Source organism: Cydia pomonella, chromosome 1 (assembly GCF_033807575.1).
Source record: "Cydia pomonella isolate Wapato2018A chromosome 1, ilCydPomo1, whole genome shotgun sequence".
Taxonomy (NCBI): Eukaryota; Metazoa; Arthropoda; class Insecta; order Lepidoptera; family Tortricidae; genus Cydia; species Cydia pomonella.
Genome location: NC_084703.1, coordinates 34,854,462 through 34,926,550, shown reverse-complemented (window position 1 = coordinate 34,926,550; position 72,089 = coordinate 34,854,462). Strand labels below are relative to the sequence as shown.

General features: G+C 36.0%; 1 protein-coding gene and 1 long non-coding RNA gene across 3 annotated transcripts; both read right to left on the bottom strand.

The window, feature by feature from the left end:
- Positions 1-13,137: 13,137 nt before the first annotated feature.
- Positions 13,138-49,026, bottom strand: LOC133521043 (uncharacterized). Its single transcript, XR_009799857.1, has 3 exons — positions 48,610-49,026; positions 35,597-35,723; positions 13,138-14,287 (listed from the first exon to the last, which is right to left on the bottom strand). It is a non-coding gene; the product is annotated as an uncharacterized LOC133521043 (long non-coding RNA).
- Positions 49,027-52,843: 3,817 nt separating this feature from the next.
- Positions 52,844-70,597, bottom strand: LOC133521028 (flap endonuclease GEN). 2 transcript variants are annotated; one of them, XM_061855751.1, is made up of 11 exons: positions 70,238-70,597; positions 70,060-70,154; positions 69,786-69,990; positions 67,771-67,860; positions 67,294-67,447; positions 65,527-65,659; positions 65,036-65,197; positions 57,484-57,652; positions 57,055-57,199; positions 54,538-54,615; positions 52,844-53,808 (listed from the first exon to the last, which is right to left on the bottom strand). In XM_061855751.1, the coding sequence occupies exons 1-11, from the start codon at positions 70,298-70,300 to the stop codon at positions 52,916-52,918; spliced, it is 2,187 nt and encodes a 728-aa protein (XP_061711735.1). In that variant the 5' UTR covers positions 70,301-70,597; the 3' UTR covers positions 52,844-52,915. The 2 variants fall into 2 exon arrangements, with proteins under 2 accessions (XP_061711735.1, XP_061711744.1); XM_061855760.1 differs by having other exon boundaries at positions 70,339-70,592.
- Positions 70,598-72,089: the final 1,492 nt, after the last annotated feature.

The window sequence follows — 72,089 nt, the reverse complement described above, 5'->3', positions numbered from 1 at the left end:
AGCCGCCAGCCCCAGGTGTTCAGTAAAACCATAAAACATCAAAGGCACATCGAATGAGCCGAAACACGGTGTCTTTATTTTGTTTACTTTAGGAGTTCCTTTGGCCACCTTCTGGCTCCATCATCAGACCAGCTTCATGGCACCATAATATTGCACAGTCACCAAGTCCACCAGATACTCACGTATACGAAATTTGAGCCAAATCGAACGTCAGGAAGTGGTAGTAAATCGACTCGCAAGACTGACCTAACAACAACTTCAAACTTCATTCCAATTCTAAATAACATGTTATTCCACTAAAACATTATTTAGAACAAGTCCATTTCTGGAATAATTTTTCCGTATTTTATTCTTATTTTAAAATAAAAATTGCATGAGTCCATTGTGTTGGAATAAGAATAAAATTTCTGTTTTTATTCTTATTCTTATTCGAATTGATTTTTGCCCAACACTGCCCCTAATACTTGCCCGTACGCGTCCATCCATTCCTTCCGCATGCTCGCACGGTCAGATCAGAGATCACATATCTATACAATATATATAGGGACCGACAATGTTGTTCATACATGATGCAGGCCGCGTTCAATTTGACCTGACCGCAGCCCGCAGAACGCATCCAGTGTGGCAAATCCTTAAAGTATCCTAAAATGGCATATTGTTAACCACACTCGCAGATGGCCAAGATACAGACTCGACCTAGTTTGGTCTCCAACAATATATTTTTTTTATCCGTATTTTTTTGTACCTTGCACCCCAATTTTTGTACTTCGCACATTTATTAACAATGTTATTTTTTATCAACGTAAGTTCAACTCACGCTTGTCTGCAGAAATTTTATTTTAAGCAAAGTAGTTAAGCGATATAAAGGGGTAGAGCAGTAATGTTTTGCCTATTTTCTTATAACTTCTAAACTCTTTATCTTAAAAGTAATCAAAAAAATATGTTTCAGTTTCTCATAAATAGCCCTTTCATTTGATATAATATAACACGATATAGCATGTCTTTTTTATATTCTCATATTCCCCAAAAGTGACGTGGTGATTAAAATTCGTTAATTTACGTTACATGTCCGTCTTTGGGTCATAGACTATGTGTACTAAATTGCAACTTCACATTTCAACAACACGAGTGATCATAGGTATAAGGGATCCGTTTTCTCCTCATGCTAAGTGTACAGAATCCTAAAATTTCAGAAAATACTTAAACAGAATCTAGGCACAGGTAAAAAAGACGCATATTGAGATATTGGGCTCGACAGCCACACAGACACACGTAGGCTATCTGTGGCGCCATTATGCTGATTCAAGACGCAATATCAAAGACACGTTCCACAAAACGTGTTGTGATTCGCAAGTACACTCCGTTGTTCCCACAAGATTTAGATCTCTATCCGAAAACTGGCACGTAACTTAGGGCGGTTACAGACTAGCGTTTTTTTCTGCGCGTGTATAGTCGTTTCGGTGTTACATGCTTACACGCGCGCTATATTTCGCTACATTTGGTCTATACGCGCCTACACGCGCTTCCAAAAACGAGCCTATAGGCGCGTATAAAATGCTAATCTGAAATCGCCCTTAAACAAATTTTACAGGCCGGGCCGCTCACTCTAAGCGAACTGACAGATAGTTCAATACAATAAGCTGAAAATTTGGCATAATTAATGGAGAACTTTTATCTATCCGGATATGTAGGTTACAGCGTAAAGTTAAATTTTATCTACTCTCCCCCCCCTTCCGCAGCGAGCGTCACCCCCCCCCCCCCCCCCCGCGCCCACGAATATGTCCCGGAGCGTGATATTTTGCACTTAAAAAATAAACCGTAAACGATACGTAACAAGTCTTTAAGAACGAAATAATCCTCGATAAATTTACTATAAATCTCTCATACAAATAAAAGCGATATCACTTACAGTTTCAGCGCAATCTGTCACCAAATACGAACGTTTTTAATAATTTGTCCATTTTTATTTACTAATCGTTTAGTTTTTTCAATAATTTCACACTTTACCGCCAAGATATGTATGACAAAAGTAAAGAACAGAATATTTTTTTTATAAAAAGGTATAAATTATTTCTAAAACCTTTCATTTACTGTTGCTATGCTATTTTAACAATTTAATTCATTCGGCCATTCAGCGAAATATAAGCATTCGTACTCGTTAAACGGTGTTACTTTAAATATCATATACTCTTTATATGTTTTCCTGTAATCTATAGATATAGAACTATTTTCTGTATTTTTTTCAAATTTTTAGGCCCAGTATTTTAGGAGATAAGGGGGGGCTGAGAACATGGTTAATTTTCGCCTATTTTCTTAAATAACTTCAAAACTGATTAATTTAAAATTATGAAAAAAATATATTAGAGATTTTTATAAACTACCCTTTCATTTGATATGTCACACGATATAGCTTGAATTTTTTTTTTCTTTTTTTTCTAATTTACCCCCCAAAACTGGCCCCCATATTTAAAATTGATTCATTTACGTTACACGTCCGTGTTTGGGTCATCAATTTACATATGTGTACTAAATTTCAACTCAATCGGTCCAGTAGTGATGGAGGAAATTGGCTATGACAGACTGTCGGACAGACAGAGACACACGAGTGATCCTATAATGGTTCCGTTTTTCCTTTTTAGGTATGGAACCTTTAAAAAAGTTCTAACAATGTACCCCAAAACGGAACTAAGTATGATACATGGTGAATGGTGTGTTTAGTGTGGCCTCGAGAGTTCCTTTGATGTATTTTTTGTTCAGGTTTTTTCTTATCTATTGAAAATTGCTCAGGCCCTATTTTCTGCCGGAGAGAGATTGCAAATTTCAAATAAAACCAACTAACTCATCTTTCTTAATCTTAAGTTTATTTTTTCTTAGGTTTACTAATACTATTATTACTTATGTATAACTATTATGACATCTAAGTACTTCAAAAATCAGCATTATTCTTCTTCAACATCTAATTCGACTACGTTCACACAACTCTGGCCTCTACAATTTTTGCACATAGTGGTACATCTTAAATCGGCTTTCACGCATCCACATCGTTTACCACAGCCTTGTTTGCAAGCACACGTTATTAGTTTTAATATAGAGGCTGGTGCTGGCGGCTCCGTATTTAAAATGGGAAGTAGGCAATTGACCTTTTTTTTCAGCCCCATTCTTCCGGCGGTAATACGTTACTCCTCCAACTTTGCACTTGGTGAAAGACTCGCTGAAAATGATGTCGAGCAGCAGACGATGTAGGCGGCAATTTTGCCAAAATAACAACATTCTTCGCCTGTCCCACTAATTTGTTAAAGCAAACAAATCTGTGCTGGTTCTGATTATAGTGAATTTTTAAAATAGCATAGAAACAGTAAATGAAAGATTTTAGAAATGAATTATACCTTTTTATAAAAAGAATATTCTATTCTTTACTTTTGTCATACATATCTTGGCGGTAAAGTGTGAAATTATTGAAAAAACTAAACGATTAGTAAATAAAAATGGACAAATTATTAAAAACGTTCGTATTTGGTGGCAGATTGCGCTGAAACTGTAAGTGATATCGCTTTTGTTTGTATGAGAGGTTTATAGTAAATTTATCGAGGATTATTTCGTTCTTAAAGACTTGTTACGTATCGTTTACGGTTTATTTTTTAAGTGCAAAATATCACGCTCCGGGACATATTCGTGGGCGCGGGGGGGTGACGCTCGCTGCGGAAGGGGGGGGAGAGTAGATAAAATTTAACTTTACGCTGTAACCTACATATCCGGATAGATAAAAGTTCTCCATTAATTATGCCAAATTTTCCATACATTTGAATTTAATTTTCTTCAACTAAGAGCCTTTTGGCGAGCAAGAGGTTTTAGTGCACATCATCATTATATTGTCTAAAGTATCTTCATAGAGGTTGTGAAAATGAAACCTGATAGCTAGTAGTATATGTCGTCGACACAATTGTGTAATTCAAATTGCTACTATGAGTTTTCTGCGAATTTCACGCCGCAGTCGCAGTCCAGTATAACTTTTAGATTACATTAAACTTTAATGTTATTGATTTTTGTAGTTGACGACCGGCCTGGCCTAGTGGGTAATATAATAACCCTGCCTATGAAGCGGATGGTATTGGGTTCGAATACCGGTAAGGGCATTTATTTGTGTGATGAGCATTGTTCCGAGTCTTGGGTGTTTTCTATGTATTTATGTATCTGTATATTATATATATCGTTATCTGAGTACCCACAACACAAGCCTTCTTATAATAGAGGTGAACAAAATGTTAAACTTTAAATTTGCGATTTTTTACAAAATACCTAGTAAGTATGTACCTTTATGTAATAAGTAATTAATTCGTACTTATATTTTAGTACTTGTTATTAACCCTTATAATTTCGTCATGTCCGTCTGTCTGTCTGTCCGTATGTAACAGCCATTTTACTCGAAAAGCATACGATATAATTTAATGTAATTCAGAACGTATGTGTATTTTTTGAGCCGCTACTTACTTTAGATGTTAATATTTACAAAAATATATTTTTGGGGAGGAAGGAGGGAGTGTTCCATACACATAACTAAAATTTTTTTTTTTAGATTAGCCATCATATTTTTGACGATAAAAGTAGACTACTTATTATTCAAGCAAGGGCAATTATTAATTTGTTATCAAATAATAATTGGCTTTTATTTTACGAGGATTAATAAGTTTACGAACCCTTCAAACATTCCTCTAGTTAAGACAAGATATAGCAATCGCAAAGAAAGAATCTATTCAACGCGAAAAATACCGACTGAAGCCCCGAATATAAAGTGTACATCTGGAGCATAGCATACGGGAGTGAAAAGTGGGCATTGAAAGAACGCGACAGGGAACGGCTGGAAGATGTGAAATGTGTCGCGGTGAATAGAAATTCTTATTTGGATGCCAATACAACAAATGCAGAGAAAAGAGAAGAGTCGCCAAAAAACAGGACAGAAGACGTAAGATAGAGAACATTATGAATTAAGTACAACGAATACATGTTAATCCATTTTAGAGGGGAAATATATCAAATGAATAAAGAAGAGAGTGATATGTAAACAATAACCGTGTAAAAACAATGTGGTATTAATTCCTTCTCGCAAAAATATTTGAGTGTAAGCGAGGTAGACTGAGAGTTAATATCAAATCAGATATAAATATGATCTATAGTGCCAATTTATATTAAAAATGTAGTACCTACACTATAGAGAAATTATAAGATCTACTTAGACTGCAAAGTGATTTTTGTAACCTATGGCAGCAAATTTGCAACATAAGCCAGTTGGATAACACAAAACTATTTTGGACGCAAAATCGAGGCTCAATGTTTATATTTAGTTACTTATATTACCAAACTTTGTCCCGGACGCTCGGACGGCCGCCTCAGAATGATTTAACATCGTATGTTCCAGGCAGACTACTAAATTTGTAGTGCCCTATTCGACAATACTGGAGTTTCAGCACGTAGGTATTTTTGGAATTCATATTATGTATGTCATAGCTACCTATGTACAACGCTTAATATATAATACAAAATTCAATTGCTAGTTTTATTTCAGGTTAAGTAGGGGTGAGGAGCCTATAACGGGTAACCCACCTAAGCGTAGCTGCTGTTTATTAAACACAATAAAACAGCGGCTGACTAAAGGGTTGCTGCTGTTTTATTGCGAAATTAAGCGCGAATGTCAAAGACTGCATATGGTATGTAATTCTATTTTTAACACTTTTCAGTTTTTGTAAGTTCCGATCAGGCACTAGAGTTATGATACAATGTAATTAGCTGCAGAATAATAGTACATTGTGCAACGAGGTGGGAACGAATTCACGAATAAAAAAACGATTCTATTCTAAATGAGGTATTGTAAACGAGGGTGATAATTCCCGACATCCGCAGGCTTAAAGGCCCGAGTTTGCAATAGTCTTACCCCCGGAGTTACACACAATGTTATTCATCACACTTGCCAAGAAAAAACTAAATTCTAAGCGAAATCATTCTTAAATACGGTAACATTTCGAAAATTAATCCGCCATATTGTTATTTTTTGACAGGTTAGGCATCGAAGGCATTCCCATTCGGCATTCACCACGAATGAAAATTGTGTAAAAATATTTAAACGGCTATTAAATTAATCAAATTAAACATTTATACACGTCAGTATTTTAAAAAGTAAAACTCATTTATACCTACTTGAAAAATCATCATGCTCAATATGCCCATGGGCATAATAAGAATTAAAAAAAACTATTACGCCCGTGGCCATAATATAGCTCATTCGTTACATCTTAGTATGCTGTTCACCGTTTACGAGAAAGTGTGATGAAAAGAAATTGATAAGTTTATTACAACTACGAATGAAATGCGTCAACGGACAATTGGAAACTAGTACATAATGTTGATAATACTATATTATATTGGTACCTTTAACCCCAAAAGACGGTAACAGTTCGGGCGTTGTTCTTTGCGTTTCTGATTGTATTATTGTTTATCTAATTAACGTGCTCTAGCGCAAAGTGGGGAGGGCAAAACGGGTAAAACTACTTGTTCTGCTTTGATCAAATTCATACAGTCTTGATTATTAATACGTTATTGTGAATTTCCATAGAACTACCCTAGGCTATATTTGATATAAAGTATCAAAATAATTTTTGTGATTAAATTCTCCTCATTTGTAGTGATTACCCGCTTTAGGGCTAGGAGGTAAACACGGGACTTTGGGGAGTCTTTATTTTTTATTAATAAATACTTATTAGGTACAAAACGCCTCCCGTGGCGACGACTTTGTCTCATTTGTAGGCTTTGTCAGACTTCATGACTCAACTCTCCGGAGTATTCGAATGGTCGTCCGTGAGATGAGTGACAAAATCTGTACCTGCCTTGTGGATTAAAGAATTAAAATAATATGAACTTAATAAAACTATTCCTTCCTTTTAGTTTCGCCGTGGTCGGATAAAAATAGAGGGGAAACTCAGGAAACGTGAACTGATGCATATCGTCGCAGTAGTTAATGATTGATTTCGACGCCGCCGGGCCTCCGCGATCACAGTTATTTCCGATTACTACGAGTAGCATGGATATTTAATTAAGATATCCTATATATGCAGTGTGTATTTTTGATATACTTAACCATAAACTTAAACTAAACGTAGGTTTTACTGCTGCAAAACAATTCTGAGAGATTTGTTTTAATTTAGTCTTAGCTCCCAGAACATTAAATGAATGTTTTTCGAGCGGCAATGTATTTCGCACATCATGGTCACTTGTGACAGTTGTGACGTCTCGTCATTAAATGCGACGTTGTGAGACAAAACAATGTAGTGATTGCTTGCTGGATTATATACTATAGAAAAATAAATGTTATAATTTTTTTATACAACTTATAAAAGTGTATTCATTCATTACAGCCTAAACTATCTAACTTTGATTATTGGTGAAAATACACGCTGTATATTATACCTCGGTCTCGGTAAAGTAAAAGTTTGACATCGGAGTGTCCTCTGGTTCATAGGCGTGTGTCAAACTATTTAACGTTAAACCAACCTAATGCCAGATATCAACTTTAAAATTATAATGTTTATGTTTGAATATGAGAGAGTATGTACATCTGGGTTTAGTGTGGAGAGTCGATGATAGTAAGCCTAAGATTCAGGCTCCCTTTTTATGAGCATTACACTCTGTGGCAAATTAAACCTACTTGAAACAAGGCATTCAAGGCGATTCCATATTCATTTGGTTTTGATCTGAAGATGTAGCAGAGGACCCCGAAGTAAGATCGACCTTCAATGATCTGCCGTAGCCTACAAAAATTGTTAATGGCTATTTAAAATTACTTTTAATGAAAACATAATCAGTTAAGCCGTTTATGAGTTATCGCTAAATGTCTTCCCTTTTTTTTTCATTTAAAAGCCCGACGGATTTTCGCAGACAACCCTATACTCCTGTACGAGTATTCGCAATAAAATTGCCATAAATTTTGATATATTTGTGCAGAAGTAAACAGATGAGCGCAATTATTCATACCAACTTATCTGTTTGTACAAGATAATAGGGACCAGGAAAAGATAAACAACCTAACTAATTCATATTGTGTAAGTATGTTATATATTTTCCAATAAAACTTAGTTCTTTCGGTTAACAAGTCAGTGTAATTTAAAACAAATTCAATTTTTTTTTTTTTGATGCTAAGAGGACACTTTATTATTTACAATAACAATATACATAATGGATATATACAGATGATTACTATAACTAGGTTATATTTAAATAATATTTTTTAATAGCCATGAATATATTTTTTAAGCAAACCCTATTGAGGAACATATTTTTATTTGATAAAATATAAGTTTAATTTGGATAGCACATCAGTGAAGGTCGAATCTTAGACCAATTGGTTGGGAGTTGAGGCATCGGGCGTTAGGAATTAAGCGGTCTGGTTGAAGGGTGGGGAATTTTTTTTATCGTTCTTAAAAAAAACTACGCAATGAAAATACTTTCTGGAGGAACCTAATAACACACGGTCGAACCGAACTCGCACCTTGGCGCAGTGCGTGCCGCGTGCATCCAGTCCGCGGCCTTATCGAAACGCACCACAGTCATGGTCCGCTTAGACTTCATACATATCAGTTGGTAACGCTTATACTTAAGCAGAATAATATTTTATTGAATCATTTTTAAGTGGGTTTTCTTTTTTGGAAAAAGTTTTTACTGTATCCATATTGTACATGCCTATACATATACTACTAATATGTACACAAATGTTTACACCCTAATAATAAGTTATTCACAAATACTACATTATTACCTCATAAAGCATACGTAATGATTATACATTGAATGTTCCGACAGTTATGAACGAAACACTAAGTGTGGAATACGAAAGTTCGACAACACAAAAAGGGGGTGAATGTGTTACGTAATGCGAATTCATGAATCATGACAGATGTTACGAATCCGTAAGTGAAGTGTGCGTTTGAGATATGTGAGGCAGTTTGAATAAATACCAATTTACGGAAGGTAAAGGATCGGCCACACCGCTGCATTAAAAATGTTGATGCGCCGATTACGCAGCATGCAAATGTAGTTATAATAAAATCGGCCAAGAGCATGTCAGGCATGCTCAGAGTAGCGTTCCGTAGTTACTCTTCCGTCACAATAAACTAAACTGGAGCTTAAAATATAGTAGATTATTAACCAAGGGATGAAATGTGGATAGTACGTGTTTTTACTATGAAGGGGAAACTTTTTGCGATAACTCAAAAACAGCTAAGCTGATCATGTCCGCTATAGTTTTCATTTAATGTCTTTCTTAAGCTATACTTCCACGATTTTTTTTCATATTTTTTTGACATATGGTTCAAAAGTTGGAGGGGGGGACACATTTTTTTTCTTTCGAAGCGATTATCTCCGAATATATTTACTTTATCAAAAAATGTTTGTTGAAGACCCCTATTAGTTTTAAAGAACCTTTTAAATGATACCCCACACTGTAGGATTGAAGAAAAAAATTTTCACCCCCACTTTACGCGCAGGGGAGGTACCCTAAAATATTTTTTTTATTTTATTTTATTCTACGACTTTGTCGGCTTTATTGATTTATATATCCATGCCAAATTTCAGCTTTCTAGCACTGACGACCACGGAGCAAAGCATCGGACAGACAGACAGACAGACAGACAGACAGACGGACATGGCGAAACTATAAGGGTTCCTAGTTGACTACGGAACCCTAAAATAAAAAGCGGCCAAGTGCGAGTCGGACTCGCCCATGAAGGGTTCCTTTATGACGTATTAAAAAAAACTACTTGCTAGATCTCGATCAACATTTTACTACTTTGGACACACATTTTACCACTTTGGTAGTGTGTCTCGCGCAAACTATTCAGTTTAGAAAAAAAAAGATATTAGAAACCTAAATATCATTTTTAAAGACCTATCCATAGATACCCCACACGTATGGGTTTGATGAAAAAAAAAATATATTTTTATTTTATGACTTATTAAAAAAACTACTTACTAGATCTCGTTCAAACCAATTTTCGGTGGAAGTTTGCATCGTAATGTATATCATATATTTTTTTTAGATTTTTCATTCTGTTATTTTAGAAGTTACAGGGGGGGGGACACACTTTTTTTCACTTTGGAAGGTTCTTTCGCGCAAACTATTCAGTTTAGAAAAAAATGATATTAGAAACCTTAATATCATTTTTGAATACCTATCCATAGATACCCCACATGTATGGGTATGATGAAAATTTTTTTTTTTTAAATTTCATGACGTATTAAAAAAAACTACTTACTAGATCTCGTTCAAACCAATTTTCGGTGGAAGTTTACATGGCAATGTATATCATATATTTTTTTAGATTTTTCATTCTGTTATTTTAGAAGTTACGGGGGGGGGGGGGGGGGACACACATTTTACCACTTTGGAAGTGTCTCTCGCGCAAACTATTCATTTTAGAAAAAAATTATATTAGAAACCTCAATATCATTTTTGAATACCTATCCATAGATACCCCACACGTATGGGTTTGATGAAAAAAGATTTTTTGAGTTTCAGTTCTAAGTATGGGGAACCCCCAAAATTTATTGTTTTTTTTTTCTATTTTTGTGTGAAAATCTTAATGCGGTTCATAGAATACATCCACTTACTAAGTTTGAACAGTACAGCTCTTATAGTTTCGGAAAAAAGTGGCTGTGACAGAATCGGACAGACAGACGGACATGACGAATCTATAAGGGTTCCGTTTTTTGCCATTTGGCTACGGAACCCTAAAAACGTTGCACATTATGAATCATGGCATAGGTATACGCTGCTTCTAGTTTCAGTATGATTAAAGGCATACCTTTAAGAGGGAAGAATAGCTTTGCGATCCTAGCTAAATAACTGTATTTCTTCTCTGAAGTTCCATTCCGGGAGAAAACGTTTTCCACTAGCTAAATCTTAGCAAATCATTTTGATTTTGATGTCGATCGCTTCAGCATAATACATTCTAGGTTTATAGGTATCGCTTATTTTTTTTTTTGTTTTGCAAATTTTGAAAATGGAAAGACCTATAAAACTAATTTTTTATTTTCTCATTGGGCGGGTCCACACAGAGCGAGCATACGCGCGAACCGAACCTAATAATAACATACTAAAAAGTCTTGGAGAATGGAAAATATTTAGAAGTGGAAAAACGTTTTCTCTTTTTGTATGGACGATCACGTGGTATGAAAGTGGAGGACCCGCGTTAATTCGCCTTTTCACAGAATAGCAGAATAATTTATTCGCAAGAGCATGTATGTATGTACAAAGGTGTCTTTATAAATAGTGAGTAACAATATTCAGCCATTTAGCATGCAAAGTTTAGGAATATAGACAGCATTCAAATTATTTACATGTCCAGATAGGAGTATTAACAGAGTAGAAACAATGTTCCTGAAGCCATCTCGTTAATTTTGTCTTAGATTCTAAATCATACAATAATTTGATATTATCAGGACGCTTATTATAAATTTCAATATTTATATTGCATGCTTTACGCTTATAAATGTCAGCATGACAGGGAGGTTGATAAAGTAGATTTTTGTACTGTGTTCGTTGATTTCCTTTAAAAACATCAGAGTGAACTTAAAATATTTCATATTAGACAAACTTTTCTGATATACAAACGAAGTCCTCATTTTCCTCTCTGGATATTAACATTATTAAAAATATTTTGACACAATTTGTTGTATATTAACCACAGCTAAGTATGTTTATTTGTTTGTTTATGTCACGATTGACTTTTTCCAATTTTTTATTTTAATAAGAATCAGGAACCACTACTCACTAGGCCAGACAGGTCGTTCTCTTTCCTCTTAAATGACAACAATGATATTGTACTTTAGCGATATTATGGTTCGAATAAGATGGAGTATCACAAGGAGTATAAAAACGACGACACGAACACCGGTGCGTGGAAACCATAGACAATGGTTACCCAATTTGGGCTAAGTAACGCTTTTTCAGTTGAGTAGCACAAATTATCTGAAAGTAGATTAATCAAGCGTTAGGCTAGATCAACCCACGTAGCGTAGATTTACGAGTAAATTTAGCCCGCCTCCTTCCCGGAGAGGCCCGAGGCTGCGATTTCGCCACTCGGTGTACACAACTCATCAATTTTATCAAGACACGAGACTTGGAATCCTGTTAATTAAACTATGTCGCCAAATTAAACCAGTACCTACTATCGCCGGAGACAACGTGGCGTAATACGGCGGGGAGCGAATAGATGCCTTCAGGCACACGTCGACGGCACAAATTGTAGCTCAATTACTTTGTTATTACGCACTTATTTATACAAACATGTACAAATACCTATATACCTTGTCGTGTACTTAAGTACCGCAATATTTATTATATTTTCATAAGTAGGTACAGTCACTATCAGGTATATCGGAACGGACAAGGTTCTCAACAATATCTGAACACGCAGATATTTTTGAGCACCTTGCTCGTTCCGATAATCTGATGGTTTCTGTACAAACGGGATTATCGACACCAATTAAAATAATTAGCTTGTAATTTAACTGAATACCGGAGAATAAACTCAACAATTAATCACGTTTACATTTCGAGGCATAGCCAAAACAATGTATAAATTACCTCATTCTAGGCAAAGTCATCACGATAGCCATTTTTATAATGTCTATAACTATTTGACAACATCCTATAATTATGAAACTATAATCACTTGGATGGATGGTTACAGTTACTGGTTCACATATAGGGTATGTGTCGGCATAAGCCAGTAATATGGAACACTTTACCCAGTTTTAGTTAAGCCCCATTTATGTAAGTAGATGTTTAGTCGATGCACCCGGCCGTTTTGTGGTAATTTCTGTTCCATTTTCTACCAAGTAAACTTTTTGTGTTCGTTTTTAATATTGTCACTGGCAGACTTTTAACTAATGGTTACACTACTATTGCAGATCACTCGATAGAAAGCGTAATCGTTAATATTCGTAGTACAATAAAATATGTTATTTATATGCCATTCGGGGTGTTTTTTCAATCCTTAACAGATTTTTTAAAATAATATTAGTAGTAGTAAAAATTGTTCAGCAAGACCTTATATATATTCCTGACAAAATATGGCACAAGGCTAAAATTGACCCAGAACTTATAGTGTTATCACAGTAGTAATGTAAATCCCAACAAAAACATAAATGTGAAATGAGAGCCAAGTTTAGTATTAAGAATGTGTGACGTTGTTGACTCGCCGACAAAAGAATTGAGATCTATATGGGTGCCATGTTTTGTGCTGTGTAGAAAATCCTGAATTTATTAAAAGATCACTTGGCTAGTTTTTACCACAGGTTTTTAGAAAAGTAACATAGACAAATATAATATAGCTTATACGTAAAAACTAGCCAAGACAAATCCTTTATAATTACAGGATTTTCAACACAGCGCAGAACTTGGCACCCATATAGATCTCAATTCTTTTGTCGGCGAGTCAACAACGACACATATTCTTAATATTGAACTTGGCTCTCATTTCACATATATGTTTTTGTTGGGATATCATTACTTTTTGTACAGAAATTACTATACTATTAATCATGAAAGTAGTTTTGCTCAAGCTGAAAAGGCGATCCACGCGCGGTCAATTGTCAAAAATTTTCAGATTTCAGATTTTTTCCTTTGTATACGTCTAGTAGTCTACCTTGATGCCAAGTATCAAGTTTCTAGGTCATCTGGAAATGGGTTAGGTTTTTGATCTATAAATCTAATAATTATCAATATATGATTGTTTATCATCTAATTATGAATAATTTTCGGTTTCAGATGTTTTCCTCTATATACACTTAAAAGTCTACCTTAATGCCAAATTTCAAGTTTCTTACTTAATCTGGAAGTGAGTTAGGTTTTTGATCTATATGTCAGTCAGTCACAAAAATGACGGTTTTTAAACGTTAATTTATCAATAACTGTTTGATCTACGTTTATGAAATTTTGTATTTTAGATAAGCTAAGGAGCTTAAATAAATGTGCCAAGTTTCATGTTAAAGGTTTGAAGTTATGAAGGATTCAAAAGTAGCTCGAAATGGTTCGTGTAATTTTACACTCTGTTGCGTCACCAGTTCCTTCTTTTTTTTAACTTGGCTGGAGTAGCGTGTCTAGATACGAAGATTGAGCACTGACCTATGAGGCTGTGCCGGCTGGCACCGAGGCAGTGCGCGGGCGGCGAGCCGGCCGCACGCAGCGCGCCGAGCGCGCCGCCGCCGCCGCCGCCGCCCAGCGCGCCCTCCTCCAGCGCACCTGTCGTCACATAACAATACATTAGTTAATCATCACATTGGTCACCTCGAACGTATTAGCGACCATAAGGCGAGCGCTTTCTTTGCTAAGAGGCTAAGGGTGATTATATGACGATCACCTTTGCCCAGAGGCTCAGGGCGATCATAGGACGGGCACCCTTTGCCAAGAGGCTAAGGGCAATCATAGGGCGGACACCTTCTTTGCCCAGAGAGAGACTAAGTCTGTTGGTGCAGGTGCACGTTCTTGCAACTATGCCGGAAGGGGGTGACATGGGGGAAGTTTATCATATTTACTTTTGTTTTATTTATCTTCAAATTTTACTTGCATTTTATTGTAATGTGTGGAGGTGATGTAACTGTTTTGGAGAAATAAATATTTTATAGGAAAACGCATTTAATTAATAAATTGCTTGACATTGGCCATTAGTTAGGTATGCTTGGGTATACTTCATGGCAATTTAATAAATTGTAAGCGGTAAGGATTAATCAAACTGCTTAGCTCAGTAACTAACGAGATTGCAAACTTTATAGTAACGGCACCAATCATGAGACATTTAAGAGAAAATTATGAGTATGTATTTTTGATATCTGATAAGATCACTGATACCTATTAATGTCAACAAATACAACAGATTTTGTTAGCATTAGACATACACATTACCTAAAATTCTTACGAAGGTAGTTTTCACTGAAATATTAATAATCTACATACCTATATTCTATCAAAATAATGAGTTATTAATGAAATATAAAAAAAAACTGGTTATTATAATAAAAATTACTACTTAGCATAATCCACATTTTATAGATTGTTGGCTAAGAAGTGTTAAGTTTTATTTCTAACTACATTATTATTCTTACTTACTTAAGTAGGTATGTCTAGGCTTGGGTGGCTGGACGGTGTAAACACATAAAAAACCGGCCAAGAGCATGTCGGGCCATGCTCAGAGTAGGGTACCGTAGTTACTCTTCCGTCACAATAAGCTAAACTGGAGCTTAAAGTATGGTAGATTGTTAACCAAGGGTTGAACTGTGGGTGTACGTCTTTTTACTATGAAGGGTAAACTTTTTGCGATAGCTCGAAAACAGCTAAACTGATCATATCCGCTATAGTTTTGATTTAATGTCTTTTTTAAGCTCTACTTCCAAGATTTTTTTCATATTTTTTGAACCTATGGTTCAAAAGTTAGAGGGGGGGGGACACTTTTTTTATTTCTTTCTTAGCAATTATCTCCGCATATATTCACTTTATCAAGAAATGTTTGTTGAAGACCCCCATTAGTTTTGAAAGACCTTTCCAACGATATCCCACACCAGGGTTGAAGCAAAAAAAAATTCACCCCCACTTTACGTGTAGGGGAGGTACTCTAAAAAAAATTTTTTAGATTTTATTGTACGACTTTGGCGGCTTTATTGATTTATATAGTCATGCCAAATTTCAGCTTTCTAGCACTAACGACCACGGAGCAAAGCCTCGGACAGACAGACAGACAGACAGACAGACGGACATGGCGAAACTATAAGGGTTCCTAGTTGACTACGGAACCCTAAAAATGACGGGGAGTAATCGGGGAAAGAAGAAAAGGCAACAAACAGACCAGAAAAGAAAAGGTTTCAGTCTGTGGTAGAGCTTTAGATCATGAGATGATAATACTCGTATTTATTAAAATAGCCCACAGGGCAGCTTATAGCGAGCTGTTGGAAAGTAACGACCCCACGGACCCAAGTGCTCCAAAGAGTCGGTCAGGGTCTCCGTCTCTGGCTAGTCATCGTCGGTCGGAGTATAACCCCAAGGGAACCTGCAGGACTCTCAGTTCTAACCTGCCTTAATTGGCCGTCCAAAGAGGAGTCGTAAGAGTTATACAGGGCCGGATTTAGGGTGGAGTGAGTGGAGCGGCCGCTCTAAGCGCCAAATGGTAGAGGGCGCCAATATGGCAAATGTGAAAAAAAAACCTAGATAAAATAGTGGGAGTCATTTGAGCTAACAAAAATCCATATAGACCACGGCGCAAGCAGAACCGACTTGCAGGAGATAAGAGGTGGGATACGACAATATTTAGTTGTGTCAAATTTGAACTGGAAAGTTGCACCACAACGCCACCATATACAATTGTACAGCATGCATTTTTTTTTATACTACGACGGTAGTAAACAAGCATACGGCTCGCCTGATGGTAAGCAATCTCCGTAGCCTATGTACGCCTGGAACTCCAGGGGAGTTACGTGCGCGTTGCCGACCCTAAACCCCTCCCCCACCCCTCGTTGAGCTCTGGCAACCTCTGAGCTCTGGCATAAGTTGTGTGCTGTTGCTGTATGTATCATACATAATCCAAAGGAGTGCAAGCGTGATGATGGGCTAGAGCTAGAGCGTAGTGCCAAAATACCGAAATGCGCATCCCGAGGGTGAGTTACTGCAGAGCCGTCTAATTCACATCAATGGCAAAATAAAAGGCCTGACGGTCGGGTTAGGGGCCCCGTGAAGGCTGAAGAGCCGAAGTATTCCAGCAAGTTCCGCTTCCAAGCCGGACAGCATGAGAGCTAAAATCATTACAAGTTCTGCTCTCCTGCAACTCTACCTTCGGCCTTGCATGGAAGCTCGTCCTTAGGTGTCACTTCAACTCGGCCATTGATGCAATTTGCTTTTCTCTCACAAGCCTTGCTTTTAGCCTCGAACGGAAGCACGAATCTCTTCTGAAGCTTATCTTTGAACGCGCCCCGCAGGAAATCTTCAGCCTTGCGTACATTTGGCCTTTGGTTCGATTCCAAGATCGGCTTTTCCAAATCTGGCCTTCGGCCTTGCATGGAAACGCGCCAGGGTCAGAAGCTTTGAGCTTTCGGGCTTGGATCGTTTTTGAGTTTTTGAAAAAAGACGACTTAGTAAAAAGACGTACAAATGCTGTGAGTACTCACTTTTGTTTGTTATAATATCCACTACTAGCCCCCGTTCAGGGCAACCTAATATTGTGATGCGACGGACGGGTAACTACGGAACCTAATACTGAGCATGGCCGACCATGCTCTTGGCGTGTTTTAATTATTTTCATTAGACTGCAATTTGGGTAAAACAGTTTAGCCAAGGGCGCCAAAACTCAACCTCGCTCTACCCTGATCAAGTGCTCGGGCCAACTCTGACAGTATATCACTAATGTAATGTTAGGTGTTCGGAACTCTTAGCACAGTCTGATTTTCCACCCAAATTTAAGCTATAGACCAGGACTCTTTCCATTTTTCTACAATAGCTTACAATGCCTGCTGAAATTGGTTTATTTATATGCCCATGAATGTTTTACAGCAGAAGTTCTACATAACATCAAAGCGATCCAAACGGTCACTACACATTGGATCTATATCCCCACGCACGCCTTATAAATGACCGGGCTTAAGCACCCGAGAGTTTTTAACGGAGATATAAATAAGTGCAAATAAAATAAATCCGATCATGGCCTTGATTCATAAGACCTAATTGGCGTAATTTGAAGAAGCAAAATTAAATAACACCCACTCGGAAAATTTAAATATAATCGGCTTTCGATATCTAACCCAAGGAATAAGGCAAAATGCGGCAAGAATAAACTTAGTTCACCTACTCGTAGCAGCTCGGCTACTTTACAATAAAATGGATTGCAATTTCCTGCGAAGAGACGTCTGCCGCATGCCGTGAATGTAACAACTAAAGGAAACCCTCCTAGCTGCGCAAACTTATGCTTTCATCCCATACAAATGGAATGTATCTTAACTGTAACCGACGGCAAGGATGAGTTTTAATGATTGCTGAGAAGTTAGACTCGTACAATGAACAATAATGAAAACGGGTATCTTTGGCCAAGAAATATTACCTATACAAGCTACGCATAGTAGAAACCCATTTTATTTAATTTAAATCGTTACTTTTATTTTATACTAGTTTTCCTTAACGCCTTGGTTTAATCTGTAGGGCTAAGATGGTCGGCTGTTTATCACTTGTCACCATGCCTGTCACGTTCTAACAAGTATGTGAGTGCGAAAGTGACGGGCATAGTGACAAGCGATAAAAATAGAACCATGCTGCCAATGCTGGTTTATAACAAACTGCCTTAATTTTGATTCAAACACAACAAAAAGATAAACATAAATAGTGGTTCAAACATTAAAATAAATAGTTGTTACGGTAACGTACTACACATAAACGGACATCGATACCTGGTGAACACAGCTGATTGGTTTAGGAAGTGAATGCATATTTAAATAAGTACCTGGGCGACCGAGCGTTGCTCGGTTATAACTATTTATTGTAATATGGTGGTGTATAGGTGATAATCTTAACTACATTTTTTTACTAAATTAAACTTGTCTAAAACAATAAAAATTAAAAAATTATACATAAACTTGAACATATAAAAAAAAAACAAAAGTTAGTCACCGGGCGAGATTCGAACCCGTAACACTCGTTTAGCAGTCCGCGTCTTAACCCGCTGGACCAGACGGGCAGTGGCCGACAATACGAAATTAGCGACCATATTCTGCGTCGAAAGAAAAACGCATGAAAACTCGAAAACACGCGTTATCCCAAAGACTAATCTAGATAGATTGTATACCCCCAAAAACCCCCATATACCAAATTTCAGCGAAATCGTTAGAGCCGTTTCCGAGATCACAGAAATATATATATATATATATACAAGAATTGCTCGTTTAAAGGTATAAGATAATAATAAGGGACATATTTCCGGTAAAATTAAGAAGACTCCGTCTGCAAATTCTGGATAGGTCGTGTTAAACGGTATGTTTGTTTTATCATACTTGCGAGTAAATAAGTAAAAGTGAATTCTACCTAGTGTGTGAATGCCCTGAAAGCGAGGCCCTAGTTACTACCAAGTTGTTACTAGTGGTAACTATCTTCGGGGAATTTTTTCCCACCTTTTACCAGAAAAAGAGTACTTCAATAACTAATTATAAGTCGATTAGTGTTACAGTAAACTGCGTTAAGTGTTCAAAAATCTAAAAACTGTTTTACCGGTACAAGTGCAAAAACTGAAATAGTTAAGGTGAAATTAACGGTACGGTGGGAGATAATAATTCCATAGAATTTAGGTGACAGGGTGATGTCTTGAATAAAATAATCTCACGAAACTTGTTACTGTAAGCATAGAGGTATAACCAAACTTAGAGTGCTCACTCCATGGGCGTTCTCACAGCATTTCAACCGCTAACAGTCCCCTTTTCAGCCCACATTTACGATGTTCTAGAAGATCGGTGGGTCAGTTTTGTTTATTTTAAATAAGAAAGCTCTGCGTTCTGAGAAATACCTGCGGATACATTTAAAACAAGCATATTAAAAAAGTAATCTCAAAAAATGCAAAATGACATTTTATAACGTCTTTTTATACAATAGTAAAAATAAATCCTACCTACATATAATCGTAAAGATACAACAGCTAAACAATAACAAAGTCAGTTTATTGTTCATTTTTGATTGACAATGTCAGTCAAAGACGTATCTACTCATATCGATATCGTTTGTTAAAGTGGTTGATAAATGATAAGTGGTAATTGTTTGTGGGTGGATCTCAGAGCGTTTCAACCGCTTACAGTCCCCTCTTCGCATTTATGTCGAAGTTCTCCAAGATTGGTATGCCATTTATGGTTATGGTAAACTAGTACCTTTCTTGTTCAAAATAACCAAAACTGATCGGACTGACAGCGGTTGAAACGCTATACAAAATAAAATACTATTTGAAATCACCTGTGAGTGGCTTGACGTCATCGGCATGATTTGTTCGAGCCCTGGTTGTAAGTATTTATTTATGATGCTGCAATCTGTTTTTACTTAATATAGATATATTATAAGATGCTTTTTCTCAGTGCCAATTTATGGTTGTTGTTTATTTGAAATTACGTACTGGTGCATAACTAATATAAATGATAATCCTAGTTTCCCGCTTAAGCACATACTAATAATAACACGATTGAAGCTTAGATACACCCCAGTCATCCCTCAGTCTTTAAATAGTAATTTGCATCGGAGATAGCTGCACTCCGTAAATATCCCAAAGCAGTAATTTGGCACAGATTCAAACTTCACAACCAAAAAAAGAAAAAGAACAAGCGAAATATATTCCAAATTATTGTTATGCAAAGATTGCAGCTGATCTACAATTCAAATTTAGCAGACAACGGGTAAAGTTCTTAATGAAGTTTAAAAAGACAATATATTGCCTCTTTATAAATAGCATATTAAAAGTATTAATTTCAATAAAGTGTAGTCGTATAATATAAACAGAAAAAATAATGCGTTAGTATCTTTGAACACTCCGGTTGTAACGAAGTTAAAGAAAGGGTCGTGACGGAAACTCGTCATGTTCATGTTCATTTCATGTTCATCGAACACTCGGTTGGAACGAAGTTAAGAAAACGGAAAAACTCTTACATTTTTTTCACCTAACCCCAAATCAGTTACCTATTATTAAAATTCGGTTTTACTCTTTCAGCACAAGCAAGCAAACAAGGAGGAAAGTGGCACGATACAGACAGGGTTTTAAAGTTTTAAATAACTACTTGTTTTTTTTTTAACTGTTGTTCGTTAGTAAGTTGAGTACACGTCTTATTTTTAGGTGATAATGCGGTTTTTCTTCAATAAGCTCGGATATTTTCGCCATATTGGAATTTGCAAAAAAGCACTGAAGGATTGACATTATGGACACACAAAAATATAAAAGTAAAAATAAAATCATCATGTACAGATTTAGCAGATAGATAGTTGAACGGAAAGTTTTTTAAACTTCATTAACTTCGCGGTATGGCTAAGTACATTCAAGGAAACTAAATGACGTAGTTAATATTCGATTTTTTTTTTTCATAAAAAAAACTTGGTGTTAAACCAAGCTAAGTGGGCAGCGATTTTGATAGCCAAATTTTGCAAAATTCTATGAAATTATGAAGTTTAAATAACACTTGCACAGTCTTGGCTATCAAAATCGCCGCCGAATTAGCTTGGTCTAACCCTACATAATATAGCGTTGTTGTAACACGAGAAATATATTATAACACAACAAAACAGTTGAAAACTGACATATCACTAATATATTATTTCCAACTATCGTCTGAGATAGTACGGGATGCTGGGGAGCATTGGGCATTTTTTTACTTAAGTCGTGATAAAAACGTAACATATTAATATTATCAATCTTTTTCACATATTAGTATCGCATCTATTTGACTTCAATCAGTGCTAAGAACACTTATACGTATCTATAAGCAGTCATAAAATTGCAAGAGATTTTTTAAACCATGTCAAAAGTGCCCAAACCTCCCTGTGGTCGGGTGGTTTGAGCACCCCAATGGAAGGTGTGGGCACTGTTTTAAATACGTCTTTTTATATTACATTACTTGAGATCTTCTAATGAAATCGACAATTCTAAACTATAAGTTCGGGATTAAAAACAGATACTAAAGATTTAGTACTCAATACTCAGTAATCTTTTGTAAGTAATATAATGTATCTAAGATTCTATGTAACCCAGATAGCTTTATTTAAAGTATATTAGGATCGTCCCTGTTTGCTCCATATCTTCGGGTTTGGCAATTTAGTTTAAATGTCTGTCAATGGGACACCTTGATATATCTTAAAGCTCTGGTACGCTGATGATACGTAAATTTATTCGGTATTTTACTTAAACGCATTAGTTTATTAGGAGGTAGCCATGTTTAATAGTAACAAACTTCTTCAATTTGCCAATAGTGATATATTGACAGACAGTTTTCGGATTCTTGCCGATTGTCAAAACAAACAGTAGGCGCATTGTAGTAGCATTGAGCATGCCCAAACCTCCCTCTAAAATTAGTACTCAATGCTCCTCCACACTCATTTCACTAATAAATTCAATTAGGTTTTTTGCTGTCTAATGCTGCTGCTTACCTAGTATACGTTAATATAAACTTTCGTTAACACTCAGCTAGATATAAATACAGAAACTTACGTTTACAGATATTCACAGATTTCGTTGTTATTTCCTTCGAAATCACATCAAATTATTTCTTTTTGCACTCACAAAACCATCGACACCGTATGACGTTGACCATTAAACAATATCATGAATAAGGTTAGCCTGAGCTTTCATGCCAGTAGCTAGTCTTGAGTACCACAGTATACAAAATTAAGTGTGTGAGTGGTGCTGTCCGAACCTCTCGACTGCCCATTGCTCCTCTACCTCCCCTACTTGCGTTTAGTGGCGAATCTACACTCTCATATAAACTCGAATCAGTAATTATTGTGTAAACATGCCCAAAGGCAAGTGTACATGCTCGAAGGGGGCGTTTACAGAAAATAAAAATTGATTATCTCCAAAATAGACTTAGGATATCGGTGTCTTTGAGAAAATGACTTGATTTAAGCTCAGGAATTGTACTATTTCTGCTATCCACAGAAGTACATTTATTGATGTTTTTACCTACTTATATGTTTGAGATTATTTTCTACATATAAAACTTATAGGTACTTAATTACGTACTTCAATATGAACGTAGATGAAACATTTATCCCTATATTTCATATCCATTGTATTTTTAACAATTTAGATAATTAATTTCTTGACACTTCTGAAAGCAAAGTATGGGCAGCGGAAAAAGGCTAAGGTACCTACTCAAGATAACCGAGAGTGAGAATTTGTATATTTAAATAACAATATGAAGGATATAAAACGCACTAGGTCTTGAGTAATTGACTTATTTGTGAATTAAGTACATGATAATATTAAGTCCGAAGACCGACGCTCACGTTGGCGCGGGAAACTCTCTTGACAGCCGCGCCCATGACAGCTGGGCTGTCAGTTAGGGCACGTTTACAAACCCGGACAATATAAATATTAACAACTAGTATCAAAATAGAAATAGTTTGATGACAGACGGTGTTTTCCAAATAATAATGATATAAATTATCTTACATTTCTAACAAATAATACTCTACCGAGCACCAGACACCAGACCAAAAGTATGGACGCTACCCAAGCGGTATGCATTCCAGCAGCAGCATGTAAGCAAACTGCACCACCGGCGTGAAGTTCTCGTAAAAGTCTTTTATGCCGCTCCTACTGGAAAACTCCAAACCAAACCTGGCACCAGTGTCTCCAGGTAGCTACATAATCCGTAGGCCGACCCAAAGCGCAGAAGCTGCTGGTAAAGGCACGAACTGGGCCCGTTAATAGGCCCAAAAAAACGTATGACCATGCATCCAGGTGCACGTACCTAACGCCCCGCTGCGTTCTCGACGGTGAGAAAGAACCCTCCTTCTTTTACGATGTATTGGATTTTTCTGCTGGGAACACACGGTGCAGTGCACTAGTAAGTTATTCTTGGGCTGGAGCTTAGTAAATAGATCACACATTCCTAGCAAAGCAAGAATACCTAACTTTATGATTAACAAAGGTCGTTTATAACTATAAAAATGTAGCTCCCAAGTTGGCTTTAACTGCCCTAATTACATTATTGACCGCTGCGTAATAAAAATGTGTAAGTAACTACGAAAAAACATTTTGACTAAATTTGTAAAAACGTAAACCCAAGCACGTAGTTGCCTATAAGTAACAAAATGGAAGTTTGATAAAACATGAGAACCTTTTCAAAATAACAATGAGAGATTTCTAGCCACTTTAAAGAATCATTTTCTTGAACATAATTTATTACGGGATCAATTTGATGAACAAAAATGTAATTTTCGTGATACAGGGTGAAATTGTTGTTTGACCATACGCTGGGGTGTGAACATGTGGGTCATACTGAACAACTTTAACTATGGGCCAACCCCAAAATCGCGAAAAAAAATCAGCTATTTCATAGAAAACATTAACCAAAATATACGAAATGGCAGTTTTTTATGATATATACTCCATAGTAAAAGTTATTCAGTATGACCTACATATCCACCCCTCAGCCTATGGTCAAACAACAATTTTACTCTGTAGGTATAGGTATTGAAATGGCCACAATATGTCTATATTATTGTGAATCGTACGTATGTATGTTAAACCATTTGTTCAGCCTGTAATATTGATATAAGACGAAAATATAACGTTGAATGTACTCTGAGCCCACACTCCATGTAAATGGCAGTAAGATAGGTTAACAAGTTCAGAAGCAGTCAAGTGCGCAGTAAATATTAAGATGCACGAGCGTACGCGCAAACGCAGATGCACACGTCGTCATCCATCTTGACGAAATACATCAGAGAAACGATACAACCGGAGATGGAGTCTGATGCACTAACTTATCTTGGCGGGACAGGCAACTCGAAGCAGATATTATGTAATCGATTGGTGGACCCGACGGGATAACAGGGCAAGGTGTATGGCCTAGGACGACGGTAAAGGGAAAAGTTATCATCGGGCAGACACAGCATTAAGGAGCCCATTGATTACCAGTTCACCGGACGATATATCGGCCTGTCAGTTATTCACGACTGTCAGCTTTTGCTAATAACTTTGCGGTTTTTTTATGCGTATCCCTTACTATACGCATAAAAACTCATACTAGAAGCCGACATAAAAATTTTGGCCCGCAGTTCCTAAAAAAACATTTGTTTTCTCGGAAACCTGTCGCATCTGGTATCGTATGAAAGAGCTTTCTGAGGCGATTCTAGATATATACCACATTAGTACATTTTGTTTTTTTACCAGCCGGCCTAGCCAAGGTGGCAATCGATATATCGCTTCGACAACGAAACGCTTTGTTTCGCTCTATCACTCTTACATATTAGTGCGACAGTGACAGTTGCGTTTCGATCGCTACGAAGCGTAAGCGATTTTCATGTTTGCATTTTGCAATAAAATACCATCACTGTATCACTGCATGATTCACATTCCTCTGGATATATTTGAATAAGATGCATACAAGTAACATATTCTTTTTGTATTTGTTATTTCTATAAAACTATTTTTTTTTTGTATGGCTATATTTTGTGAAATTTTTAGTATAAAATTTGATCTATGAATTATATTCATTAGTATTATATATGGAATAATATTTACAACATCAATAAATTGCTCTGATAATTAGATTAAGATAATTATATGTAATACTGTCTTACTATTCATAAGTGCTTGTTGCTAGGCCTACATGAATAAAGTATATTTGAATTGAATTGAATTGAATTGAACGTTCATTTACATATACATCTATCTATATCTAAATGATGTGGCCGGTAACAGTTACGGTAACGGTCAGTTCAAATACAGGCACTTTAACTAGTCTTAAGAAAGTCCAAATGGTTTCAATTAATTAAAATGAAAAATTAATTATCTGTTATTTTCTAACAAAATGAATGAGAACATAGCAGAATTACTCAATTCTGCTAGCCATGTACTGCAGACATTTAGATATTCTATAAGTAATTAAAAAGGGATTGAAAACTTATATCTGGTAAAAATATCTTTTTGGCGAGGGACTTGAAACTTCTTAAAAATGACAATATTAGAAAAGAAAATATATTTAGACTTATTGAAGACCTTAATTAATAAGATGAGGTTGAAAATATATTTCAAACGAAATACTTAACTTCATAAGAATGCATTGTACCGTAATACGTGGGTATAATATTACTATAATACTGAAAGTTTCTGGAATGAGGCATTTAGAGGTCACGCATTGAAAATGTTTTTTTGTTAAAAATATAACTGATTGTCTATTTTTAGATACAATTTGTTCGGTGATGATTTGTATTTTAGGAATGCTGTTTGAAAATTATGTCAGAGATTTTTTAAATATTAAAAAAAAATAAGTTTCTAGGAACTTTCAGTATGTCCTAAGCACAATTCAAATTAATTTAGCGCTTTGAAAAAATCTTCTTCTGAGATGATCAGTTGAGAGAGTTTATATGAAGAATTTTTTTTGAGTGAGGGTTCTGTGTGGCAGTGCTTCTTTTGCTGCAAAGTTTATTACCTAACTGCTATATGTTGCTGCACAATGTTCAATGTTCATGCAGATTATACAACAACCAACATAAAAATCCACGCGTTCGTACCGCGGTATCATGTCGCGGGTAACAGCAAGTATACAGGGCGTCCCAAGACTACGGGACATTAAGGGAAAGTACCTGGGGCCATAACCGGCCACGCCCCACTAAACAAACACCTACTAACCCTACGTGTTACAGATAGCTCCCTCTGCAGAGCGTGCATGGAGGAAGAGGAGACAGCCGCCCACGTCATTCTTGAATGCCCAGGGGTGGCAGAATACCGGGCACAATACCTCGGTTCTCCGGGATCTCTCCCAGAAGTCGTCGGCAACATCAAGGGTCTGCTAGGCTTCCTGGTGGAGTTGGGTTGGCAAGAGTAGTGCCGTCAACCCACCATCACGCAAAATAGGCGCGAATTACGACGTCGAGTTGCGGAAACCAAGCCCGCGAATACCAATGCACCAATGCACCAAGGAAAAGTACCTTAAATATCGTAGATAGGATATTTTGCTGAAAGAAGACTTTATGTTATTTTTAAAGGTCGGTAATTCTGAATTTAAAGGTTTTCTAAGAATTACTTGCTTCCCCTGGGAATCGAACTGACTTAAATGAAAAAAAAAACACCCCTATTTTTATGATGCCAATCGAAAGAATGAACAAAAAATAATAATTCTTCTTAAGTAACATAGTATTTTAAAAGAAAGGAACAACGTAAAATGTTTGAGTCAAATTTCAAGAAAATTATTAAGTCGGTTCGATTCCCAGACGAAGCAAGTAATTCTTAGAAAATCTTTAAATGCAAAATTACTGACTTTTAAAAATAACGTAAAGTCTTCTTTCAGCAAAATATCCTATCTACGATATTTAAGGTACTTTCCCTTGATGTCTCATAGTCTTGGGTCGCCCTGTATAATGTTAACTGAAATGTATGTAATCCGTCATTGTATAGGTACAATTCCTAGATTATTAGAGACATTTCCTGGGACATTTATACATTTCCTAACAAACAAGCGGAAATATATTTTTGTGGGGGTCGCAGTTCGAATCTAACCTAACCTATTCTTCTGGCAACGATTCGTATTCGTGGAGGTCTCAGGTCTAACGTAAACTAACCTCTTCTCAGTTTACTAACATGTTTTATTAATTTTATTCACAAAAAGCGTTAATTTTAAGTAAACATTTCCTACTATAATATAGTAATTTCTTACCATTCATAGGAAAATATATTTGAAGTTTTAAAATTACCTCCGACTGATATTTCAAGGACGGCTTCGTCACCTTGGTCTCGGAGAAAGAAATGAAAATATTTTTAACGTAATACTTTGAACTTAGTAAAAAGGAATTATATTGGAATACAAGAAAAACAAGTTAAACAAGTACATCAAGGATATTTTATTTTTGTGAGATGCTTGAAACTTCGTAGGTTGTGACAGAAAAATATAATATATCTTGCGTTGTAATGATTAACAAATTATGAACCCTATCTATCTTTTGCTGCACAATATTCTATGCTCATGTAGAATATACATATAACGACCAACATACAAATTCGTCGAAGTCGTGAGAACAACTACTGTATGTAGGTTATTAAGTTAATTAAAATGATTTTATAGCTCTTTGTATATAATAAATTATTAAGTACTCAATACTCAATCGGGATCTGGGTCATTATATGAGTTTTTGCCTTTCATGCATTTACATAAATAGAAGGACGATATCTGTAATTTTACCGGATTTATTCTACATTTTCCTTCATACTTTTTTGTTTCTTTGTAATTGTAATGAAAAACCATGCGTTTAACACGGGCGGTTTTAAACTCTCCCATCCCACGGCCCTAATACTAATTAGATTAGTACAAATTACCTCCAATGAATATGAAATCATTATTAAACGTAACAGTTGCTTTTGTTTTGTTTTATTCTATTTTAAAACGAAACAAATTGAAATCCTTTTTCTAATAGGTACTATTGATTCTTTGACTGCCAAATTTTTTTTATATCTCTAGAGGTTAAACAATTCAAGTGATAAAAACCACTCTTCTATTTCTCGTTAACAAAGAAGGATGGGCAGGGCAGATTTGTAAGGTCCGACCTAGATCTCAGTCTCGGTCTAGGCATTCTCGGCCAAAAATCGAGCCGAGATCTCGGTCTCGGCTCTCGGCCAAAATGGGCCGAGATTCTTGCCGAGACCGAGACTGGGCAATGAGTTATCATTGGTGAATTTGAATTTTCCTCGCACGAGCGCCGGGGTCTAAGCCACCCGTTGGTTGCATCGCCGGGTTGGTGTGACGTTTTTTGTGATTTTTATTGGTTTCGTACCCACATTTGAAGCCTTAATTATCAAATACTAAGTATTGGGATCGGATAGGCACGGTTGCAAGTAATGACTTGTTCATTTGTGTCTTTTCGTGTTATTGTGGTTGTTATTGATGAATAAATAAGTGTATATTGTTATCGGGATGTAACTTAGATCAACTTGTTGTGAGTGGAAGATGACACTGGATATTTTGATTCTATGTAAATATTTTTGTGTTAACGGTAAAAAGCAAAGCAGTAGGTAAGTACAAAACGACACCTGTGGCGGATATTTTGGGTTACAATATAGGACTCTTTATTTTGATTATTGTTATTGTAACTATATTGTGCACATCCGTACTGAAAAAACCGGCCAAGTGCGCGTCGGACCACGCATAATGGAAGGTTCCGTACCTTCATACAATAGAAAAAAGCCATACATCCAAAAGAGCGTATGTTAGTGGCACTTTCGTCGTTTTAATAAGAAGATCAGTTTTGTTCATAACTCTTAAATGGCTTAATCGACCATATTCAAAATAATTTTCCTGAAAAAATATTTGCTTATTAAGGTTTGTTATTCAGATATTTTTAAATGGTTTTGCTCACCCGGTTCAAAAGTTAGAGGATATCACACTATTTTTTTGAAGCGATTATTTCCAAAAATATCTTTGTATTTTTAAAGACCTATCTAATGATGAGCCACATGATTTTTTTTAACTTTCAGGTACATTTATATGGAGTATATATTTGAAAAAATATTTTCAATTTTTTTACTAAGAAGTGACTTACATAATACATCTACACCTACGTTCCAAATTTGGTTATAAAATATATTGTATAGTTTATGAGTAAAATGGTTTTGACATACGCATAGACCGACAGACATAAGGACACGACGAAACTATAAGGGTTCCATTTTGGCTACGGAACTCTAAAAATACTATTAATAACGCTACGAGTTGATTATGATAACTTTTTTCTGATTAATCGTAGGATTTCGAGTATAAAAAACAATTTTAGTGCAAAATTTGTCTTTTTTTTTCTATTTTATAAATTCTCGGTCTCGGTCGAGAATCCCATTGAATCTCGGCCTCGGTCTCGGTTTCGGCCGAGACAAAAAGCGTTCACGGTCGGACCTTACAGATTTGTATCGGAAAGTATTTATATACTTTTTATATACTCCATTTTTTTGTATAGCAAGAACTGTCAAACAAAAAAAATAAGGTTAGATAAATAGACATTTCATCAATAACATTTTTTTTATTATTATTTCGTTGTAGTTCTGTACAATGGTTTTTAAACGTTTTATTATACAAATACGCACAAGGAAACAACCAAATATCAACATACCAATTAAAAAATTACTACTTTGTTTCAAACATTAGATTCATCATTTATGAACTGTGCTGAGTGCTCATCTGGACATAAGAAAACGCATAGGACTCTTACAGACCTGATACACCGATTAGATTTTAATCTATTTAAAAAATAATAATGGGGACCTGTTATTAAAACCAAAAGCACACTTAAATAATAGCAAACTTAGAATAAAATGTAATTTTTAATTTATTTTATATGTAAAGATACCTATATTTTTTGTTTCTGACACTTAGACCTTTATTTACATCCCTAAAGAATTTTTGTAGTTGTTTGTATTTTTATATATCATATCATAGCTCTTTGTGTGTAGCATTTAGAGACTAATAAAGTATTTAATAGTTCATTGCTTCCATATTTGTAATTCTATTTCGTAATTTTGCCTATTTTTATAGCATGTAAAAAATTTACATGTAAAAGTGCCCCTGTGGCCTATTTGCTGAATGAATGATTGATATTCGATCGACAATTTCAAAACCTTCATAATCTGCAACACAGGAACATACCGCCCTTAGTATTGAAAAAAGCATACCGCCCTTATTATGTAATGTGCTATTTTTACCTTTGATAAATTCTGATTTAGTTCATTGTTTAAGGTGATCATTGATCAATCCAAAACGGTCAGTATGGAGAAGTCAAAAACTTTGAGAGATAGCCACATCTGTACCCCTAGTGTATATAAATTCGATTTCGAAACGTGACGTACGCGTTTGCGTTTAGTCTCATTTTGTATTGGATTTAGAAAGAACGCGCCAAGCGGGACGTTTTGGAAACTCAAAATCCTATACAAAATGAGACTTAACGCAAACGCGTTCGTCACGTTATGATGTCGATCAAATTTACACTAGGGGTACTGTTCTTACGAAACATGGCTTCGATTTCAAATTTAATAATGATGAAATTCAATTTTTTTTTATATTTACTACAAATACTATTTACACGCGATTACATAAAGATTGACCAAGTTCGATTCCCGATTATTTACGAGAGATTAAAAAAAAGATTGAATGTCATTTTTATTAAATTTAAAATCGAAGCCATGTTTCCTAAGAACAGATGTGGCTATCTCTAATAGTTTCTGACTTCTCCATACTGACCGTTTTGGATTGATCACCCTGTATAGTTTACATTATTTTTAAAATATAATAAAAGTTGTCTGTTTCTCAATAAATAAAAAAACAGCAAGTTTGCTGCGTTAATTTGAAGTCACACTTGTTATAAAATTATTACAGTTACTTTAAAAACAGATGAGTAAAAGAGTACTAGCTGCACGGAGTTTTATAAGTATTCTTTTAAATGTAGATGGAACAACCTCTACCCTTATAACCCACGTTTGGAGTTACCGCAATCCGTCACGCGTCAAACGCCGACTGGCCATGGGTTCAAGATCATAAATATTTGTTAGCTAATCAAAGCTCTCCTGTAGACGACGTTAATTATGGAAATCGATTAGGGTAGTGGCACCAAAAGATGAACGTTTGGCTTTAAAATTGAAATAATGAAATCCTGACGTACTTTACACGCTTAGTAGTAATTTTCACTAAAACTAAGCTAAATATTTGAGTTCTAGGACAATAAATCTACGTATGCGGTCGTGAGCGGTTGCCACGTACATGCTTCACGCCAAAAACATTGTTATAAAGATGGCCGGTTCAAAACATAGGCCTTTAGTTCCGTATAAAATAAAATATTACATATATTGATATGATTTTGCGTATACATTCTAAACTATTGTTTCTACAGTTTTTGTTATTTACTACTTTTTATTTATTTTTTAAAATATAAGAAGTTGGCTGGTCAAGTTCTGGTTCCAATATACTACGCATAAACCAATGCACGACCGACAAATGTACGCTTGAACGATGTTCAACTTTTGTTCAAAAATTCAAAATATGGATATACCTACATTATTTTGGCCTCTAGAAACGATTTTACCAAAAGGTTCTTGTCTCGAATGTTTCCAAAAAATTATGTTTTCAGAATCATTTAAGTTATTTTTAAAGACCCATTTAATGATGTGCAACACATTGGTGGCTCCTGATTTCTTTTTTGTGACAATTAGTTACATGCATGGAGTGCCCCCTTAAAAATTATTTCTTACAATTTTGAGTACTTAATCCAGAAGCAGCTTACAAAATACACCCATATTTCAAATTAATATACCCCTTTCGGCGCTCTAAATACTTTATACCCGCCATTTCGGCTATAAACGAGTAAATACGGTTATATTGACTACATACTGAGGATTTACCCGTGAGTATTTACTCACTACCCATCTCTACGTACAATATATTCAAATTAAGGAAAAAAAACCGGATAACTGCGAGTCCGAAGGTTCCGTACAAATTTAACTTATTTTTTATTTTATACAAATTTATAGTTTTCAATTGTTCCCTGTAAATGTAGTGTAAGGCGATATTATTTGGCAAATTTCAGCGTTCTAGGTCAACGAGACAAAAAGATATAAATTTTGATTTCCTTGAGAGTATTAAATATACGTTTTTTGCGGCAAAACGGCCGTATCTTTTTTTTACGTTAACTTAGAAGTTTGATATTTTTTACAGCATCAAGTGAATATAAACTTGAGTATATGGTTTTAATTTTAATTCGACAGCTCCACACGTTCTCGAGATAAAAGGGTCTTGAAAGACAGACGGATGGACGGACAATAAAGTGATCTTATAAGCGTTTCGATTTTTCCTTCAGAAGTACGGAACCCTAATAAAACTATGTAAATAGAATATCGCGTCTCCTGCGGCGATCGCGTATAATGAATTAAAAATACATCACAACATTTCGAACCCTTTAAAGTAGCATTTCCCAAACAATGGGTCGCGAGCAAAATTTGAGTGAGCCTTGAAACATAAGACGACATGCCGAACGGGATCGGGTTAACAGCCGGTACTAAAAATATTTTTCATGCTCCCTATTTAAGTCGTCCAAGAGGTGGGTCATGAATTTGGCAATTTTTGTTAGGTGGATCGGAGTCCAGTCAACTTTGGGAAACACTGCTTTACAGCATTCGTGGTCAAGGGGTTCCCTTATATGCGATTAAATCCGATTACATAGGTTTATTTCATGAGCAACTATCGCAGTAATCGAAGACAATATTGAGAGAAAATAGTTCTAGTAGTGTAATTAACACTATGTATACATACCGAACGTTTATGTGTAACGTACGTACGTTTATGTGAACTTTTAATAACTTTTTCTACTCGTCGACTGTAATGGTTGAATTAAGATTTCGTATACCAATCTATAATTGTGTACTTTTCATGTATGGGCTCCCAACTCAACTATAAGATTCATATCGATACGCTGTGGTCAACATTGTTTTTTTACCGATCACGTGAAATAGAAAAGCTAAAAGGGGGCGCGGGGTGGGTGTCGCGCGTTTATGTCTTTTGTACTACATTTTGGTCTACTGAGATACTTATCAATTTTCAAGAACTATTTAGGTTGTACAGTGAAAAAAGTATTATTTTAGATAACTCGTAGAAAAAGTATTGTAAACAATAGTGATATAATCAAGCTTTTCAATTACTTACCTTACTTAGGCAACTCAGCTAGCTTTGTTTCCTAAACACGGTACTCGACTGAAAAGCTCTCTAATATATCACGATTGTATAAAATACTATTAATAAACGAAACTGGGAGCCTCAGTGGTGCGGAAAATTAGTAAACAATAGTCATTGTTTTAACACAGAACCTAAACAAATGTTTAACTTCGAGTGGGTTCCTACATAGTACTCGTAGAGCGCCCGCGTGCACGCGACAAAGTTGCCAACTTGTGTTCTGGAAGCGTGTGCCTTTTTATTATTCATTTTAACTTAATTCCACTGCTTCGGTTTTCCGGCTGTCATTGTATTTAACTTGCAACAGATGCATTCAACAGCAACAACGTTTCCCTCTAACTGCGTAATTAAAACTTAATAATTAATATACTTTAGGAGTATTTTAGAGGTACTGTATTGAGGTAGGGCAATACAGAAAATCGCAGCCAAATTTAATAAAATCAACTGATTTTAGGGGCCTGATTTTTTTTTATTTTAATTACTAATGTAGAAGCCACATCACCCATAAAAATTACAAGCCTAACTCAATAGGGGCAGAATCACTTAGCTTATCCTTGCACGGTCATAACGACTAGTATTTAATAAAGACCTAACAGTTGTTGTGACCTTTTAGAACAACAATACTCGTTTTTTAAATTATTTTTAAAATATATTTATTTGCTGTTGTTACGTTGCTTTGAATCACAACGACTTAAACTTAATTTAAAAAAAAAACCTAAATAAAACCCAGTTTCATTTGGAATCTGGCTTTGAAAAGGACGTAAAAGTAATAAGAACTTAAACGCGTACATACTACAAGCATAAACCCTCTAAATAACATATTAACATGATTAACATAATATTGTTCATAAAGTGCGGTATCCCATTCCAAACAGGCGTAACAGAAAGTAATTGGTGTGTAGATCTTCTTCAACCTAGCGTTTTCCCGGCCTAGCGCCAGCCTAGCCTAGGCCTAGAGCCTAGGGCAGGGTTGGTGCGTAGATATTCCATTTTATTCCCTAGGGAGTAATGGACTTTTTTAAACTGTCATTAGACGAACGAAGAATGTTATATGTAAATATTTTTTTGAACGAGCTTCAATATAGTAAATGATTTTCACCTATCATACAACTACTGTTAGGTATATTTTAATTTATTTATTTGAAATTAATTATTACATTGAAAATTAAATTTCAATAAAATGCCACTTTGTTATTGTTGAGTACTATTAAAAAGAGTGTAAAATAATTTTAAACTGCAATTATGCAACTCAAAATATTGCATTAAAACAGCAAATAAATGAATTATATATACGAGTAAGTATACAAGGCGTCCCGAGTCTATGGGACATCAAGGGAAAGTACCTTAAATATCGTAGATATGATATTTTGCTGAAAGAAGACTTAATGTTATTTTTAAAAGTCAGTAATTCTACATTTAAAGATTTCCTAAGAATAACTTGCTTCGTCTGGGAATCGAACCAACTTAAATGTGAAAAAAAAAACACCCCTATTTTTATGATATTAATCGAAAGAATGGACAAAAAATAAAAATATAACGATTTCTTGGACCCCTACTGAGGCTGACTACATGCCACTAATGGTCTGGTTTTAGGGTTCCGTACCAAGAAGGTACAAAAGGAACCCTTATGGTGCGACTCTGTCCGTCCGTCCGTCTGTCTAACACATCGCTAAATATCTCGAGAACCACTTAAGCTACCTGAAATTTGGAATAGTCATGAACAACGCTGACCCGGACACATTGAAAGTATTTTTATTCACTATGGAAAATGCCCAATATGAAGAGGGGGAAAAATATCAAAGTCTAGTTAAAGTAGGATATCATTTGATATACCTGGCTCCCGCCCCTTATCCCCGGAGTTTACATAAGAAAAAATATGATTTTTTCATAATATTAACATTACTATAAAGTTTTATGTCTACACATTGTATATGTAGACATATCAAAATTGACGTTTATTTCGTTTCCGCTGTGATCCCAGTAAGATCTATCTACGATACTTCTAACGTAAAAGTGACATTAGTTGCCCGAATCGAGCTAATTCTGTCAATTATACGACATACAAACGATATCTAAATGAGAACTTATCGTATCTCATTCTTCGAATCGGGCCGACAGCTAGTAGGTCGAATAGACGTACCCGTGAACGTGGCGGTCGTGGTGTGTCCGGCTAGGTCGGGGCGGGCGCGCGCGCCGCCCGCATGCTATCAGCTCGCCGCCGCCGGCGCAGACATCTTCCCCGCCAACTCCCGCTCACCGTCTTGTGCCTGCACATATCACAACCGATCACAATAAATATCTATCTAACTCCACAATGCGCTTCTTTCGCTTGGCTGCCTATTACATAACATTTAGGTATGTGTACATTCAAAGGACGATATTTAGAAACTAAACACATTCTATATATAATTTCGTTAGACTAATTCTAAGATCATCAAATATATTTTGAATACGCCCTTTCCTTTATTTCCGTACACAAGTACGTATACGGGCGCGGAATAAGCACAATTTTCCTCTTAAGGGCAATTCGGAATAACGAAGTGATATCTTATATTGTTATGATTCGCTTGTGCATTTCACTCGTAGGAACTTGTATATTGTACGAGCGAAATGCGTTGCGAGTTGCGATAGAAAATAGAATTCGAATGCCGCTCGTGTCCTGTATACGACTCAATTTTCGTCTGGGGGCCAATTCAACTAACAAATTGATGTCTTATTTCGTTAACATTCACCTTCACAGTTGTGGATCACGCTCGTAGGTAGATAATTGTTATTGTATGTCGGATTAATAACATATCAATATAAAAAAAAAGTTCCAATGCCGATCCTGTATACGATTACAAGAATAGCTTAAAGCTATGGGCTACGTTAAATGCACGTTAAAAAGAATAAGCATTCAATACAATCCCGAGCAGAACAAAAACAATTAGCACAATCGGATTAAGACCAACCTCGAAATTTCTAGAACAGTGATGAAATTTGGTATGTATATAAATTAAAGGCCCCTTTTTCATGCCCACTCCATTTGACATTTAGGGACCTCGAGGAATCGCAGCCATCTTGTAAAATGTGTACCATCCAGGGAAAATTCGCGTTTTACTCTAAATCTACATTCTTTATGAAAATATAGCGTAAGGCAAGATTAAAGCATACTAAATTCTACACAAAAAAGTTCTAGATATCTTTGCGGAAAAAATACATCTTGTTATAGAAAATACTTGCTGAATCTAACGCTTATACACTTTCAGGGGACATTCTCTTCATAGGAAACTCGGAGGAATATGAATTCCACTTTTAACTATACATTTGTACGTGATCTACCCCAATATTAACATTTTACTCGACTGCGACTTAACCAAAAAGTAGGGTTATGGGTTTAAGTACTGACTGATTGAGTACACCCTGTAGCTTAGGATACTGGACGGATTTTTTTACATGACGTATCGGTAGATTCCTCTTACCCTTCACAACTTGTTTACACTTGTTTTAATACAGAAAAATTAAATCAAACGCGGTGAGAGGACCACGAATATTAAATCAATTTTTTCTTCTAGCGCCTAAACTATTTAGCGGATTTCAATAAAATAGACATCAGTAAATCCATAATTAGTACACGAATGCTACGCAATACAAAGTTACTAAAATGAACCGAGGAAAACTTTTTAGGACTAAATAATGTGATTGTTAAAACAGATTTTATGTCTTAAATGGGGTTCAAACAAAAATGACAGTAATCAATTTGACAGCTACAATTTCTGGGATCCCAGTTAGCGCGTCTTAAAATTTGAGCTTCGGGAACCACGAGGATCAGACGGCACAGGAAAAAGTATGCAACTTTTTTGTTTTTTCTTTTATCTCTATATCTATGAATTTATTATGAATATTGTGTAAGGCAAAGTGAAATTTTACTAAATTTCACACAAAAAATGTTCATAACACTTTGTCCCTAAAACGAAGCTATCTCATAGAAATATGGCTCAGAAGTCAAAAAGTTGTACTACTGACGTTTCATTCAAATAAAACTCGGAAAAAATAAATATTTGTACTTTTTATTAACTTGTTACTACATAGATATATTAATGAAGAAGTGTATAAGCGTTAAACTTAGATTCAGCAAGTATTTTCTATAGCAAGATGTATTTCTTCCGCAAAGATATCCAGGCAGGCAGGCCTTTTTGTGTATAATTTAATAAGCTTTAATGTTACCTTACACTATATTTTCATAAAGAATGTAGATTTAGAGTAAAACGCGAATTTCTCCTGGATGATACACATTTTCCAAGATGGCTGCGATTCTTCGAGGTCGCCTAATGTCAAATGGTGGGAGCATGAAAAAAGGGACTTAAATTTATATACATACCAAATTTCATGACTGCTCCTGAGATTTCGAGGTTGGTCTTAATCCGATTGTGCTAAATGTGCAATTTACTTCTCCACTTAACACCCGCCACGCCAGGCGGATTGTTCGTAGGCGCTTTTAGCTACAAACGGGAAAATCATGTTATCAGCTACGGTCGTAACGCATAGTTCGCGCTAGCAGTGAATGTGTTAACCCATTTAACGTCAATAACACAGGTCAATTCGAACATCGATTCGATATCTACATAACTGATGCCATTCAGTTATATAGATACTCGTACTTGGCCGTAGGTACATGGATTTGCGCGGACGAGACAGACGATAACTAAAAAACACGATTCATATATCATTCTGATGTTAGTTTACGTTTGAATTCGCCTGTGAGTGTCGTTACGCCATTGTCACTACTCGCCGAGACAAACCTACAGGCTACACTACAGGCACTAAAAAACCTAGGATCAAAAAAAGCAAGCCTTGTAACGTATAATATGACGATTGTTTTATTTTCTATTCCTGAAAAAATATAGGTTTTTGCGAGAACGCAGGCAAATAAAATCCATCCATTTTAGTTCGCAGAAGCGACGAATAAATTCAATTTTTTTTAATGAAATGGTTTTAATCTTCGGGCTCGTTTAAACATTACTTTTTCAGCCTTCAAAAAAGTTTTTTACAAGTGAAGAAGCACGGTAATTTCCAAAGCTTTATGTCTAGTGGCTACCTAGCTGAAATTAAGCCTGTTTGCCTTCTTGTCCTAAAAAGAGACTTCAAGGCACCAAAACTTTAATTGTATATTTGCGTTGTAATTACTATTGTAAATTGTATTAACAGGTTGATACCTGAATAAATAACATTTATATTTTTTATTTTTATATTTTTAAATCCAAATTAAGGTTTAAAAAATCAGCTGTTTTTCAAATCTTTGGACAAACAGATTACGTCGATATTGCAGTGGTTGGAAATAATAAATAGCAAGTGAAAAGCTCAAAGCGACTGCCCCAAATGTCAATCCTACAAGGTGTAAATATTACAAAAAAGAGAACCGTATATTCATTATTAAAATTAAATGATGCAACCATTGGACAACTTTTTATACATTTATATTTATTTTGTGTAAATGTATAATTATTGATGCAATAAAGAATATTTACTTACTATAAGCCTTATTGAGCTTACTGTGGGACTTAGTTAATTTGTATAATAATGTCCTATAATATTTATTTATACATAAATTAACACTATTATTTTTTTCATTGTACCTGGATAGTTGTAAATCAGGAAACTATAGATCTAGTACTAAACCAATTTGTAGCCTTAAGCTAAGTTTCTCATATATGTTTTATAACTGTTTGATACTCCATAAAAAAACGGCCAAGAGCATGTCGGGCCAAACTCAGTGTAGGATAGTATTTACCCTTTTGGCATAATAGGCTGCCTTGAACGGGGGCTATTATACTAAGTATTATGTACATTACAAGCAAAAGGAAGTATCAGCGCTTTGTACGTCTTTTTACTAAGGAGGAAGACTTTTGGCGATAATTCAAAAACCGCTTAACCGATCATGTTCGCCAACGGCTCATAAAAGACATCTCGGGACTCGTAAATAATGACATACTTTGACAAACTATAAGGGTTTCTAGTTGACTGCGGAACCCTAACAAAAATGGTTAAACTTAACCTGCATTGTTAAAAAAATCATCATGGAAGGAAAAATGAAACAACAATAACCTTTACATTTTCTGATTATGTACATATTACATATAACTGTGTTAATTTTATACTGCATCTTTTAAAATAAAATAAGAAGAGGTATTGAGGTGAGAAGCCAATCGTACGCCTTAAGTAAATTCTTTGGAATAAAAAGTGAAGAAAGAACTCCAATTAAGTATTTATCCGTTTTATCAAATACATAAACAAAAGCAATCTGATTCATAGGTTCAGTTACCTACTCAATCCCGACGGTATCTTCGATAGCACCCGCTTTCTTGTTTTTAAATTTCTTGCTTTAAAGAACAGCAGCAGGAAGCATTGTTTGGAACGAAACAATTTAATTCCATTCGCCAAAGCCAAAACAATTCATACTGTCACGTTCGCTACACACGCCACCTATTCGACTACAGTTTGCCTGTTACTGACACTCATTCCTCAAATGTTTTCGTTGTCGGAGCTAGCCTTTAGTCAGCCGGCAAAACGACACACTGATATCCGTCGCATTCAGGGTTCACGTTGTTACCAACAATTTTCCGCGTTTATGCAGTAACTTAAATTTTACACGTCACTGAAAATTTAAATGTGATGACCTATTTTCAAAATCTAAATGTGATACCTAATTTCAGGAGAGTCGTTTTAGGTTTAGTCAGAATTAAGTCTTAAAAAAAAAGTACCATAAAAAAATCTTTTACCAACAAACTGACTTAATAAAACAGTTGTAATAGGCCAAGCAATAAGAAGGTATAGAGGGAAATGCTTGTAACTCAATTTTTGACTTTGTATTTTGTTTGGACTAGTTAGGAGGTAATCATATTAACAATCCCCGGTCGTAGGTCTTGAGCCGGAGGGGAGGGGGTTTTAATGTCCCATTTTTTCGTTTTTCACTTGTATCTAGGAAACTATGCGTCTTAGCGACATGATTACTTACTTACACAAAACAAATCCTGATTAAATTTGCTACAAGTTTAACTAAGTAAAATTAATAGCGATATCTTTTATAGTTTTTGAGATATCCGTTCTTGAAAGTTTATTTAGGATTCTTAATTTTATCTTAATATATTATTTACTTCAGTGAAGCTGCTAGGCCATGTGTGGTATCGTTTTAGTATAAAAAAATCTAAGTTTTTGCAAAAAGTCTTCCTTTCTTAACAGTGCTACAAAGCACAGTTATTTACAAGTACCAGTATTTACAACCTAATAGCACCCATTCAAGGTAGTCTTTTGTGACTGGCGGGTAACTACGGAACCCTAACCTGACCATGGCCTCAGTTTAGTGACAAAGTGGTAGGTATCTTACTGGCTATCAATTAATCATATCTTTAAAAAGGAAACCAGGCGTTTGATCGGGTCTGACATCGGGATCTCCTGTCGAAGTTACCATCTTATGGTCCTTATGGATTGCCGATGGGATTATGCAAAAGGATCGCTAGCTTTTTGTCCAGGAGATGATTACGAGCCGTAGTAGACGGAAGCTGCTCCAATAGCATGGACAATAATGCTGGCGTTCCGGCACATTCCTCTTTCTGTGGTGCTGGAGAGTCGTTAAAAGCTTGTATCGGACATTGAGAGCACTTTATCCAGAGTTTCGGTGTGGGGTCGGGACAATTTTGTCCGATTCAACCCCACCAAGACACAAATTTCCGCGTTTACCACTAAGAAACCCCATGTATTGTGGACCCACAGTTCCAAGGCACCGCCTTTACGGTGACTGCTTACCATCCAGGGGGCCGTATGCTTGTTTGCCACCGATGTGGTATACGCGGAACAGTACACAGTACAGTCAGCGTCAAATACTTTGTAGCAACCAAAGTAGCCAAATAGTTCGGTACACCATATATTTAGTATGGTGTACCGAACTATTTGGCCACTTTGACTGCTACCAAGTATTTGACGCTGACTGTACATACTGTACTGTACGCTAAACAGTTAGTTATTTGGTATTAAATCTGTACCTTATGGTACATCATTGTTACAATATTTTTTTGTTTTAGACATGAATAAACTAAATTATTTTCATCACACTTGCTCGAATAAAATCTTATTTCATGCAGGTGTACTAAAGGACAAAGGCCTATTTTGTTCCCGCGGGAGTTATGGATTGTGAAAAAAGCTGTCCCTAGGGAGTAATAGCTTTTTTTTTTTAATTATGTCACTTTTTCATACAAACCAAGTAGCATAAATGAGTTTTACTATTAAAATACTGACGTTTGTAATTTAATACTTTTGGTTATGTTTAAAATTAAAAATTTCGATTAATTTAACAGCCGAAAAAATATTTTTACATAATTATTAATCGTGGCTGAATGCCGGATAGGTCTGTGCCCTCGATGCTAACCTGTCAAGAAATTACAAAATGGCGGACGAATGTTTGATATATCACCGTATTTAAGAATTATTTCGTTTAAATTTTAGTTCTTTCTTCGCAAGTGTGATGAAAAACATGTGTAACTCTGGGAGTAAGAATATTGCAAACTCGAGTCTTTAATTCTTATAATAAACACCCTCGTATCCAAAATTTCACTTACCCCCCTCGTTGCACAATGTACTATAGGGAGCGTGCATGAACTGTAGGAGGCAATACAGGAGCCGTCAGATTTTTGGCGCGAGGCGTAAGTGTGATGTTTATTGTCCCGATGTAGCCCACAAGATGGCAGAACATACTATGCACAAGAAAACACGTGACGTGTAAATGTACGTGTTTAAGGTTCCGATTCAGGCCACAAGATGGCAGACCCTCCAACGCGCACGGTCCCTATAAACCATTCAGAGCTAATCACGAAACGTTGTCGTTTTTCCTCTACGAAGCATTTCTTCAACATACCACGAAAACTGTTATCGGCTATGACGTAGCGCTACGACCGTAGCTCAGACCGTAGCTCACCGTAGCAGAGTCAGTAAACTTTATTAAACCCAAAGTGGTAGTAATCCTAATTCTATGTCACATTCCATACCTAAATGATCCTTATGCTCCATAATCAATATGTATATGGCAAAAATCAGTAAAGGACTCAAATTTATTTAGTTATCTCAATTTTAACTGATTAGACCTTTTTAATCGTCAATTTTACTGTGGAATTTATTTAAAAATATATAACTATTTTTTTATTGCAAAAAATCCTTTACACAAAATATTTACTTCAAATAATTGTAGTTCGGATCATTTAAGTTAGCAGGTTTGAAGGACAATTTACTCATGTAATTTAACCCTTTATAAGGCAGCGACGATTTGGAAACCACTTAGTTAATGAACATTTACGGAGAAGAATATCCTCTTTTTTATTTAACTATAATGGTATTATACAGCGAATATATCAGGCTTTCTTTCCTTATTCTTACTTTTTCGGTCAGTATTTAATTTTATTGTAATTATTTATCTATAGTACGAGGTCAATTTATGCACTATGCCTGTCAAGGGAAGCAAGCTATCGTCATTGTTTCCATTATACTATTAAAAATATACACGTCGCTGTATCTAATAATTTGAATTATTTATAGCTCTTTCAATTCACGATGGCCAGTGGCAAGACTCTTATTGGTATGATGACAAGGTCTAATTTTGATAAATCCACTCTCCATCGTGAATTGCAATAACTGTACTACGTTATAATTATAGGTTATAATATTCAGTGATATTCGTATTAATAATCCTACCCGCTACAAGATACACAATAATGTTCGATTTACCGTATGTAGTCAATTAAACGCCAGTCTGTGCAGAGCACCTTGTTTGTTATGTCAATCATCTGAAAACTCAAGTGCACTAACGGGCTGAGTGCTTATATTGACCACATGTTTTTCTTAATGATTTCGTTTTATTTTTGCCGTAGATGTGTTCCCCAGTGCATTACAAACATGGTAGTGTATTTAACTTTCACGTAGCATATTTGTATAACTGGGGCCTTATAAAGGGTTAATTATACTAAATCATTGATTGGTAAAAAAGTTATTAAGATATAATACTAACTAACAATAAGATAAACACAGTTTACAAAAAGGCTACAGAACAGTTCTTTATTTAGTCAAACAATAAAGTTATGTTATAATATTATTAAAATATTTTTCATGCGCATTTTTGTTAGGCCAAAAATCATTACAATTACTTTTCGTGCAACAGGTTTTTAACCAACTTTTATGGCAACAGTTCGTTTTCGTGGGGGACGCAGTTCTAACCTAACCCTCTTTTCTGGCAATCGTTCGGTCGCAGTTCTAACTCGGCCTATCCCATTTTCTGGCAACAGTTCCATTTCGTGGGAGTTGCAGTTCTAACCTAATCTAACCTCCTTTTTGATAACAGTTCGCCATATATTGAATCAAACAAAATTAGAATAATTCATTTTAAAACGTTGGTCCAAAATACAAGTATTCATGTATCGTTTTTTATAGAACATTGTGTCATTGAAATGAATTCTAGGTGAAAGGTAATTAATTAAAATTAAAATAGTCTAATTAAAGTCAACTTTTTTGCAGAAATCGCGAAGCGTCTGATTGACATAACAAGTGACCGAAGATCTGGCGGCTTCCTCGCACAACGTACTTGTCTCAGATTTGCGACACAACAAGGAAATGTCGCCAGCATCCTTGGGACAATGCTTCTTTCCAATTTCAATTAGTTTATTTATTCTTAATTATCATTAATTTATTGACATTCCCATATTTTAAGATTTAAAATGTGTATATGTATTAACCATATATTTTAAGATTTAAAATTTGTACCTAGTAACAATAATGATCTCAGTTGGTCACTCAATAAAAATGAAATTTAAATTTAAATTCGATGGCCTATTTTACATTTACGGCCCGATTCGAAGAATGAGGTACGATAAGTTCTGGTTTAGATAAGTTCTCATTTAGACCGAGTGAGGAATGTCGAGATCCGACGTCGCACCAAGGTGCAAGACGTCGGACACGTCATTACCAAATTAAAATGGAGCTGGGCGGGACATGTTGCCAGGCAAAGTGATGGCAGGTGGGCCAAAATGCTAACGGAATGGTGGCCGCTTACAGACGAAAGGAGTGCCTGGCGTCCGTTGGCTCGTTGGGTGGACGACATTCGGAAGACTGCGGGTCACTTCTGGATGAGATTGGCTCGGGACCGGGATAAGTGGCGTACTAGAAGAGAGGCCTATGCTCAGCAGTGGGCGATAAAAGGCTGATGATGATGATGATTGACAGAAGCAGCTCGATTCGGGCAACCAATATCACTTTAACGTTAGAAATATCGTAGATATATCTTATTGGGATCACAGCGGAATCGAAATAAACGTCAATTTTGACATGTTCAGTTATCGATCTTTTAATGATCTTTCCAAGATCTTGAATCATTCTTCGAATAGGGCCCTTAAGCTACTATTTAATAGTAACACCACAGTGTATGTGTATATATCCATTACGTATGCTGTTATTTTAAATAAAACTTGCAGTCTAATTAAATAATGTGTGAACTGTAGTGTGGAACAAATAATATTCATTGAATAATAATTTACAATCAGTAATTTATTTTATTTATAAATCATTGAATGAATATTATAAATTATAATTTAGTTACAAAGTGTGGTTCTTTAAAATGAATATTCTAAGAAACAATTAATTGTAACAAAAAGGTAAGATTCGATTATTCTCGGAACAATTTTCCTTAAACCAAAATTCAGCAAGAAGTTTTAAATTAAGAGTACTTTATAAACAATACACTCACTTAATAGTTGAGGCTTGGGTACAGACAAGAGATGTTGTATTTCCAAATCCCGAAACTTGAGATCGAGTCGAGACGGATGTGGATACTCTCGACGTCGTCTACGACTAAATAACTATTAAATAACAAAATGTCTTACATCATTTTGGAAATTGCTGATACTGTTTAAGCTTGAATTGATTTTTATGAAACACAACTAAGAATCTACGCAAGAAACTCGCTTTCACGTAATAATACCACATCGAAATCGGCCCATCCGTAGAGAGCTACGATGGCTTAGACAAACATTGGCGTCAAACATATAACACCTCTCGTTTTGTTTCGCGTCGGGGGTTAAAAATTCGGTTCTAGTATCATTATTGCGACACAATTCATACTAATGCAGCTGCTTACGAACATATTTTATAAGAACTTTATCAATCAATAAATCTAAGAAGAACTTTGTCAATAAAAATCTTTATTATTAAAGCTGATTTTTATTTTGTTGTCGTTTTTCTTTTTCTTTCCATTTTAATTATATTTGACAAGTTTGAAGAGCTCATTTTGAGCGGAATAACCACGAAATCCCAATTAAGGGACAAAAATGTGCTTATCTAGGTATGTAAATTTCGAAAATCCTACACGTTTTCGTAACTCAAAGGAAGATTATGTAGGATACACGGTGAAATTGCGCTTATATCATACAAAATAGGGGACTATGTACCCACCAAATTTTATCGAAATCTGATGAAAAGAAAAAGAAACCAGAGTCGGACTCGCCCACCGAGGGTTCTGTACAAAATATAGGTACATATAGTTTTTATACGTAAATAATTCAGGAATTAATGATAAATTACAAATGTACTCGTATATTCTGATTTTTCCCTATAAGTACTTGTAGTAAGGCGGTATTGCTTGCCAAATTTCATAGTTCTAGGTCAACGGATACAAATTTACATATTTTGATACCCTTGAAAGTGTCGAAATATACGTTTTTTGCTGCATAAACGGCAGTATATATTTATACGTTAACTTAGATGTTGGATTTTCTCAGCTTCAAGGGGCTGTAGACCTGACTGTATGTATTTAATTTCATTACTCGGTACCTACCTTCACGCTTTCCCGAGAGAATGGGTCTTGACAGACATACAGACGGACAAGAAAGTAATCCTATAAGGGTTGGCTTTTTCCTTTTGTGGTACGGAACCCTAAAAAGGTAAGGTAACAAAATAAAAATCGGTCCGTTATTAATAGATATAACATGATGTTCTTTACGTATAGTTCTCATAGCGTAGGTATTTCTCCCTTTGTCTTTTTTGTTTTCAATTTTCATTTCCAATACTGCCGAACCGAAGCGAATAAACTTGGCTTACGATGTTTAACGCGAGATGTCTTGATCAACTTCTTTAGGAGGTCTCTAGAGAGGTATTTAAAGCTAACAACAATAAGTGCTTGTCATTTTAAGAACACTGTTAGAGTCTGTTAGGAAAGAGAAGAGTCGTGGAATGTATGGGGCCCAATACATTCCACGACTCTTCTCTTTCCGAACAGACTCTAGAATAAGCCATCGATTGAGCCCCCATGTATGTTCCTCGTTTTTTAATAGTTTAAATATAGCGATGACTAATGATTTAATCTAAACTAAGCATTACCTAAATATTATGACCTATGACCGTGTCCTACAAAAAGATAACTATGTAATAATAGTATCTAAGTAGTAAAGTAGATAGTTACAGAAAAAAGACACCGAAGGTTTAGTTGCCAAACTCATCTGATTAGGTATATATGAGGCTAATATGGTATTTCTTTGAACATGGAAATTGAAATAACCAAGGATAAGTCATTTTAAACAACTAAAAATTTTAAAAATATTTTATGGGGATTGGGAATTCATTTGATAGCTTATGAAAATATAATTATATATAATATTATTATGAAAGAGATGAGGTAAATAACTGTCTGTAATTAGCTTTAAATAAATGTTATATGTGTGTATATCGTGACAATACGTTTTGTTAGACACCTTATAAAACAAAGTCCCCTGCAACGTCTGTCTGTGTGTATGTATGTTCGAGATAAACTTAAAAACTACGGAACGGATTTTCACGCGGTTTTCACCAATCAATGGAGTGATTCTTAAGGAAGGTTTAGGTGTATAATATGTTTGTGTAACCTGTGCGAAGCCGGAGTGGGTCGCTAGTGTGTTAAATATAAATCCTGACCTGCCAAAGTGCTACGTTAATAAAGTGTAACTGTGATACATAGGAATCTTTATGAACAATACTTTGTAAGCAATCCTATCTACGCAAGCAATACTTTTTAGGGGTTTTTACTGATGTTAAACTAAATGATATATGAATCAATTAATTAATTAAATGTAATTAAGTATATCACGAATTCGTTGTGAAGAATCTCTAAGCAGCTGTAGCGTTACGTAAGCAGTGAACAAAGGCTTTTAATAACACGCCAAAAATTATTTAGGCAACGCGCTTGCAATATTCTAACTCTTCTACAGATATAGGTGAATACAAAAAAGATATAAGTATGAAATAATGCAATTAATACTATTGTAAAAGTGGTTCAGTAATATAAGCTAGTAATTAAGTATACTTTCGTTTTTAGCAATCGAATCATGTCTTTGGATTTCATTACATGTCTAAATTTTACAACTAATAATATTAACGTATTTACGTATAGTGACATTGGTTGTTTCATACTTAAATCTTGAACGTAATAAATTATTTTAGACAGAGATCTTATTGCTATTTAAAGTCTCATAGTCATAAATAGTATTGCCTGCAAAGTGCTTCAAAACTATGTATTTTATTGTGAAGTAGATAGGTGTAGTATGGTAGTTAGATACATAGTAACGTTATGGAGCCAGGATGTTTATAACAATGAGACCTTCAAATACGAACATTGGCATAAAATGACACATTTAATCAATAGCATAATGTATATTTATAGGACAATAAACTAAATGTAGCATTAGATAGTAATGCCTTTTACACATGTGGCGTAACCACAAATTGATGCGACTGGTAAGATCGGCCAGTTTATGGTTATCAAATCGACACACCTGTTACATTGGCATTAATGGTAATCGAAGAGGCAATCTCCCCTACTGTGAGCGGAGGTAATTAAACCTATAAAATTCATTCTTCTTTCAGATTGATTATAGGAAATGAGAGCACCAGAGAGAATTTATTGTACTCAAAGTTAACAGTACACGTGCGTGACGTTATCCACTCCCAGTAGAGGTTAAAATACAACCGCAGCTCCCCAGGGGCGGGTAGCTTCGTAATTCATTCATTTTTATTCCGAATGGGACTCGCTTGAGCTGTTAGCTTGCGGAAAATCGTTACCGGCGAACGACAATCGCTATGCGGGGAATCGTCATACGCAACGCACCCACTTACACATGATTCGCGGTCGCGGCTTCTTTACATCGCGCCACAATCGTCGGTCCCGGGGAGCGTGGTCACAGAGCTAAGGACTACACGAGCACATGCACTGCGCGGATACCCGCACCGGTACCTAAGTTCTGACGGTGCTGGTCGGCGCGGACTCGTTGAAGATGACCGGTATACAAGCCAGAGACCCCTGCCGGGCGCGGACGGACAGTGGACCGCGGTCGCGACTCACGTCTCGCGGGACGACGGTCGCACGGAGACGAGGCGCGGCGGTGCGGTACGGAGCGAGCGCTTGCACGGGCCAGTGCCGACACACGACAACCTCCGTCGCAATGACGAAGCGCCCGGGTTCGCGCGCGCGCTCTATGACGCAGCCTCCCGAATCTCTCCGATCATCTGCGAGAACTCACGAAATAAGGGTGAACAAACCGCCCGCGCCTCCTTTTCTCGCACGGGGAGGAGGTCAAAAGGATTTGGACTCTCTCGTAGCATTTTACGGTTCGATCGCCTTTAAAAAACCTTGAATTCGCCATCGATGTCAAGTTTTTTTTACTATACAGCTATTTAGTATTTTATATACCTAAACGTTGTATATAATTATCCATTAGTACTACAGTATATTTTATATTACTCGTACTAATACAGGATATACATATTAGAATTAATATATGTGGTTGTCTAATTTAGATGTAACGATAGGCAATTGGTAGGTACTAACGAGCGTATTAATGGAGAAGAATTTTAAGCTGATGTGCAAATTTGGACTTCCTAGCTTCGTAGTTTCGGCTCTGCGTTGATGAATTAGTCAGTCAGGACACATAGTTATTAAAAAGCGCGGACCCAAACACGTTGAAAGTGAGTATTTTTAGTAACTATGGAAAATGCGCAATAGGAAGAGGGGCTTAATTTCAAAATCTAGTTACTAGGTCAAGTGGAGTATCATTTGAAAGAGCTCACATTGAAGAAAAATGTGAAAAAATGCCATTGATTACTTTGCGACACATGTGGATAAAATGCAACTTTCTCATTTGGTTTTGAACAATCAAGAGGGTCTTTACCAGCTGGTTTGGTAGAAATAAAATGAAATAGTTTTACCTCAAAATCCCTTAAAACATATACATACAGGTTGTGCAAATATGTTAGCTAGTAGTCAAAAGTTTTTCGTGTTTATAGTTACATGATATAATTGAAAGTTTGTACGGAACCCTCAGTGCGCGAGTCAAACAAACTCGCACTTATCCGGTTTTTAGGGTTCCGTAGCCAAATGGCAAAAAACGGAACCCTTATAGATTCGTCATGTCCGTCTGTCTGTCCGATTCTGTCACAGCCACTTTTTTCCGAAACTATAAAAGCTATACTGTTCAAACTTGGTAAGTAGATGTATTCTATGAACCGCATTATGATGTTTACACAAAAATAGAAAAAAAACAATAAATTTTAGGGGTTCCCCATACTTAGAACTGAAACTCAAAAAATCTTTTTTCATCAAACCCATACGTGTGGGGTATCTATGGATAGGTCTTTAAAAATGATATTGAGGTTTCTAATATCATTTTTTTCTAAACTGAATAGTTTGCGCGAGAGACACTTCCAAAGTGGTAAAAAGTGTGTCCCCCCCCCCGTAACTTCTAAAATAACAAAATGAAAAATCTAAAAAAAATATATGATATACATTGCCATGCAAACTTCCACCGAAAATTGGTTCGAACGAGATCTAGTAAGTAGTTTTTTTTTAATACGTCATAAAAATTAAAAAAAAATTTTTTTTTCATCAAACCCATACGTGTGGGGTATCTAAGGATAGGTCTTCAAAAATGATATTTAGGTTTCTAATATCATTTTTTTCTAAACTGAATAGTTTGCGCGAGAGACACTTCCAAAGTGAAAAAAAGTGTGTCCCCCCCCTGTAACTTCTAAAATAACGGAATGAAAAATCTAAAAAAAATATATGATATCCATTACTATGCAAACTTCCAACGAAAATTGGTTTGAACCAGATCTAGTAAGTAGTTTTTTTAATACGTCATAAATGGTACGGAACCCTTCATGGGCGAGTCCGACTCGCACTTGGCCGCTTTTTATTAATCATTGTAATAGTTGTACACTATATCGCACCCACAGCAGAAAAACAGTGTAGGTCCCCCTACACCTACCGTGACAACTACTTACACACCTATGCTCGAAAACATATATTCTGTAGATGGGTATTTATGTGTTAATTATACAGCCATTATGACGGATACCTTGTATCCGAAGTTATCCCGATGCCTTATCCCTTCAAATGCCACGCCTATTACATGGGTCAAACGGGTAAATCAACTTTGTCTCGTCGCTTGTTGGTGGATATGGTTACGGTCCTTGTATTACTCTAGTAGCCTTTCAGTAACTGAATCACAAAGACAATTTAACAATGGATAAAATCGATGAATGGTCATTCAAATCGCCTCGCAAGAGATACTGATGATTGAAAAGGCCCGCATGTGCTGTGAGCACTGAATGAATGCTTTCTTTATTCAGGCAATAGACCCATTTCATAATTTTAAAATACAAATTTAAAAGAAATACAGTAAAAATAAAAATACAATAAAAATAAAATAAATAAACACTAAAGACTACTCACGGTTCGAAACGTTTACAGTACATATGATGCGATAATTAGAACATTACGTAACTATGACGAAAATTTAAAGGGCCATATGTACCTACTGTAAAATGTTGTACGATACATGTGCGAATAGGGAATTCGCAACTCTAGTCGATTTATCCCCACTTGTTGCGAATTCCTAGTTCGCACTTGTATCGTAATCTACAATTACAGTATATATGTTGCTACTTTCCCGCACTAGAGCGGGAATGAGCACTTTCAGTGCCTATGTCGAAAACTTAAAGGGCCAATGTACTGTAAAACGTAAAATACACGTGCGAATTTCGTATTTTCCGCACTTGTGTCATAAATAACTATATATTAACCACTTCAAACTTAGCAAAAGATTTTTATTAGTGGCAGAAATTACGAAAAAATAAGCAAATTTAGCAACAGGTACCTAAGTAACTTTCTCTACTCCAGCACTTATATTTATCAATTAAATGACTGCCAGTAATATCTCAATCAACTTCATTAGAAGCTCGGCGCGTAGGGCAAGCCGGCGCTTATCTATAGGATCATCATAATAGCAGTGTTATTATAGTATTTTATGCAACAGTTGTATAAGAAGGGTCAAAAAAGGCAATTAGCGTGAGTTACAATGTGAGCCGGAGCCGAAGGCGTAGGCAAACATTGTAAAGGAATACGCCACGAGCATTTTTTGACCTACTTATACAACGTTGCATACAATATTTTTCGTACGAGTCAACAAAAATAAATCTTAATTTTAGCGCGCCAAGACGCGCGAGCATACCTTGTTACACGCCCGGCCCGCCCCGGGCCGCGGCCGGCCGGTCAGCGACACCTCGTAACTCATGAGGCCCTGGTACTTGCTACTTGCTAAATTAAATTTTTGGACAGTTTTTTCTCAATTTTGGCCACCGTAGCCTACGGAGACTAACAAGCAACGCTAAGCGGTCTTCGTAGTCTATGGGTGTTGCTATATTACGGGTGTCACATGCGTGTTTCTGACTTATGAAGTAATTATTTTTACTATGCAACCAAATGAATATTTTGTAAGTTGGCAGCAATGCACTTAGTTTAAAACTGTATTCGTTTTGGTTTTGTTAGGTTGGTAGCCATTAATCGCAGGAACGTTATAGCGATTAAAAGCACTAGAGTTTTTATGAGGAATAGACAATATAGACTTTTCTTGAAACCTTTTATGTATGTTCTTATATTCGTGTTAATGAATGCATAAATGACAGATAACAGTAGAGGAGTAGGAAAAGAATATAGTAAAACTATATTTTTTTTATGCTAAATTTTAGGCAAAGATATTCAAACCAAATTTATTTACTCTTATGTAGGTATTTATTTAGATTTTATTGATCATTTTAGGTGTTTGCTGCCGTCTTAGAAAAAAATACTACTGTAATTTCTGTCGAAAACATGTAAGCATCTATCGTGTAAGATCTGTGTGCGACAAAGTGAATGTAATTTAATGTTTAATTTTACGTTCCCCGCTTGCCGACCCACGGCAACCCTACAGGGCATACTTTCGCAGAGGATATATGTGGTTTGCTGAGTTTGGGCAAATTTGCGAAGCATGCACGAAACATTGCCATTGCCTAACCAAAGGCAAATAAAAAAACATTTATTAAATAATTACTTTATTTTTTACTCATAACAGAGAGTTCAGGAGAAAATATCATCAACACAAATGCTTCAGTCACAGACTTCGTACACCGCGCTAATCGAATGTTGAAAGTCGTGATTTTCTAGAGAAAGTTCAAAGGCGTCGCGGTGTTCCGAGAACTTATCGAAGAAATAACTCGTATTTGTGTTAACGTTTACTTCTGATGTGGTATTATTGGCTTTATTTATATTGCGTTGTGGCGTTGAGGAATTATAGTGTAATTGTATTAAACCACTATTTCTAACTACTGACTTTCTCGGCGTAGAATGTTTATTAAAAACGAGCTTAACCATGTTCTGGTCGAGCTTCGCGGTCTTGACGACGGGCGCTTTGGATACTATATCGTCGACTATGTCCGACAAATCACTCCCGTGGACACTTTCACTGGCAGATTTAAAGATATTGAGCAAATATTTTGATTTATTTTTAACCAAAGTCTTACCGTCTTTAAGAGTCATAAACATATTTATATCGTTTTCATCCTTTAGCGACATATTTTTAAAGCTATTGCGTAATGAATGTAACGTCTTTGAACATCTTCTTTTTTTACTTGCGATAAAACTACTCAGAGTTCTTTGTCCATTACTGTTAGAACAACTTTTTAATTTTCTTTTGAGTTTAACAACCTTTACAGATGGCTTACTGGTATTCAACCCAGGAGTTTTATTTTTTAAATCACAATTTCTTATGGAGTCGGTGAGATTAACAATTTGTTTTTCGTTTAAATTTTTCACTTTTCTGTTATACTTTCTTTTAGGCTTTTCGCCTTCCTCGGCGTGGTTTTTCCTCCTACGCCGTGATTTCTTTTCCTTCTGTGGCTTCTTAATTGATTCTTCATAGGCTTCAACTATGTCCGGATAGTATTTCCGTAATAAGTCTTGGCGTTCCGTTGTCGTCCACGGACTAGTTCTATCTTCGTCTTCTGTAACAAATACACCCGAACGCCCGGTCATATTAAAATATGGACGCATCATATCATGGACGAAACGCGTAGTAGACGAATGGACAAAATACGATTTAAACGAACTGCGTATTGGACGCACAGCTAACAAATCCCTGATGAACATGTTATTAAGTAAGATAATGGTAAAAGTTCAGACCTGAAATTTGTAGCTAATACTTCTAAGCAACAATAACCATCGCATATGCTATTTTTAAAACTAATAGACTATTTAGCGATATTTATTATATGCCAGAGTTATAATGTAAACAAACCTGGCATACTTATTTTGTTAGCATTTGACATAATAATGTAACCTAACAATTTTACGACGGTTGGTTTTCACCGAAATATTCATAATTATTAACATATATTTAACTAATAATTGATATAAATAAAATATTCAAGTATGTAAACTGTTGGTAAGTTAAAAAGCGAAATAACGTAGTAATGAAGTTAAATTGGTTTGTTGTAAGGTATATTCGAGTAGTTCCGAATATTTAAAATTGTCGGGTAAATCCCAAAGTCCATTTTCAATATTGACAATTTCCATTGAACTCTGGTTACAATGAAAATTAATCAAATATAAAATTAAAAGTAGGTACATACTAAAATAAACAATAAATGTTTGCGTCACGCAGGTACTATTTTTGGTAGAGAGTACAAACTACACTGTTTAAAAATACAGGCGTTATGAGGTTAAATACTTGCCTTCAAACTGTTCATCCGAAATAAGGGCCTCGTACTGACCGTCGATATCGGTCCACTGGACCTCGTAACTGGGGACACCTGCAATGGACATTAAACAAGACTGTAAACCGCGCCACAATAACTAGAACCATCTAAATATACGTATGAGGTAAATATTGGGAGGACCGTATATCGGACAAATCCGTCTGCAAACTGTAAATTTCGTTTACACGGTGTATGTTAGTAGCAGACATAGGAATCCGTGGGGCAAAATTGTTTCACAAGTAGGGAGTTCCTGTATCGATAAACTCAACTACCGATGCTAGTTCTATATACTAGTGATCACTCAAGGGTTTTCTTGTAAAAATATGTTTTTATTAAGTAATAGAGATACAGTAATAGAAATAGGCCCAAACCTTTGGACATTTCTGGGTTGCGACAATGGATATAATTTAGAAATTAATTAAAACATCTTGTCTTGTTCTATTTCCGAACTGCTTTGCGATGATCTATCCGAGCTATGGTTGCGATCAATATTGTGCAACAAATGACAAATTTAAAATCAAGAAATCAGAAAATAACTGAAATAAGAGTGTTAGGAAATACGAGTTTACATTTTTCTATAAAAGAAAAACTAAATATGTTCTAGGTCAGTCTTAACTGCGATTAGGATAATTTAACGTAGAAGTAAAAAACGGTATTCCGCTTTAATTAGTCTTTCTGTTATGTATCTGGTCTTACGCGCTACGGTGTTACACTTAATCAATTTAAATTATTATGTTTTTGTATAAATATACAAAACCCACACACACACTAATCAATATGTAAACAGGCCCTATGGCAAGTTTACACGCTCGTAGGGGCCTTGTCAGATAAAAATAAATCATTGATTATTTCCAAAATGTAGTTCATTGGAACAAGGTCAGGTGGAGTAAGAGAATCATACTTTATTTTGCTCCGGGTAGGTAAGGGAAACTGTATGAAGAAACTCCTTCTATGTAAATCAATGTAATGAATGCATTCGGCTTATTTTTAATATTCTCTTTTATTTTTTTATTTTTAAGTATCTCATTTTATTTTCCCTGCAAGTGTTTGTCCCATAGTTCCTCTTAACCCACCTAACCTAACATTACCAGTTTTTTTTTTTTTTTGAGAAAGTTACTTAATTTACCCGGACCCGGGTACGTCCTTAAATTGCGTCCACGAGAGAGGCATGGAGAGGTATTGTGAATTTCATCTCGCTTTGTGTGGTAGGGCACAGCACAGCGGATGTCATTCCAGATCTAGAGCAGAACCCTACTGAGGAAGTACCTCCACCTTACAGAAAACCGCAGCTAAATAACACTAGACCCTACTCATAGTGTTGTGATCCTGCCGGTGAGTAAGGTTGCCAGAGCTCAACGAGGGGAAGGAGGGTTGTTACGGTTGGCAACGCGCAGGTAACTCCTCTGGAGTTGCAGGCGTACATAGGCTACGGAGACTGCTTACCATCAGGCGGGCCGTATGCTTGTTTGCCGCCGACATAGTATAAAAAAAAAATTAAGCTTAGGAATGCACCCTTAAAATTAACAAACTTAAAAAACGCGATGTATTTATATTCTTTATTGAGTGGACCAGTTCGACCTTTATCCTAGTTCAATTATGTTCATTAAATGCTCCTATATTGAAATTGCAACGTTATTTCCCTGATTTAAAAACACAGCTAATCTATGAAATTACACGAGAATGAGCACCAGACGATCTTTCCTTACTTAGCGCGGAAAGACCTTAAACCCTTAAAAACCTTTTTTTTGCCGAAGTTTACCTTATTTTGCCAATTCATTATAAGGTTAGGTGGGATCAAAGAAACTATGGGACAAGAGAGACGCTTCTATAAACTAAAATAAAATGGAAATTTTAAAAATAAACCTAATGCATAAATCAAATTAACTAAAAAATACTAATGTAGAAGGACTTTCCTCATCCGGTTTATCTTGCCTCGCATCGCATCGTAAAATACAATATTTATTACCGGTCTTGCCGTTGATATTACACTTTTATTGTAACCTAGCATTATACAATCGAACTTTATTTTAAATCAAGATGCCGGCTCTCCCAAATGGATCTTAGGTATCCATTTTAATGCAATGTACTCTACAGCTAGGTACTTAGGGACATTACGAGTATAAGCCATAATAGTTAAATGTTTTACAAGGAGGCAAGGTTGTTGGTTAACCTTTCGTGCTCATATTGATAACTGGCACTCGAAAGATCCTAATATTAAAAAGTGGAATCTTGTTTTAAAAATAATGGTTTGATAAGTGGAATCTTGGGCGTTGCGAGGGTCATACTCCTATATATAAAAGGTAAATTTCCTGTTTTTGAAGAATAAGCAGAACCTTTACAAGCTCGTGGGGTGAAAAATACTTTGTTATCTTATAACTCTTATAAGAGATATTTTTAAGTACGAAAAGCAGAAATAAAATAACAGCCAACTTATATCCGGTGCGAAGGCAACTACCTAATGACCAAGGTTAAGTAAGAACGAGTTTTACTTGCCTTTAGGGTTTCGTTTTTTCTTGATTTCAACTGGTTGAATGGTTTTGTGGGATACGTTGTCTTGAAAATGCCATTTTGTCAAAAGAGGTAAAAACTTTTGCACGCTGTACTTTTCGGGCCAATCCAGTTTTGAACCCATGAGTTTCTAAAAAGAAAAACGAAAATTAAGGTTTATAAGAAACTCCAAAAACATTAAACAATTTTTTCCCGTCGGGATGTCTCGGGGATTAATATTTCTCATATATAAGCGAAAGAAAAACATAAATCTAGGAATGCCTTAGTCTTAGTGAACAGTGATAATGATCTAATAATATTAATTATAGAGATATTTGGTTATCGATTTAGGATACACTATTTTTGGGAATCTATTATACACCACCAAATTAATTTAAGTCTAAATCTTTACGCAAAAAAAAGAAAAATAAATACCACAAATTGTATCAGGCTCGGGTAAGGTTTCTTCAGAGTGTCAACGTCTAAATTTTCATGAGTAGAATCTAGGAACTCCTTCATAACTTTAGGTTCTGGAAATGGCATGCCGCAAGATAGCGCCCGAGTGCGCAGCGCCAGCTCTCGTTTTACGGCGTTCACTTTCGATCTGTGCACAATATTTTACAATCACTGAGGTGGATGCTCTTTTCTTGTTGTTATTGCGTGCCATAAGCTAGAGAATAACCGTGTCTGAAGACTAACATAAAGGATATCTCTAAATGTGATAGAAAAATAAGTACTAATTATACTATTAGTGTTCGCGTGAGGCGTCTGGGGTCAGATACGGAAATGGGGCTAGTCCCATAATCGCTAATTTCTATTAACCAATCAAGTGGCATACGTCATTTTTGAGTTGTTGGTTTTGAGAACTCTTCCCGTTATGTATATAACACAAGTGGAATTTCGTATTTTTTTTTTATCAAATTTAAAATGCAACTGACGGTACACTTGAAGGGTTGAACACAAAGCTCCACACTTGCCAAACAGTCTCCGTAAATACTCTAGGTTGCACCACAAAAACGCCTTGCTAATAGCTGATCTCCCTGCTGCTGTATTGTTCGCTTCGCTAACAGTCGGTGTAACTATATGTGTACATTTTCAGGGCAATAGCTGTTTGGGGCCTTTTCAGCATTACAAAATAACCCCATGTCCTACGTCGACCTTAACGACCTTAATACCATTTAACATTTTAAGAATCATTTTTATTATAAATTTAATAAAACGATATTTTGTACATAAGTTAAAAACATAATTTTTAACTTTTTATTACTCTTCAGTGGAGATGAGTAACTACGCGGGTATTTTCGTTGTTATGTGTTAAACGCAGGTTCACTAAAATCGACCAAACTAACTAGGTAAGGTCAATATGGGTAAGTGTGGCATACTTTTGTAAAAGTTATAACTTTCAACTCAAATCAAGATCATAAAATTAGATTTCGAACTGTGTCCTAAGGTACAATATTACAAGGTTCAACTTTAGCTGAAAACAATGTGTTTTATGTTAGTTTGAAGATTTATATATGGTATTTAAGATCTTTAATGAAAGTAGAGTCAGAATCCCACTTCCCCAGCAAAGTGAGGTAAAAATAAATAAATAAATAAATAAACGTTTATTCACGTTTCATGCCTTATAAATATTTACAATATACTTCTGCCAAACCACATGGCATCTATATGGCAGTTATAATATTCAACTCTATTGATAGCTATTAAAGTTTATTTTTAAACAGATATAATACTACTTACTAATAATACTTTTGTTTACGACATGAAGTAAGGGGTTAACGCTACAATATGATCATACAGTATAAAAATGCAGTGCATGTGTACAATTTATAGCGGTTGTATTTTACCTTTTATTTTATTTAATAGATTATTGCTAAGTTTCTTTTTAAATGTTCGTTTTGTTATCCTTTTGGTCTTCAAATCCGATGGTAACTCGTTATAGATCATAGGGACTAAATATTTTCTACATTTCTGGTATGTGTGACTACATTTTTATTGCACGCTAGACGATGATAATTTATTAATTTTGATCTATACTATATACTTAGTTAGTTATCATCATTTATGATGCAATGTAATCCGGGGTAACTGTGGCATATATGTTCCAAGCTGGGGTGGAACACCTTTTTATATGAAAAATGCACTTTAAAGAAAAAAACTATTTAGAACTTTGAAAAAAATATGTGCACCAATTTCCTTCTCTATTTAATTAAATAAATAGGTACCTACGTGTCGCGGTACTTTCGGACTATAGGAACAAACACACTTCTACATATAGCGCTGTGACGTTCGTTATCTCAACCGGCGAAATACGCTTATTAGATAACACATAATACATATTGGTGATATTAAAAAAAGGTTGGTACGTAAATTAATAAGTCCTCGCAGACTAAGTCGCGGGCAAAAGTTAGTCATTGATAATACAAGAAATAATTGTTTACGATCTCTGATACGGGAAAGTGTAACATACAGACACACTTTCCCAGTCACAAATTTTTTAAGCTACGTTATAAAATGCACATTTATTTCTTATTTTCCCTTATTTAAAAGTTACTTGAAGAATAAATAATAATATTTAGTACTACCTATTCACAATAAACGGATTAAACGACGAAATGCCTCATATGTGAGCTGCAACTCGTATTCAAAAAATTGTGAGATTTCAAAATGACGTCTCAAAATTGCTTGGCATCGTTACCTTTAGTAATTAATATTCAATTGATCGTTTATTTACACATGATAACAGATCATAGCAGTATCAATATCTCAATTAGTTTACGTAATACAAAGGTCAGTTACACTTGTCCCGTAGCTACACTTACCCATACTGACCTTATTGCATGGTATTCATTTCTTATTGCTCAAAACATATGCATAATCCCTTATTATAACTGCAGGTTTCGCTAAATTGTTTTGTTCTAAATGGCACAAAATAATTACAACATCTAACTCTCCATATATCATTGCTACAACCATTTGGGTTACAGTGAAGATATTTTATGCTTCATAATATCTAATAAGAACATAATATACACGCCGATTTGGGCAGATTCGGGTAAATACCTATTACTAATACCTATTGACCCGGTATACAATACACCCACGACGCATCTCTAATCACCTCTCACCCATAAACCTGTCATTGCCCCAATGCAAGGTGCACTTTCTCAAATAAATATGTAAGTTATTGATCATATTTGCCGCATTTGCACAAATGTATTTTTTGACAGATACAGTCACTTGCAATAATATGTTACACAACGAAGGCCACAAAACTATCTGACACAATCTTATTTGAAGAGTCATAAAAGCGTGTCACATATTTATGAGGCCTTCGAAGAGTAACATATTATTGCAGGTGACTGTACACATCCAAAACAAAATAAAGCAAACATTTTGTCATGCCACTTGATACGATGTGTCAGTTATGGATTGTTAGCATGGACGATGGTGGAACCGAATAGCGCCTTTGTTTTCATTTTAATTTTGTCGTGTATTGCTGGACACACAACAGGTGTCAATAAAGGGCATTTAAAAAATAGAAGTGACACGTCCATCGTCGTTCAACGGACGTTCGATTGCATGATAGTTTGATACATATCTGGATGGTATTGTATCTGCCCCACGTGAGAACGTGTTCTTAAATTTAACTGACGAACATGTTTACTTTAAAACGGATCATACCGAATGTATGTGCATAGTCCAGTAAAAAAAGCCCTTCGTTGGTGTATGTGTTTGTAAGAAAGAATAATTTATTCATATCGTGCGATGGGGTTTACAATGAAATTATCGGTGAAGATACAATAAAAGAGAACCACACCGTAATATTATAACTTTCTCATATTGAAGTGGGCTGAGCGTAATATTTTACAGATTAAGTCTTTTTGTGTGTACTTAAACGGCATTTTTTTTAAACCACTTACATTTGTAAGTAGATGAATTTGGCACACGGAGGAACTGATTACTCAATAATTGATGGACTGGATTGGGACTAGACTAACTTCGTTCCCCCGTTAGATTTATAAAACGACAGTCGAAAAAAGTTTACTTTGTTTTACGTAAACAATGACGTCTACTTTGTAAGTGGATATGTTTGTAATTGTAAGTAGAATTAAATAAAACAAAGTCCAATAGTTACATTAATGTAATATATTGATTTTGTGTTTTGTAGTTGTGTTTTTGGGCCGTGGCAAAAATGCCGGGACAACGCGAGGAAGAAGAGATTGATTTTGTCAGTACAAAAGCGCTTTATTTGCTGACTGTACTTCCAGCCCCTCACACGTCTATCAAGTAGTGCTTTTTAAAACCCTTCTAATTAATTGAAACTCGACGTGTATGCGTTTTGGGTCTTGGAATTCTTTTAGCCAACTTACGACTGCATTACCAAATCAGAAATCAAGGATGCACGCCAAATTTGAAGTGAATCAAACACGGGGTTTTTTTATCCACAAGCCTAGTGTCCCAATGCCGGGCAAAAGATCATTCTCGTATTCCTCTACGTATCCAGATCTTGACAAATTTCCAATTTTTGTCAAAGGCGTCTTGCGCGTCCCGCCATCTCTGACAAGGTCTACAGTGAAGTCTTACAATAGTTACAAGTTATGATATAGTATGAATTTTTGAAATTATTTTTAGGCCTCAGACCCTAACCTGTTAAACAAAAGCCATTGTTTCTTTTGTGCGAGCGTTCAGCTGCCGTAGGCACGTGGCAAAGCAAAAACGTCCTTTAAAAAGAAACTGTATCGTGTTAGTATTAGGTCTAATCTACGTAATAATATGAACTCTCCCCTACATTGAGGTGGTCGATCGTCCTACATTACCAAAACATGTTATCTCATATGAGCTGTTCCATTGATTTGAACCTTAATACTATCACGATACAGTTGCTTTTTAAACGACATTGTTGCTGAGCGCTCGCATAAAATAAAGAATGGCTTTTGTTTAACAGATTAGGGTCATAGGCGTAAAAATCATTTCTGAAAATTCATAATATACCTAATGGACAAAGGAAATGGTTCCAGCATAATTTACAAGAATGAATCAAATAAATACACCTATACAAGCAACCAGTATAGATACGGAAGAAAAGCTAGTTAAATTCTTGTAATTAAAGTTGGCGATTACATTCGCACTTAACCGCATCACACCTACATCGCCACCTGTGGCGTTGAAATGCAATCAGTCTAAAAAGTTTTTATCCGTCCGGTGACGGTCCAGTAATGCAGGTGCGTACATTGTTTGTAAACCGACATACAGATGGCGCCGGATTCAGAACAGTACGTATTGACCTACTACTTACGCGCTCAATACGCCATCTAACATCATACTCGATCAACAGGCAATCAACAGCTTTGCAACCAGTCGGTTACTGGTTACAATATTTAATTGTGTCGTATTTACGAGTAGGTATATTCTACTCTCGGTATTGATTAATTTCATTGTGTAGCGGTAGCGGTACATTCTCCATGAGACATATGACACCCTCCCCACCACAAGGAGACACTTGAATATGAATATGTATATTATGTAACGTGTCAGTGTCAGAATCTCATGCTACTTTGAGGCCCGTATCTTTGATCTGCAGCGTTACATCCTCCAGATAACTGACGACACCCCCTCACATCAAGCAATAGAATTCCTTTCCCTGGAGCTTAATTGAGCTTATTTGTATAATAACAATGCATGTCTTGCAACTGCGGCGGCGCGCCGCGCACCACGAGGCCGCAACATTGCAAGTTCTTAAGAGGGGGCTAAAGCATAAGTTTTTTTTTTATATATTGGATTATTACACGTACAGGCAAATGCCTTCAAAATTAACACGGAAACTAATAGATTATATTTGCAAGGGCATACTCCAGCCAAAACCTTACTAGGTTGAAGTTAGTTCGATAGAAAAAAAACACGAAGTGACATATCCGAGGGATATGCCGAGCAAAATTTTAATCAAAGGTATAGTTTCAGAGCTATTTTGAGGTAAATCGTTAAATACCGCGCGATGGCCGTAGGCTTTAACCTTTTCGCTGCCTCGTAAAAAAAAGTAAGCGATGTGACACTGGCACGTAGTCGATATATTATTTTGTTTCCATCTAATTTCCTTACTTTATCGTATCGTAAGAATCCCAATTGCCAAAAGCTCCCAAGTGCTACGCCGTAGCACAAAGCACGTTAATTTCCAACTACCAGCAACAAATCCGCAAACTGATTCTGTAACTTTGAGCACTTAGATTTTTGTTTTTGCGATTTCGTAGTAAATGCTTGCACATCAAGTTGTGTCCCTTGTCCTCACAAGCAGCCGCGATGGGTCGCGCACAGACAGCCCACGTGCCCGCAGCGGTGGCCGTGTCCCAGAGCGGGCGCCCAGCGCGTCTTCACCTTGTACTGCTCGGAGTCACTGACCCATAACTAACCTAGTTCAACAAAATACACAGTACATTGTTTCCAGACAGGTGGAAGTTAACCAGGGTGGTACCTGTACCGAAAAGTCGCGGCGGACCAAATACCAGCGATTATCGACCAGTGGCAGTATTGTGTACAGTTGCTAAGGTATTTGAGTCTGCGATTTACCAATCGGTTCAGGCCCAAGCTAGCGCCCAAATGTCTGACGCGCAATATGGCTTCCGGAAGGCGCGCTGTACCACAGGTAACCTACTGCATCTCATGGTCAATATAGTGCCGGTAGTAGATGCAGGAGACCAGGTGGATGTGGCGTATTTCGACTTTCGGAAGGCATTCGATACCGTCGACCATGACGTCTTGCTCGTGAAATTGGCAGACGCGGGTTTCACTCCACATACTCTTACATTCTTTGCCAGCTATATGAGTAACAGGCGCCAGTATGTGGACTGTACTGGTCACGTGTCAGAGCCATATTTCACGAGGTCTGGCGTAAGTCAGGGGAGCAATTTGGGTCCCGTAGAGTTCATTTTAATGATAAATGACCTTCCTGACGTTGTTAAAGATTCCGTTTGTCTACTCTTTGCTGATGACCTCAAGCTTGTCCGCAGAATTAATGACAGCTCTGATTGTATTAAATTACAGGAGGACATACATCGGGTGGTTAAATGGAGTCAAACGTATAAGTTACATTTCAACGCGGCAAAGTGTGCCATACTTTCATTCACCAGATCTCGGAATCCACTTCACTACCAATATGTGTTAAAAGAGACACCAATACAGCGCGTGTACGAAGTGAAAGACTTAGGGGTGTTGCTGAAATCCGACCTCACCTTTCGAGACCATATTGTTTCAGTATGTAAGAAGGCTTTCCGAAATCTGGGGTTTGTAATGAGACAGTCTCATGCGTTTACGAACATTAATGCGATACGTGTATTGTACGAGGCAATAGTCAGGAGTCATTTAGAAGGTAATGCGGCCATCTGGAGTCCACACGAGGCCAAATATAGGCTAATGTTGGAACGTATACAAAATAAATTTATTAGGTTTATATATTTAAAATTATACGGAGTATACCCTTTTTATCCTTTAATGTATCCTACATTGTTCGTGTTAGGAATGGTAGGATACAATAAACTAGAAGTTAGAAGGGAACTGGGGCTAGCTTCATATATATTTAAGTTGTTACGAGGCAAGTTGTGCAACCCTGGAGTCCTGGCAGAGGTGCGTTTGAACGTACCAGATCGGTATGTGTGGCGACGGCGGCGGCCGAGCCTGCTGGCCGAGCCGCGCGCTCGAACGCAACTCCTTCGCCAGGCCCCCTTTACGCGCGCAATTCGGACACTTAATCGAGTAGCGATCGAGTTAGATTTGTTTCTTTGTTCTTTGAGCGAATTCACAAGGGCCACGCTGTATGTATTGTGTTACTGTAGTTTGTAATACTTAATCTATGTACTGTATACCTATGTAATTATTTTATTTTGTGTGTCAAATTCCATACTGTCGAATTAGGATATCCTGTAACGATGGTTGTGTGTATGTAATAAAAAAAAAAAAAAAAAAAAAAAAAAAAAAAAAAAAAAGTACTAACTTGTGTCCCTTGTCCTCACACCCGCGATGGGTTGCGCACACAGGGCACCCGTTCTTGGCGTGCGAGCGACCCACGTGTCCACAGCGGTCGCATCGGCCCGGAGCGGACGCCCAACGTGTCTTCTCCTCGTACTGCTCGGGGTCACTGACCCATGACACTAACCTAGTTCAACAAATGTTTCCTCATTGTAAAATTAAAATATGACTGTCCCTTTAGCAAATTTCAGTCACTTTGTTATTATTGACACAAATTTAACTGACAGCTACTCAGCTTTAAATTATGTTATGACTATAATTATATTTATTATTGGTGTTGAGCAAACTTTAAAGACGGTATTAAGCCCCCTTATTCATAAACGTGTACTACAGTTACGATGCTGCTAATAATCGTTTGTCCCTTTCCATCATACCAATACGTCGGAAAGGGACAAACGATTATTAGCGGCATCGTAACTTTAGTACACGTTTATGAATAAGGGGGTAGGAATTTACCTGGAAATTATATCTTTGTCAGGAATAGTATGTAGATACGACAATACAGTGGTTATCGAGGACCCACACGCACCGAGACCGTAGTCGCATCCACATAACAGAGCCAAAGCCACCATTTTGTTGCGGCCGAAACCTACAAAGATAATAAATATACTTCATCGGCAAGACAATTAGGGCAATGACTTCTTTTTGAGGTTTTATTAGTATTATGCTCAAAAATTAAATAAATATTAATTATTTAAACTAGAATTATGTCGTAGACAACCTTTGGGAAAACCACCGCGCAACTTTCAAAAATCCACGTAGCTAAACAATAGGTCTATATAATAGTACATTACGATACAAGTGCCAAAAATTGAAAATTCGAAACGAGTGGCGATAAATTAGACATCTTTTAGGTATAGTTTCTATTTTTCTCCGTGAGCTTCTACGGATTATCGTCTTATCTATTGTTTAAAAACCGCAAAGGCGCGTGCCACTATGAAAAAATGGTCAAACCGCATAGGTAGCGTTTATTGAATTACTACTCTATTGAGCACGGAATAAGATTCATTATGAACTAATACAGAATTCTAACTACTACGCTAACTCTTCAGACTTCTAACAAACTGACACTGTTTGTATGGTTTGCTTGAAAGAGTTAACGTGATTTGACTCTAAACGATATGCATATTTTGTTTTATATTTATTTATTTTATGCATACACTATTATGTATATGTTACTTATTTTTTTGTTGACTCATAATATAAATTTGTATAAATATTTTACTAAATGTGTACTCTATTGTAAATAATATTTTTATTTTAGTGTACATAATTATAACATATAGGTCTATTTTAACATTAGTAGTACGGGATTGTTAAATGGATATACATATTTATTACTATTTTACCATTGTTTTATTGTTTATTTAAAATTAGCCTGTTTAAAGTTTAAAATTAGCAAACAACTGTTTAAACAATTGATTATAAAAATGAGTATATCTCGTTATTATTGTAATTACACAAACCCATTCTCTTAGATGTGTACCTACTATTTAAATAGTGTTATGTTTTATCTCTTTAAATTAAAGAACGTAAAACCACCCAAATATATTTGTGTGAAAATCCGGCCCTGTTTTTTACCTGCTCCTCGAGAAACATAACATTGCTTACTTGGCGCTAGCTAGCCGTGCGCTCGCATTACCAGTGCAAGCGAGGTCTTCGAATACGTATCTTTGTTTCGGATCGCAGTGTCACAAGTTAAGCTGGTTTGAGAGCGTTTAGTCGCCTACCTTAGACGCACCAATAGAGATCAGACAGCTATTCTGTTAGAATTCTGTATTAGTTCATAATGAATCTTATTCCGTGCTCAATAGAGTAGTAATTCAATAAACGCTACCTATGCGGCTTGACCATTTTTTCATAGTGGCACGCGCCTTTGCGGTTTTTAAACAATAGATAAGACGATAATCCGTAGAAGCTCACGGAGAAAAATAGAAACTATAAGCATGTTCCATCCTAGACTGCATCGGCACTTTCCATCAGGTGAGATTGTGGTCAAATGCTTACCTATTGGTAATAAAAATAAAAAAAACACGACCGAAGGGAGTATTTTAAATCGACACGAGTTGCGAATTACCTATTCGCACATGTATCGTACAACGTTTTACAGTACATATGGCCCTTTAAATGTTCGACACAGTAACGTAATATGCTAATTTTCGCACTAGTGCGGTAAAGTAGCACCATATGTACTGTAAACATATATATTACAAAGTAGCTCACCATTACTCTGAAACATTTTCTCAGCGTCATAGCAGTCGATCGAGCCTTGCATGGCGCCCCCGCCAGACGCGCTCGACACGCTAAAGTTTCGATACACGCGTCGTGCGCCGTACGCGAAACAATCCGAGTCCTGGGATACTACAGCGTCTACCAGCTACATTTCAATACTAAATATTAATATATGATGTTGTACTATGGACTGGGACTGCCATTTTAACAACTACACAATTTCAATTTAAGCTTTGATGGAACAGTCAACTTGTGATGAACATAGTCTAAATACTTAAAGACAAAGGCAACATGAAAAGTGATAAAACATACCCACTTTGTAGAGTAAAAATACAAACTAAAATGTCTCATCTATTTAAAAATATACTAACTACTTATTCCTGAAACTTCAGGATGACCTGCAGCAGAGTAATTCCAAAATAAGATTATATTTGCACAAGCAGAAACAAATATAAATAAAATACTAACACCTTGAGCATTTAGCTGTGCACAAGTAGCCTCAGCCTCTCCTTTTCCTTTTATGCATCTTACTCCCATTGACTTCAGAAGCGTTTCACACTGAAACCAGGTAAAAGGGTATACATAAATTATAGTTCATATAGAATTGGCACATAATTAGCAATGTTTAAAAAATAATAATTCCATGGCGGGAAAAAAATTGACAATTACAGTTCAATCACCAACCTTCAAAGTATTAATGGTGAAAATGCATTTTAAAGTTTTCGGCCATCAAAATTGAGAACAGGAGATTGATCGTGCACAAATACTTCGAAAATTCTTATCGATCCCGGACCAAGACAGCTAAGTCGCTTAAGATGCTAAAAGCTAGTATTTGTAGGGTCATAAAACGTTACAAGGAGACTCTATCAGCCGACAGGAAAACACAAACTAATCGGAGGTCTGGGACAAATAACAAGATTTTGGGAAAAAAGTCCCAAGGTCACTCAAACAAAATTCAGGACGGTCTAATTACGATTTATCCCAAAAATTCAAAGAAACTTCTAGAGAGATAAAGATGATTCACCTCAGAGGTGGCTATAAGAGCTATCGAGCAATAAAACAGCCAAATCGGACTGTTAAACAGATCCGACAAGCTAAAACACTAGCTCGACTATTGTACGACCCAGTATTGACAAAATTCGAAGGTTGTTTGTTGTTGGACGACAAGACGTATGTAAAACTCGATTTTAATCAACTACTCGGTTCGAAGTTTTATATGGCCAATAATAGAGGTAATTTACCCGAATAATATAAGTTCGTGAAACTTGACAAGTTCGCAAAAAAACATGATATGGCAAGGAATTTATAATTTCGGCTGTAAGAGAAAAGTTTTATAACACAGTCAACAATGAAGTCGGACCTTTATATTAAAGAGTGGTTAGAGAAATGAGTATTGGTATTTATTAGAACCCATAACGGTCCTGTGAAATGTTGGCCAGATTTAGCCAGCTGCCACTACCCAAAAAAAGTTTTGGTATGGTATGCTAATAATCAGGCCAATTACATACCCCGCGAGATGAATCCTTCGAATTTTCCCCAATTTCAATCTATCAAAAACTCTGGGCAATCATGAAAAAAAATTAAATAAGACTAGTCAAATTGTCCAGGGTATCAATTCATTGCGATCTACAAGAAATCAATACGCCAAAAATGTCGACAAAAGTGTTGTTCAGAAAATGACGGGGGTCCATTATGAAAACAGTTCGTAATTATTTACATAACAGAGTTTATTTATTTATTTATACATATTTGAAAGCTAAATACATTACTATTTAAAATTCACCATTCATAACTTTCTTATTTTATTAACTTAAAAAAATAACAATCTTCTAGTGCGTACCAATTCTATATGAACTATGCTTTATGCTCTAACTAAAACAATATTTAATAGTTTGTGTGCAAATCCCTACTAATATTATAAATGCGAAAATGTGTTACCTCTCCACAAATAAATTGCTGAACTGACAATTTGTATCGAGATTGTGTGAAAGCCGGGGAATGACATAGGGTACTTTTTATTAATCATACAAGCAAATGAAGTCACAGGCAGCCAATAAGTAATAATTTTATCTCACAGGTTGATAGAAAAGAAGTACCCTTTTAAGCAGAGAAAGGTACTCTCAGGAAATATGGCTTTAAGGCTGCAGAAGCACCAGTCATTAGCTTCTTTTCATCTTGTTTCAAGTAGTAATGACACAAGTAAGGTTTTCTGGAAGAAATCGCTCTTAAGCGATAAGACCGCCTGTTGTTACCTCTATCAAATTGTCTTTTTTTGTTTCTGTACATTTATTGTCAACTATGTGAAGTGTTCAATAAAAAGTATTGTATTGTATTGTATTGTCACCAGAATACAAATGTGACGATAATTATAATCATTAGTACATTAAAGTTTAAAGGCGGAAGTTTGAGAAATGTGAGTTATTAGCTTTCTTTCTTTATAATAATGAAAGTGGACTAGACAATGCAGCCCTGAAACTTCATACCTCTTTGAGCACATTACTGAATCTTTTTCTTCTAACATCAGGTTGTTTGTTAGTGACAGTTTCACTCCTGGGAGCGGCTCCTCTGAATTGAATAGCATTACGAGTAGCCATCACATCTCGTTTAAGCTCCGGTGCATCTCCATCCAATACAAATATTGGCTCTACATCAGCTAACAGGAGGTATATGGTTCGAAAAAACAAATTCCTGAAAAAAATCTTGATAAATCTGAGTGTGCTTGCAGGTCTTAAGATTAAGAATTTCAAAAAATACTACCTTAAGTATAACTTTGGTTGAATGTGGTACTCTGTAACATTTTGGCTGTCACACACCCATCCTGCTAAATCCACTGCTAGTACCTCTCCTCTTATCTATATAATTAAGAATGTAAATAAGTAATCATTAATGTGTACTTGAATAAAAAAAGACAATAGCTAAATATGTAAAACCATACCTCATGAAGAGATTTCTTTTCACTAAATGGGGTTAATACAGTCCAAAGTCCTTTTATTCCCATTTCGTAACCTAAATTTCTTAGATAAAAGTAGTACTTACACCCAAGAAAAATATTAAAATTCACAAGTTTTCTTTAGAGGAATTTCTTTCATCATATTGAAAGCCTCACCTTCGTCAAACGAAATCATACTTTATAAACCATTTAAACTTAGAATAAAAGTTTCGAAAATAGGACAGGTGATAAAAAATACGTAGATTTAAATAGACCGTAGTGATAATATTAATTATGCTCTTTGGATTTAAATTCAAAGGTGAGCAACGGAATTATTTTGACAACCTATGATTTGACATGTCGATTTTAATAACTTTAATAATTGTAATGGTATGGAAGGTAGAGACAAGGAACAGAATCTCCTTAGGCAGAACCGGGGGCCTACCGCAAAAATGCCCGCAATTGACGAACTTCGATTTTCGCGCCCTGTTGCGAAAGTGTCCAGGGCCCGATTTTATAAAGTTACAAGTTACAAGAGTACAGATGGCCTACCGCGAACCACGTTCGACGTGTTGCCTCCCTGTCACACTTACGTACAAATGTATAAGTGCGATAGAGAGCCAACACGTTCAACGTGTTTCGCGGTAGGCCCTCAGGCTACAGACACCTGTAATGCACTGTGAACGCAAATTGCGGGGATCTTTCTCTTTTACTCTTACTAAGACGTAATTAGAGTGACAGAGAAAAATGCCCGCAATTGACGAATTTCGATTTTCCCGGTAGGAGCCCTGGGGGCCTACCGCGAAAATCGAAATTCGCAAATTGCGGGGATCTTTCTCTTTTACTCTCACTAAAACGTAATTAGAGTGACAGAGAAAAATGCCCGCAATTGACGAATTTCCATTTTCCCGGTAGCCGCCCAGGTGTTTTATAAATACACACACATAATTACAGTTGTAAAGAACCATGGTCAATCTCGATTACAAGTGACATCTACAGGTGTGAAGGACATCACTATTTAAAAAAAAGTTTTTCATAGATACTCATTGAATTTTGCTACTGTTGTAAATGTTTGTTGTTCGTTTTCAATTATTAATGGAAAAATGGCCAGAAATGAAGGTAAAATCGAGGGGTTGAGAGCGATGTTCGATGCCAAAGATACACTTTTCGGGCCGTTTTCAAGTAAAGCATTATGGCAAAGGACGATAGATTTAATGAAATATATACCTAATAAGTAAATAAGTACTGTTTTACAACCGAGGTTCGTGAGCCATTACATTAAAATATATCGTTTCGGTAGCGGCTCAAAGAAACGCTGTGTATCGAAAATTATGAATAGTACACTTTACCATAATGTGTGCACTATACTTATTCGAATAAACACTTTCTACTCTACTCTAAATAAAGAGACGAATGCTATTAAATCAACGACAAATATCGGCACCAACCCTTTTCCTAGTATATAAAATAAAACGAGTCATTAATAAAACCAATATCAAACATATTGTCACTTTATTTACTATATATTTCAGATACTAAAAACTGATAAGGTCAGAGCATGGAAAAGTATATAATATATAAGACTCGGAAGAATCTCTCGGAAGAGTTGTTCGATTATGAGTTTAAAACTATTAAACTCCCATATTTTCGTCTATGGTTGAGCTACAGGCACTTGTACCTGGGGGCCTACCGCAAAATCCGAAATTCGCAAATTGCGGGGATCTTTCTCTTTTACTCTTAGTAAGACGTCATTAGAGTGACAGAGAAAAATGCCCGCAATTGACGAATTTCGATTTTCCCGGTAGCCGCCCTGTAACCTGTAAAATTGTAACACAGTACTTTTATAAAACGCAAATTG

Bases quoted from the DNA above. Each gene is read 5' to 3' on its own strand.
- LOC133521028 (XM_061855751.1), bottom strand. From the start codon at position 70,300: ATGGGAATAAAAGGACTTTGGACTGTATTAACCCCATTTAGTGAAAAG. The intron at 67,448-67,770 runs GTTAGTATTTTA...ATTGAAATGTAG, and splicing joins CACAGCTAAATGCTCAAGGT to CTGGTAGACGCTGTAGTATC. The intron at 54,616-57,054 runs GCAAGTAAAACT...TGTCCATTGCAG, and splicing joins GAAAAAACGAAACCCTAAAG to GTGTCCCCAGTTACGAGGTC.